We start from the raw sequence: 72,089 nt of genomic DNA on the forward strand, positions 1-72,089 counted from the left end.
GACCGTGAAAAACCGGGGCAATTCACGAAGTATGGTGAAGCCAGCATGCAGGACGTTGGCAGGGCGAATATAATCTGCGGAACGTAGAGCAGAGTTGCGTTAGCCATGGTGCCAGAAAGGCTGCTCCCATGTCCACTCATGTCCGCGGGCTGTCCCTGCGGAGGAGGATCAGCAGGGCAGCCGAAGAGGATGTGGTCCAGGGTGGCGAGCGATTTTCCGAAGAGAGTGCACTCTGGGGAAACAGGGCGGAAATAGGATAGAAGCTGAGGGGGGGGGGGGAAGAGTTCGGGTCTGGAGTCGCCTCCAGAGGAATTGTTGGGAGTGGGATATGCGGGGATGGGGAGGAGGTAAATTCGACGGGTGAGGCGTGCTTGTTGTGTGAGTTCCAAGAACGTGTGTGCCGGCTCCCTCGAGAAATCCTGGCTGGGGCCGCCATTTGCTCGACAAATAAGTTCTCGGGCTATGTTATCAGCGGCCTCATTTCCGGGATTGCCAGAGTGAGCCGGAACCCACAAGAGGTCGATACGCCTATTGTAATCTAAGGTGCACATTCTCGATATCTGCCACGCGGGGGGATGGATGCATCCGCGGGTGAAGTTAAGAATGGCTGTTTTGGAATCGCTAACTGGATAAGTCACATTGGTTTGGGCGATGTCTAATGCTACACCAGCTTCCTCTGCTTCTACAGGGGTACTGGAAGGGTCTATAAAGTGGGTGATTGGGGGAGGGTCTGCTGGATGGCAAGCCACAGCTACTGAACGGTCTGGACAACATGCGGCGTCCACCCAGCGCACATCCTCTGAAGTGCCATATTCTTTACGAAGAGCTTTGGCTCGCATGACTCGGCGGGATTGATGGTATTCTGGGTGGACATTCTTTGGAAGAGATTTGATGTTAAAGGCCGCGTGCATGGCGCGAGGGAGAGAGATAAGTCTGTAGTGTGTGCGGGTATGCGAATTCCCAGAGCCCAATATATGCCGCCCTGTTTCGGTGCCAGCCAGACGAAGGCACTGTGTGTGTCGATGTGCCTCTGTAAGTTCCTGTACAGTGTTGTGCATTCCTAATGTGAAGAGCCTCTCCGTGCTAGTGCTCTTTGGTAGGTTGAGTGCTGCTTTGGTAGCCATGTGGATTAGAGCATTTATTTTATCTTTATGCGCATACGACAGGTTCAGGCAACGAGAGGCGTAGAGAATGCGACCAAACACAAAGTCATGCAGCACCGTGAGATTGTCTTCTTCGTCTATACCGGCTCGTGCGTGTGATACCGTTCTAAGAAGGTCGATGACGGAGTAAGTTGAGTGTTTTAGTGCTTTTAGGGCAAGATTGTCTTTCCCCGTGTCCTGTAAATGCAGGCCAAGAATGCGGAGAGTCGGCGTTTGATGTATTGTAGTGTCGTGGACATAAATCGCGATGGTGGCGGTATGGGCGCGCCGCGGCCGAATTATGAGGAGTGCTGGCTTTGCCGGAAGCATTCAAGCCGAATGCGTGCCGCGTGGGTAGCGATAGCTGTAGCTGCTTCCTGAGGGGTCACATATGTCGCCATCCGAGCCGTATGTTGTCCAGACCGCTATATCATCCGCGTAAAGTGTGTGTCCCAAGTGCGTGATGCGGCTGAGAGCTTTCACTAGGGGCATGAGGGTGAGGGTGGAGAGGAAGGGTGATAACACTGCACCTAGGGAAGTGCCAATGTTAGCAGGCGTGAATGGGGGGAGGGGGTCTGCATATCATCTATATACAGGGAAACGGTGCAGCCGTTCAGGAAGGACCAGATATAGTTATAGGTCTCGGGTCCTAACTGCAGATCTTCTATACCCTGCAGGATGGCGCTGTGCGCAAATTTGCAAATGCTTTGGTAAGGTCTACTGCCAGGATCGTGGGCTCGAAATCCCACCGTGCTATGGGGATTAAGTTCATGGCATCCTATATGTTGCGTGAGACAGGTGAGCATGACATGCTCAAACAGTTTGCCGAGGCAAGAAGTCAGCGATAGGGGGCGGAGATTTTGGGCATTAATGGGCTTATTGGGTGTAGGGATGAAATTTATTTTCCCGTGCTTCCATTTAATAGGCTCCCCTGTTTCGCAGCACTCATTGAAGTACTCTATGAGAAGGGATATAGAACGGTCATCTAGATTTCTGAGCATGACATGTGGGATCTGGTCCTCAGCAGGTCTGGAGTTCCGGAGCTTAATGAGGGCTGCTCTGACTTCAACCTTCATAATGGGGGCGTGGAGGCAGGGTTGATTGGTGCCAATGTAGTCGGGATATAACACTGGTCCACACTAGTATAAGTCGATTGAAGTTGGCGTAATAGTGCTTGGTGATTATATTGATTGTGATGGGTAAGTCTTGAGTGTAAGATGGGTTTGCTTTTTAGTTTGTGTGGGGTCTATCACACGTCGAAGATGCCAGGCCCTGGAGAAGGAGAGATTACCTCATAATCCGTCACATAATTGGCGCCAGTTCGATTTACTGAGTGTGGCTGAGTGGTTACGGCGCTCGGCTGCCGGCCCGAAAGACGCCGGCTTGATCCCGGCCGCGGCGGTCGAATTTCGATGGAGGCGAAATTCTAGAGGCCCGTGTACTGTGCGATGTCAGTGCACGTTAAAGAACCCCAGGTGGTCGAAATTTCCGGAGCCCTTCACTACGGCGTCTCTCATAGCCTGAGTTGCTTTGGGACGTTAAACCCCTATAAACCAAACCATTTACTGAGTGCGGCACTGTGCTCTTTTATTTGTTGTTGTGGTTACGCTAGTTTTAGTTTCAAATTATGGTTCTGGGTTCCCAGCGAGTGAGAATACTCTTCTCTGCTTGTAGAAGGTTCGCTAAGCGACTATCTTCAACGGGGATCTTTGCGGTGGAATATAACGTTGGCGTAAATTCCTGGACGTCCTAGTTCAGCTCTGTCATCCATGTGTGCAGGTTAAAAGGTGATTTGGATGTTTTCCCCTTTCTGTGCTTTCGAAGATTATCCCATATAGTTGCCCGGACACGGCAGTTTTCAAGTTTGTTTGGCAAAATCAAGGTCTATAGTTATAATATAATGATCACTGCCCAGGGCCTCATTGGAGTTCCTCCAGACTGGTGTTGGAAGATTATGGCCAAAAGTAAGATCTGGGCTAGTGTGGGCGCTCACACTGTTTCCGATTCTTGTGGGTGTGCTCAGATCATTATGTATAGACAGGCCGTGCATCTGAAGGGTGTTGCAAAATTCTGCTCTTCTCTTGTTGGTGCGCGTGTACCCCCAGACTGTATGTGCGCAGGTAAAAGTCCCCCAAGATAGTGAGGGGGTGCTTACCTTAGGTGGTCAGTGGTGCTCTTGAATTTCTTGTGTATGGTAGCGCTGACCCATACAGCGCCGTTGTAGGCGTTTCCTGTTCGTGCCTATTCGGGTCCTGATTATTGTCTATTTCAATTGAAGGGCAAATGAAGAACGTGGCGCAATGACGATCGAAGCAGACTGGAGCCCTTCCGAGGCCGTCGAAGAAAAATAGGCACGTGTTTTCGACGACACAAGAAATGTTACGGAGAGGAACGTACCGCTATGGCCAACAGTAACCAGGAAAAGCGGTTTCATTCTTAGCAAAATAATGACTTGCTTTCGGTGCCCTTAAAAACCGAAGACGGCCTCGAAAGGTGAAGAAAAGGTTTCTCCTTACCAGCAATTATTTAGATCCTAACGGGTGCCGATAGTGCTTCGCGGCAAGTCTAGGAAATCAAAACCGTCCCTTGGTTACATTACATTTAGCAAAGACTGTGTGTGTGTGTACTAGAACTTGTGCGCAACAAGAAGCCTTGCATGCGATAATTTACACTCTCAGGGTACGGTGAGTGTTGTCTCCCAAAACTGCACGTACTCCGATTGCAAGATGTTATGAGTCTATTGGCGAAGCCTTCTGCCTTCACAGTTGTATGCACGCTGGGTAATAAGCCAAACAGTAGTTTGAGGCGACCTAAAACAACGAAAATTAATGAGCCCTCGCCAGCACCACTTATGTACAAAAGGCTCTGGGAAAAAGAGTTATATTAGGTTGGGGCAAACTAAAAAGATTGAAAAATAATAAGTCCCTGCCTGCCGGGAGCCTTTGGATCTGCGATAGCCTGCACCTGTGAAGCAGTCCGTATGAAGGCTAAAGCGCGAACGAAACTGCTTGGCCGACCGGTCGAACAAGACAAACGCGGAGGGAAGTCTACTGAGAATTTGCGGTCCTGAGTCTGCTGTGCAAGAGAGCTTTACAAGGACCATAGCCTCCCTGTAGGAGCACTCAAGGTTCGAGGCAAAAGATAGTTTATTCTGAACAACGCTTAGATTAAGCTCTTCTTATTTCGGCTCATTGTGATAGAATCTACATGGAACGCGAAACCGCAGTTAGAGGTATCCGCGAGGGGGGTCGCTGCGTGCATTGCACTTCAACACAAATTTCTTGCTTATCCAGCCGTATTCTCAATAAAACGACACATTTGCTAGCTCGGGACGCTAATCTAGCAGCTTACATTAGCTTAACCCTCTTCTATAATTTCCAACTCTAAACCATGTCAAGCTGCCTTTTTGGAACTTATACCAGCGGGGAATGATTTTGTTCTGTGCATGTTCTTCTATTTTCGTTTTGCGGCGTCATCTGCCAAGCTTAGCTTTGCTAACCCTTTTGCGTTTTAGGCAGGACAGTAATCCTACATGTACTTTGGTCCGTAAATGCATAATCAAAGCTTGCTTTTTTTTTAATCCATTAAATTCTTAGCCCTCTACGAATGTTCTGGATATTTAAAAATTTGGGTATGTGAGACTTTGCAAAGTTTTTATGTGTGAAACGATAAATTTGTCACAGTACAAAGCGCGTTAAAAGACACCTTGCTTTCAATCCATATAAAGCCAACCTATATGAACTCACCATTACACGCTTAGAATTTGAATCTCTTCCGAAGCGACACATGGGCTATAAGGAACCCCGTAGTGGAGGTCTGCGAATTAATGTAGAGCGCCTGGGGTTCTTTAACTTGCACTGAAATCGCACAACACACAGGTGCCTTTTGCATTCAGCCTGTATTGAAACGCGGCTGCTATGGCCGGGATCACGCCCGGGTCCTCTGGGTCCGTTTTGGAACGCCCTGAACACTTACCCACCGTGCTTAGCTGCGTCACCTCATAAAAAGAGGAATCAAATCTTGAACTAGACCAAAGCCACAATCTCCATTCTAGCCTTTATACGTAGATGCTGGTGATCGCAAATGCTGGTGCCGTAGTGTAGCATCTGAAAATGAAACGTTGCCGAACTCTAAATAGCTTATGTGCCTCGCTAACAGGCAAGTGGATGGCATTATAGAGGAGGCAAATATATGCAGCTTTATCCACAGCCATCGTTGTCGCTTTGACTCAAATGGCTGAGGCGCGTGCCTGTCCTGTGTTGCCCACGTCGGTTGTTCGAACTCTTCTACCTGCACGAAGCAGCCTAGTAGCCCGCGTGCTTTACTTTCCTCGCTTTTTGTAGCCAGTTACACACACACGAGAAATATACTATGGACATCAAGAGAAACGTGAACAGGATAATTGAAATGAGAGCATAGAGACTGACGAGTAAAAATTAGGGGGCACTTACCTCCGCCTTAAGGGCGCGTCACGATAGCGTTAATGGGTCCATTCAGGGGACTCTCCACATACAGAGACGAAACACTGAACGGAGACGACGCGCATATTCATAGGGTTGCTCGAAACAAAATATTAAAGGAAGCACCCTAAACATTATGCCTCTTGCGCGCCAAATCAAGAGGATGTGGCGCACACCAGATCGCGGGGTTTTTCCAATGGTCGCTACATTGCGGCGACACTTCCTGGTCACCGACCGCGCGACGCGACTTTCCGATTCCCGTGATGCACCACGAGTGTTGGAGACGTTGTGGAAGTTCCCACGGCCATGTAGACTGTATGTAAGTCATTAGCATGCTGCCAAAAACGTGACACATCAGAGCGGAAGTGATGGCAACCAAGCTGAAAGTGAAACCGAAAGTGACGTCAGCTAAACCGGAAGTGACATGCTCGGTGTAGAACGGCGCGCATGACACCTCACATTGTCGCACAAGTACGGGGCCGAATGCATTCGAGTGGGCCCGAGATGTGTAGCACAGAGCTGATAGAGGCCTGCGGTCCTCTGTGTGCATCCACACTGGGAAATAAATCAAACGAATGCGCGCAGTAATTTATACTGCCAAGGCTACCTCGTAATGAAAAACGCTGAAAACACAAAGGAGCGTTCCAGCTGGGCGCAGGTTCCGCCATCTGAAGTGAAACGAAGACGACGGCCACGTTGTACTGCTCGCAAGCTGTTGTGCAGCGGCGTACATACGATCGCGAGTCTTTTCCGCTGGCCGCCGCATGCCGGCGGCACTATGCGACGCGCCAACTTGCACTTCGCTTCTCGCTTAATTACTACATCCGTAATTCGGACCTTTATAATTACATACATAATCATTGGCATGCAGGCGTAGTATACCACATTAGGTGAAAAGCCACACACATTCAAATTTGCGCGTATACCCAAGCAGCACAGGCGTGCTTGCGTGGCGTCGGGGTGCACTGTCTCACACGCAGTAGTAGTGGTTAGAACTTTTTTTTTTCAAACAGGAGTTCGGGGCACGCAAGCCCCTGGTCCTCCGCACGGCCCCACTGCGCTCAAACGTTCATGATCCTGCGGTCCTTGACGTAACCGAAGGGACGCAGGTTCGAGTCGTGACTAAAATTATTGGAATTCTCCTTTAAGGAGAAATTGTTTACTTTATAGAGGTACATCTTTTAAAACATTCACGGACCTTTAATCTGATAAAAATATGATGTTGGTAGTAGGAAATCAATTTTAGCCCACCCTCTGTCATTTCGACGATGTCTCGCGCGAAGAAATTGAAGTCTCAGCCAGACTCACTAAGGAAATGAGTGTGCATGGCCATGGACCAAGCAAAGCTCAATTTTCGAGATGGTCCTGCATGAAAGGACGGCAAACACATGGTTTGGGACATGATGTATCTCCCAAACATGATTAAGACCAGAGTGTCTAACCCAATTTTTTTCCGTTTCGGGTCATGTTTGAGTTACGTTCCGGGTCCGGCTCCAGAGCGAAATTTCGTTCCGGTTCGAACTAATTGGGACCGGATCGAAGCGGTTCATAAGATTTCAGGGCAAATAATTTGTGAACATAGATGGACTTTAATCAAACTTGTTTTGCTGCTTACTTCTTTGATGATATGGGTATATAAAACAAAAAAAAATGAAAAATATGTTTAATGCGATGTGTTTTCGATGTACTCACTTCAATATACGCTCAGTGGCAAAACAATATGAATTTACGGCGAGAGAGACAAAACCAAATTAGCTCAAAATTAATGTATGTCCGCTATCTAAGATAAATTCATTTGAAGAGGTGGATGAGGCGAAAAGCCGGTGGATTTTTAATCTAAAAAAACCCTTTAGCTTCAGCTGTTTCGAGAACCCCGGCCTTCTACCCCATGGTATTAGAGCATGCCAGCCCTGATTGATCCCCGATCGGCCATCCAATAAGAACTCCGTGTAAACACTGCCTCTAATTAACAACCATTAACAAACCCCTTTTAGGCATCGCCTGTCTAACCCGTGTTATATAGCTCGCCCCTATTCGCAAGTTGCACGTACGCTGCCGCCTCCACGCGGCCGCCTCCTGATACCGGCAGTAGGCGTCCAGCTTGGTCCCTCGTGTACCAATCAACTACAGTACTGTCACGCAGCGCTTTTAGCATATTGTTGCGTTGTGAGTGGCGTCTTTCACACTTTACGGTAAAAGATTAATGTAACATCCATGCGGCACGCGTAAAAGACACAGTTTGTGCGGAAAAAAAATTCGCATTTTTCGTCTTTCGTAGTGCTATAACTGTGTGGTCAAAGCCCGAACATACGTGCGTACGTTAACTCTAGATTGTAAGCTCAATAAGGAGTGAAAAATGAAGTTAATTAACTAAACTCTCATTATGGGCAGGTCGCTTACTCTTCATGAAGGTTTAAAGCAGCTCGATAATACCGGGACGTTGAATGAACACACAAACGACAGCACTAGCGCTGTAGCTGTCCTATTGTTTCTGTGCTCCCCAAATCATGCCCTTTTGTCCATCACCATCATTATCAGCCTGGCTATGCCTACTGCAGGGCAAAGGCCTATCCCGCATCTCTTCAGTTAATCCTGTCCTGTATCAGCTGCGTCCGCCCTATCCCCGCAAACTTCTTTATCTCATCCGCTCACCTTATTTTCTGCCTGCCCCCGAGGTTATCTTGCATTGGCATTATATGCCCTGTCCAAGCCCAATTCATCTTGTCGATTTCGACTAAGGTGCCATTAACCCGCGTTTGTTCCCTCAGCCACTCTGCCCGCTTCTGGTCCCTTATCGTTTCACCTATCGTTTTTATTATGCCACACATTTTCGGCGCGGGTTTAAATTCGCCGCGTAATAAAGGTTAGAACTGAAAATCCTGTGACCACGTGACAGCTTTCAGTACACATTTCTTCTGCACAGATCTCGTCTAGTGCACCACGGGTGAGCGGTACTCATACCTGACGTTAGCTGGTAACCGCCCTTCAAAGCAACATTTTTCTGCAGTGACCACTTGGCCCTACAGGTACATTGTAGGCAATGAAAACCATTCTCCTTGCGCGATTGAATGGCTGCAATGCCTGAAATTACTTTTTTTTATTGTATACTGAACTTTATTTCGAGACACAACGGCACACGGCAGTAGCATATGTTGCGCCGAGGAGCTACGGCTCGTATTCGCAAGCGACAGGTGCTGAAAAAAATCGGTTTACGGTTTAGGGGGTTTAACCTCCCAAAGCGACTTATCCTATGGGGGATGTCGTAGTCAAGGGCTCCGGAAATTTCAACCACGTAGGGTTCTTTAACGAGCACTGACATCACACAGTACACGGGCCTCTAGATTTCGCCACCATTGAAATGCGACCTCCGCGGACGGGATCGAAACCGCGTCATTCGGGCCATCAGCCGATCGCAAAAACCACTTAGCCACCGCTGCGGCTAGCTACTAAAAAAATGTTTCCGTCAGGGCTTAACTGTATGCGATTTATCTCAGTCAACATGATCGCTTAGGTATACGGGTTCCAAAAGAAATGGGTGGGGCTGAAATGGGCACCGCAGGCTATCACTGCTGCTTTGTTTATTGTTGCACCCAGGCCACGATTCTTTCTGTTTTGCTTGTCTAGGCTGCCGGTATCGGGGGGCGTATGGGTTGCGACTACGAATTGAGTGAACACTTACTGCGTGCGTAAACAAGCAAATCTTGAAAGGCTGGCTTCCGAAAGTAGAATGAATGCAAGCACCTGAAAATTTTCGGCTTCTGTGTGTGCTCTCGTTCCACGTGTCCCTGCCGCGATTAGTGCCGTTTCGTATCTGTGTCCAATCTTAAGCCCCACACAGCCAATAGTGAAATGTTTGGCATAACAGAACAGCCATATCAGTATCTGGTAGTTTCTATCGCATCAGCAATGCGTACTAAAGGCCTTTTTGTGGTGGTGATGCGCAATAGAGTAGTAATCATCGCGACGAAGCACTGAAATCGTATGCTCAGCACTGCGCCAAGCAACGTGGCCGCGGAATCATCTCTGGGACAGCCATGTTTGAATTCCACTGGCACTCCTTATTGGCGAAGAAACTTGCGAATACCTCAATACTTTCAAAAACGCAGCTAATCGCGGCTTCTCGCTACTACAGTGCAAAGTTAGGATTTTCGCCCAAGCTAATCACGTAGGCCTATTTCTTTTGATAAAAAGAGTACGATAAAAAAGCAGGGTCTGATGTGTTGGGAGCACATCGTATCTGCACGGATACAACTTTGCTACATCTTCGTTGAAAAGTTGCGTTGCGACACTGTTGCAAGTGTTGCATTGTGCGAGGAAGGAGCTGTGTGCTCTTCACGAAATTTTTGTTACTTTTCTGGAGCGCTGTCCAAGCGGGCCTATGCGTAGATAATTTTTCTCTCCCTTGATAGAGTATGCAGAATCTGGCGTGCACTTTTTGCCCATCAACTTGTTTGAGGGTTTCTTTATTTTTCAGAACCACCTCTTCCTGGAAGCTATGTTTAAAACAGCTCATCTGCGTTTTCTGGATATAACCGTGAAATAATTTGGTGCTGATACATTCGATTTCATCACTCTTCGCCTTTCCTCAGAACCCCTGTACAGCCACTCCAGAAGGCAGACGACAAAGATTCTGATCAGACATCACTTCCTCTACACATGTACCTGTAGCCATGCGTAGTGTTTCTGACAACAGTGTATTAAAGCGAGTTCAGCGGATTTAGAATTAACTAGCCACAAAAAAACCTTTTTTACACGTTAAAAATGGACCTAACACGTTAGGAAGTGCCTTCGTTTCAAGGGGACGTTTGTGCCGTGGTCAGTGAATTGGTACTTTGGCGAGCAACAAGAAACTGTTAAACAAATGAAATTATTTCTGTTGTGTCATAATTCTGTATCCATTTGGGACAGACTTCAGTAGGCTCTTAAAGAGGACACTCAGGTAACGCCTTAAACTATAACATTTTTGCTTGTGATAAACAAAAATCAATTATGTGCGAACTTTTCATGTTAATAAGGCTGTTTAGTGCGTGTAAAAGCCGCATGAACAGTGAGTAAGCAGAACCACAACATTTAACGAGGTCACTGTCCCGTTAAAAGTGCAGGTATACCGGGTGTTTCACCTCAGAGGTTCTACAATATTTACAGATAGGCATTTTGAGTTCGAAGTGTATTTTTTTCGCATGACATTGTCAGTGCATGGCGTAGCACATTAGAATACTTCTTAGATGTGCTAACTGCCAGACAGGTTAACTAATATTGAATAGTAAAGTTTCTAACTACGACTGTTTGTCCCCTTCATTATATAGTGACACGTAGCCCGTCCTAAATATTGTCCATCTGATTTTTCTGATTATCGAAAAACAGTTACCCTAGGCGCTGTAGCCAAATAAGTGTTTCAAACATCGCAGCAAAATTCATGCACTTTCAAAAAACCTGCAGACAAAGCAATCCTTCCAGGGGATGTAACTCATTTAAACAGCCAAACCTTGTTGGGCCTCTGTGCCTAAGGCATGATGATGATGATAAAACTTTACGTCGTCAACGCTATATTAGTTGTCAGATCCTAGAGTGGTGTCAAGTTTCCTCTTCCTCTCCTCAACTTCAACCGTGTGAATCCGTGAAGTGGCATAGTGGGACATCAAAAATCCGATACGCTGCGGCGTTTTCGAAATTCCAAAAACTGATATGGGTATTATTTATTGTGGGCTGCAAACCTCTCAATAAGTAACGAGACGAACAGACATGATTGAAAAGTTATCAACTTTCTATTAGTTAACTCGCCTTCTAGTTCGTAAGTCTTAGCTGTGTTCTGAAGCTGTACACCGCTGACAGGGCAATGCCGAAAAAAGCGCGCTCTTAAATCAAAAAGCATGTCTTCAAAACTGAGGAAGACCTTAGGTGAAACGTCCGCCTTGCTGCGGATGTTCAACCACCTGACTGGTTGCCCTTTCTTGACGTATACGCCTTCCGAAACTTGTGTGGCGCAGCAAGAAAGCGATGATGGCGTGAGGCCGTATGTGATGATCGATGAATTCTGCCTGGTAATGTAAGCACGTAAGCTGTAGGAACAATGCAAAGGGGAAATCAGCTGGTGAGGATCAGGTAACAGCATATCTGTTGAAGGACAAAGGCAACATTGTGCTAGAAAAACTAGCTACCCTGTGTACGCAATGCCTTAGCCTCTCGAGCGTAAGAGAAGCTTGAAGGAACGCTAACATCATCTTAATTAATAAGAAAGGAGACGTCAAGAACTTGAAAAATTACACAGCGATCAGCCACGGTCCGTTGCCTATTTACTATTTACGCTGAATTTACTAACGTAATCGCTAGTAGATTCAGAGCAACCTTAGACTTCAATCAACCGATTGATCAGACATGTTTTCGTATAGGATCCCCACAATAGACCATATTCACACTATCAATCAGCTATTAGGGAACTGCGCAGATTGCAGCCAGCCCCTATATATAGCTCTCATTAATTACGAGAAAGTGGAAACCTCAGCAATCATTCAAGCATTGCGGAATCTATGTGTATAAGAGCTTTATGCGAAAATACTGGAAGATATCTATAAAAACCACACAGCTATCATAGTGCTCCACAAAGTCAGGAATGACATTCCTATAAGGAAGGGCGTCGGGCAAGGAGACACGATCTCGGCGATGCTATTCCGCGCCTGTTTACAGGAGGTATTGCGAGGCATGAACTGGGAACGGTTGGGTGCAAGAGTTAATGAAGAATAACTCAAGAATCTCTGATTCGCTGATGACATTGCCTTGCTAAGTCACTCAGGTCATGAAGTGCAAAGCATAACCACTGAGTTAGACAAGCAGAACAAAGCGGTGGGTACAAAAATTAAAATGCATGCAAACCAAAATAATGTTAATAGTATCGCAAGGGGACAGCAGTTCTCAATTCGTAACGAGTTGTGACAAGTGGTACACGAATATGTCTACTTAAGGCGGGTAGTGATCGCTGATCCGCATCAAAATAAGGAAGTAACAAGAATAATAAGAATGGGGTGGAAAGCATATGGCGGTTCTCCCAGATCATGAATCGCTGTTTGCCAATATTCGTCGGGAGAAAAGTACTCAACAGCTGTATTTTACGGGTACTCGAATATGGTGCACAAACGTGAAGGCTAATCACAAGGGTTCATTTTTAGTTAAGCAGCAACAACGCAACGAGCTATGGAAATGAAAATGATAGGTGTAACATTAAGAGAACGGAAACGGGCAGAGTGGGTGAAGGAACAAATGCGTGTTACTAACATCCTAGTCGAAGCCAAGAGGAAGAAATGGGCTTGGGCAGGGCATGTAATGCGAATGCAAGATAACCGCTGTTCTTTACGGGCGGCGGATTGGATTGCAAGAGAAGGCATGCCTAGCAGGGGGCGGCAGAAAGATAGGTGGCCGGATGAGATTAAGAAATTTGCGGGGATATGGTCGCCGCTGCTGGCCAAGGAGAGGATTAATTGCAGAAACATTGAAGAGGCATGTGCCCTGCTGTGGGCGTAGTCAGGCTGATAATGATGATGAAGTCAGGCACGAGGAGGGTAAGGGTGGTTCCTGATCTTTGATGGAACAACAAAAAGGAAGCTTTGGAGATGTTCGAGTAGTCTAAGCAATCAGTGAACGCGGCTTCTAAGTTGTGCCGGCACTAGGTTGAATCCCACTAGAGGTTAAAGTACGGCATTTGTTTCTCTTGCTGCGTTAGTAGCGTAGCCTCTTTTTCCAAGGTGGAGGATGTCATATCGGTTCTGAAAAGTTATAATCAGACAACCTGTACTGCACCATCCCCCCACCCCTCATGCCGGTGCCGCACTCTGGCTCAACACCTGAATATTCTCTTGGCATTCCGTAAGGCCTAACTCAGCTGGCCACACCTGTTTTGCAAGCCGTACCTGTTGCCTCAAAACTTCTGCCTTGCATCCGCTCATTCACTCAGCTACTTCATCTGCATCAGGACTGGCATTTCCAGATCCTCATGGACAACGCACCCCTGAAGTTTACAACTCAAGCCGTGACCTGCCCCATCCTTCAAATCAGGACGATTTTTCTGACTCTTCGGATTCTTCTACTATCATCTATATGGACTCAACTGCGAAGTCCACAGAATGGTCTGGATGATTTATTCATGTGCCCTGAAAGCGCCGTCGTATCTCAAAGTGGTCACGTTTGAGTGCAGATGCTCCGATTGTAGCTTAAGCACCTATGCACAGCCTTACAGTTGTCATCAAGCCACTTTATTCCGGGTACCGCATCGTCCGCTTCAATCCGCTGACATTGAGTCAGGGATCGCAACCTGGGGCTCCATAAGTCGTTATTAAGGTTCGTCCCAACGAGCGGCGAAGCCTTCTGGATGTTGACACCCGTACATCGCTCGCCAATGAACGCCTCTAGCAAATAACAAGCATAGCTGGAGCCGCATTTCAAGCCTACAAGCCCCGTCCCAGCAACTATTTATGGGTGTCATTAAGGGAGTCCCCGTGGATCTTCCTGAATCAGATATCTACTCTCCTCTGTAGGGACAGCTCGAATTAAATGCGTCCGCAGCCTTGGAGACTCAAAAACATCCGCATTGTATTTGTGACAGCATCCGCGCCGCAATACGCTATTCTCGGCTGAACAAAATACAGTGTGTACGAGTGCATTCAAACACCACGGCAATGCACCTTATTTCAGCGCTTTGGCGCTGTAGCTAGCGCTTGCTGACTTGCCTTGCGCTGCGCTCATTGTGGTGGTAGCCATGGCCTAAATGAATGTGAAAGTGATAACCACCTTTTCCCAACTGCGATAAGTAGCATGAGGTGACGTTTTTCCGCTGCGCTGCCTACCAAAGAAGAAAATCATCTACAAGCACAAGAACTCCAACAATACATACTGTAATTCAGCAAAAACTGTTTTAATTGAGCAAAACGAAATCCGACGAAGTGGTCTTAGTAAAAATTCATCGCCGGGAAAGAAAGTCCTCAGCCTCCAGAGAAACATCAAGCGAGCCACATGCGAATTGAGGACGTGGTTTTGTTGCCTCCTCTCCCACCGCGCCAAAACGTTGAGTCACCTTCTGTGTCTAGCACACATGTGGACACTCCAGAGCAGCCGCAGTGTGCAACCTGGAACCACCCGAGGAACGGATCTAATCGCCAAACTTCCGAGAGTAGAAGTTCCGCACTGTGCTCGCTAGTTGAGGCTGTCCGCGTTTTTCTTACACCACACTCCTCGATGGTGAAGGCCATTCTTACGATCCTTTATTTCATTTCACCTCTACTAACACAATACCGGTAGCAGTCAAATGACCAGCTACACTCCACAGCGTGCAAAGCACCCGTAACAAGGCCACTATTTTCCAATGCAATGCCTGCAGCCTCCTTCCTGGACAGTGTGATTTCGGACAGTTTGTTTCAAAGCACCGTTTCCCGATCATTGCCATCTCAAAATCCCATCTGCGTACAAGCATCCATCTTTCAGTGTATACCGTTCTCTACCCAATGACCGGCACTTACATCAGCCAAGTTCTTCTAGCTGTCAAGAAAGACGTCACCTCTATTCCGCAACCCATACCTGCCGACTCACGGAATAAATATGTTGCAGCCACTATCAAGATCATGTACCTGTCGTTCACAGTGATCGTCGGGTACATACCCCCCGTGTAAGCTTTGACTGTCACAGCCTTCAGAATACCGTACGCAGTACCCCATCCCCAGGATTTTGGCCCATGCCCCTCCAAAAAGCGGTTGCGCCATCTCGCGGCAGTCGGCGGCACAACGTGCGTAACTCAATGGCGATGAAAAAAAACTAATACCTAGTCGCCCATACAAGTTAGAGATTAGCACTCTCGCCAATATTTTGAATGCTTCTTAAAGTTTCTTTCAGTAGAGATTCATCAAAGTAGCTTACATATAGCGTTTACCATGCGCAAGAGCTACGATAGCACGCAGCCTATGGTGAGGTCCCGAAAAATACCACACTTGACTTCACTTTACCGCTCCCAAAAGCCCTAATTTAAAATACATCGACAATCTCTCGGATCTTCAGGTAGCGTAATGTCCTACATTTAAAGAAATATAAAGTATTTTACATTTGAGTGAAGTAAATGATTTCCTGCGCTATTTTTCTATTGATTATGAATCCACCGCAACGGCAAGACACACGTGGCGCCCTCTCTCGGTGTGTTGGCAAGGCGCACGTCGCTGCTACAGTGTCGCTGCTACAGTGTCCCTGCTACAGTGGACCTGCTATAGTGTCCCTGCTACAGTGCACCTGTTTTGGTAGGTTAATGTCTCTTGGAGGTTGAGCCGTGACCTACGAATGCGCACTTTTATCAAAAGCTCCCCCATCGGAGTGAGGCTAGGACCATGAGCTGCTACAAGAAAGCGCGTGCCTACTATGAGGTATATAGAGGAAATTATAAGGAGACTCTTTTGCTTGACAGGTACATTTTTTTGAGCGCATACAGTGACCTCATGACACGGGCATATGTGATAGTGGAATTGCGTGCGCATCAGCATTGCAAAGCAATGAAATTTCCAGGTACTTTTTTTCATGCAGTGAAATGCGTAATTCCCGGACGCTCATACTTAGAGCTCACTTACCGATACTTTTATATGGTTCTTGCACTGTGCATTGAAAATTTTAAAATCTTGTATTAATGACTACATTTTAACACTCCAGTTATTAGCCTCAATAGCAGACAGTTCTTCGAAAGTTTTGTCGATGTGGTGAAAGTGCAGCACGGACACGTTGAAGTGACTGAGTGCTGCACTATAAGAGGTAGCAAACCTGATGCAGTGTTTAACGACAGTAGGTGATTTGTCCAATGTAATGATTAGTGTGTGGCAGTTCACAACATTTTTTTCTAGGTTGGTACAGTGCCTCCCACGATTCGATTGTTCGCCGTCGATAAGAGCTTTATCAGTGCTGTAATCGATGCTAGTTTCGGCAATTATGTCAACAGTGTACGTAAACTATGAACCGCTAACGAAGACTTCATATAAAGGCGTGCTGGAAACTATTCTGAAGAGTGGGCCATCAGTACGGCAAGCTAGTAACTAGGCCGTTACCCAGAGCAGCAATCAAGATTCAAACCCCACTTAAATATTCTTGATTATGATTTAAATTTGCTGAGGAATGAATAGAATTTATTGTCCGATGACGCGACGTTTCAAAACTTACTAGTTATTTCAAGCGCGGCGGCTGGGCGCTCCATCTAGCCCGCTTGTGCAATGTGCCTCTCGCGCGAGTGATTAACGACGGGATGCTAGGTGCGCTCGGCCCTGAATATGCAGTGAATTTACCGTTTTGCGAATATGGGCAACAGCGCTTATAAGCACTGTCGCACGAGTGGCGCGAAGATATTAATTTTTTTTGCATATGGCGTGAAAACCTACCCCCGTTTCTGATTACTTTTTTTCTTTCACTTTCATATGTACTTCTTGCTATCCTGTCTATTTGGCTTTATTTCCGCCGGTTGCAGTTCCGGTGCATGAGAGATTAGATAGCAATCGCCAGGCCGGCTACATTTTTAGTTTCCTTTTTATATTTTCCTCATGTTCGTTGCCTTTGAAGTGATTGGTAAACTACTACTTCTTCAAGGTGTGGCACCCTTGGAGTTGCAGGGGTTTTATAACCACACAAACCGCGGGAGTAAGAAGAGGGAGCCGTTTCCGGGGAACGATTAACACTATCCGGCGACTTTTAAATGTCCCATAATTGGTTTCCACAGCCTACTACACCAAGACTCGAAGAAAGGTATATAATGCATCATGACCACGCCTTAGGCATTTTCTCTGGGAAGACTGTCTTTGAAGGGGCAGAGGAGGCGTCCGGTAATGGTGCCCGGCTTATGTGTAGTTTGCATCCCTTCCTTTCAGAGAATACTCTCCAAGGTTTCGCTGACACCTTCTACGTACGAGCTGCATACGCGATTTTGCCACCGGCATGTCCTTAGCATATAAGCATATAGAGTTTTCGTTGCATCCTTTTCTGTTTTGAATGATACATCGAGTGAAGAATCTTGGGTATCCATTCCTAAGAAATGTTTTCTTTTGCTGATGATGAGTTTTAACAGTGCAATGGCAACCTCGCACCAAACGCAATGAGATGAAGTGTTTTCTTCAACACAAGGTTAGGTGAAAGACCATTTTCCGAGAGCTTCAGCTCAAAGAAACTAAGCGCCAGGCTTCGAGAGAACTTGTGCCCATTGGAAACCAGTAGGTACACGGCGGCACTGAGGAACTAATCAAACACCGTTCTCGAGCCGCATGCTTAAAGCGATATGCCATTGCTGTTGTCGCTTGTTTTTAAAATAAATAAGCAAGAATTGGGAATCGTCTTAACCAAAACTTCCTTGAATTTCTCTCTACCCTTCGGGCACAATTTCTGGCAGTGTTCCTCCTACAAAGGTTACGAGAACAAGACGCACGGCTCGCAGCATCAAACGGTGAAGAAGTGGTAGAGGCGGTAACGCGAAGGGTCAAGGATGTGAGCAGGTGCTTATGTAGGGTGAAATTCTTTTTCAAGAGGTACACGGGCACCCGGTTGCAGATGGTAAGGGGGAGGAAGAAAAGGAGAATGGGGAGGGGTCCCCTGCTGTGCCGTTGCCTCCCTTTATTTTTTTCCTCCTTTTATTTTTCCGCGAATCGTGGAGCGCAGTCCCTGGCTGCTTATTGAATGCGCTGTGTTTCTGCCCCCTACAGTGTGAAACATGACGTAGTCGGCGCCTCTGGGAAAACGGCCCGGAACGGTCATGGATGCACTTTTGTCTGCAGGTTGTCATTAAAAAAAACAGAACCGCTAATGTGCCAGTCCTGGCAAAGGGTCTCTCCACACGCTGACAAAAATCTGCCAGAAAGGACATCAGAGTTTCAGCTGACGATCAGTTTAATGCCTTCCACCAATCTAACGAATTCCACCAGCATTGTTAAAAGTACAGCGCATGGCACATGTAAAGAGTGCCACAAAAACAAATATCGGATGATTTAGCGTGGTTCCGCCAAATGCAATTAGGAGTGCTAGCACTTCGGTTTTCAGTGCTGTTTCGGTGTTCGGTTCCGCTGCGCACGGATGCAGTTGATGAAGACGATGATATCCAAAACCCAGCGCAAGAGACTGCTATTTTAGGACGCAGAATCTTCGGCTGTGGACATGTTGCAGTTGTCTAATGCAGTAACCAGCAAAACTGTCGTGTTCTCGCCACCCCAGGATCGAAACTCACTCGCGGCCGTAAAACATTTCCGATTATTTTATTTGAGGTCAAGTAAATTTCAGACTTACAAATAGACCACTTCGAAAGACAAAATTGAAGCCTCAGTGCCACAATAAAAATGCGACACCGTCAGCCCGCTGTTTTTCTACTAACGTGTGGAGGCAGCGGTTGGTATCAATGCGGCCGCTCGATGGAACCGCATCATCGAGTGGCCGTGGTTCTCATCTGCTCACTCACTGAAAAAGACGGCACGTTGAAGGGCTTTCCCTCAGAGCCTTTACTTCGTTCCCTGTCATGCAACGTGAGTGCACTGTGTAGTTATGGCCTGTGTATAGTTCCAAATATAGCCGACCATTGTGAATGGGCGAGACCCTTCTGCGGCCACGTAAATGGTGACAGCTTCAAAAAGCACGTGTTTTCGCTTTGTGTGGCAAGAAAATAGTCGGATGGAGCAAACTGTCTATTTCACCAGAGGTCATTTGGCGACGAAAGGGGTTCAGCACGGTGCATCGAGTCTCCAACGCCACTATATCAAAGACAAAAGAACACCGCTAAAGAGAGCACAAAGATCATGAGACTCGGTTAAAAAAAACTAAACATTTTGACAAATTTGCCTGTCTGTTTGAGTTTGAAGACACAATAAAATGCAAATCTCCGTCTTAACTGCACAACAAGCACAGAACTTGACAGAAAAAAGAACAACGCACGATATTCAAAGAACACACCATGAACGGCTACCCAAGAAACTTTATTCAAAAAACCATTCGACGTATAAATCACGACAACATGCACCAAACAAATCAACGCACAAAGGCCAACGCCGCCACCAAAATACGTCATTCTACATGATGTCGGAGGTGTCAGGGAAACCATCACCCGATTCCCTAAAAGGGGGAGTCTCCAGGTTGCGCACTAGCCCACAAACGCTGTTGCGCTTTGCCTACCTGTCCATAAAGACCGGCCACGGAGAGAAGGAGCCCAAGCCATTGTCTACAAAATTCGTTGCGCCGACTGCGACGCAAGCTACAGTGCCGAAACCAAAAACCGCAAAGAAAGAATTTGGCAAAATAAAAACACTGTCCGCAACTTCGGAAGAGATTGCAATCCTGTAGTCGAACATTCCGAGGACTCAGACCAGAGAATCAACTTCGAAGAAACCAGCATCCTAGTAACCGAAACAAATTACAACAAAAGGCTCCTTCTGGAATCCTGCCACATCCAAACACCCCGAACAACATCAACCGCACAAAAGGAAACCCGCTCCCAGTGTATGCCCAGGAACTTCAGCGAAAAAAAGGTGCCATTGACAGCCTCCCCACAGTGCGACAACGTGACTAACAGCATTAACCCCCTCCCCACTTCCTTCCCCTCTCCCACGCCTTTCGTATCATAGCTTTCGTTCTTTGGCCCCTTCCTCCCCTCCATACTTAGATACGCTAGCTACTGCCCTCAGTCACCCTTGATGAAAGAGCCCATTCGGCTTTGAAAAGTTCGGTTAAGAATTAAAGATTTTTGGTTGGAGATGCGGAGTTTATTATGAGACTCGCTTACTACTGCAGATCGGCAGATATCTTATTCTTTATTGCCATTTATTTTCATATTGCTTTGAGTACGCATGCCGTCACTATTCTTTTACTCGTGATGTCACTGTGCTCGTATACCCCTCAACGGGGAAACGTGATCGCGTGGACTTTGAATGCGGAGAACGCTTTTTCAAAGACACATGATCTCATCTGCCTCGCATCACTGCATCCTAAGCCAACAAAACACAAAGATCTAACGACAGGGTACTCCCGACGTGCAGCATTCATTTTCTCAGAAGTGAATGGACAACTTATAGAATTGCCGACTACAGGAAGGTTGCTTCGAACCAGCAATCCACGTTTGCAAACCAAGTTCTCGCTTCCTGCTCTGCTGACTGAAGGGGTTAGCATGAGGAGAGATGGTTTTCGGTTGGGAAACTGTAGAGGACTCTCGATATTCTGCAAGTGTGCTCCAAGGGCCGTTTTTTTTTGGTGCACGCGCCTAAAGTCGGCGCTCTTAACATACGACAGAACCGGTCTACGCATGCCCACTGCAGGAGACGCCGCCGAACCTCGGCGAGGCGCCGATATCTGTCCGTGATAGACATCGGCGCCAGCTAACGGGCGCTCCCGCATATGTTGGAAGTGGGGTCCGGTTTACGACAATAGGAGCACAGCGGCGCTCTCGGTGACCTTTCTTCATGGCTTGAAGCTCTTCCAGGTTTTCCAGAATTTTTCTTCGCGATTTAATTGTCCTTTCAGGGCCCCCCAACCTATTTTCTTCACGGCTCAAAATTCTTTCTGCCGCAGAAAGAGGCACTCGTGTACAATGAAGTTTTTCCTCCTCCTCCATCTGCTCTAGAGGGGAGCCAGCCAGCACCAAAAACATGGACTACCAAACATGCCTCGGCCAAACGAGGTCTCGACCGGCCTTTACAGGGTGTATTGGCGCCTGAGAGGCTAGGCATGGACTGAAAATAAAAATGGCTGTTGGGCAAACTAAGAGAGGAGGCTTACAAAGAACAAAAAAGCGAGAGACTGTTGTTCTTTAGCAAGTACCTTAGGATGCGCGAGTATCAAATTTTTGCTTGCGAACTGAATATTTTCGAACCATTTTGAATGTAGGCAAACAAAAAATACATGGTGCTAGTAACGGCTGAAATGCTCTAACAGACGGGAGAGAAACGAACGCATACACATGTGCTGGTATCTGTGTTCTCTTCCGTACCGTTGGCGCTGTCCAGTCGTTGGCATCAACATCCATCATCCAGCCCGACTTAGCCCTCTTCATGGATCAAAATATCGACAGTCTTAAAAAAGTTTTCCCACAACAGAACCACGAAAGGAAATATGCATCAGACCATAACTTTAATTCACTCGTTATTGTGGGGGGGATACCCTCGCTTGGTTTTAGGGGGTTAACGTCCCAAAGTGACTCAGGCTATGAGGGACGTCGTAGTGGATAGCTCCGAATATTTTGGAATATCTGTGATTCTTTCACGTGCACTGACATTGCACAGTACACAGGCCTCAAGAATTTCGTGTCTATCGAAATGCGACCAATGCATCCGGGATCGCAGCCTCGTTTCTCGGGCCAGCTGCCGAGCACCACAACTACTCAGCTACCGCGGCGGCTCCGTGATGGCTTGAGTAATGGCAGCAATAAACTTTATTCTTTATGACAGTGCTATGAAAACAACTCGTTGGATAAAATTACTCGGTTCAGTTTAAAATTTAAACCATCCCGTTCAAATAATGCCTACATCACAAAGCTCACGGAATGCTGAGCTACTATTGTGGACTGAATGTTGAGAAATCATTGTAAGGTGCTGAAATAATTTCTTACCGGCGGAGCGAAGTCAAATGGTGCTACCTGAACAGAACGACAAAATGCAAAAACATGCCTCTGAAAACAAAGAGACCAAAATTGCGGTTTCAACGCGGACGGAACCATTCAATCGACGCTCCCCCACGACCGCTATCTATAATCGACCACCTCCGCACCTGCGACAAAAGTTAAAAAGCAAACCGCGCAACTACAATGCCTTATTTCTTTCTGACTCACCTCCCAACTTCAATATCTGTCACTTCCGACATTCACTTTCTCTGGCTTGTTATCTATCTACTGACAGCGGCACAACGTGCTGCCAGTTGTCATAGCCTCAGAGGGACGAAACTAGATGTTTCCAAAACTTTTAAAGGTAAAATTTATTTGAAAAGGTACTTGTTGCATAGCTAGAGCTATTTCTGGGAAACCTAGCATTGAATGAGTGTCGACAAATTCAGGCAGGCGTGACTGCGCGCAGGCATGACACATAGCCGTGTGGCGGCACGTCGCACGCGACCTTACACATCAGGTGACAGGTGAGTTCCACCAAGACAAAAAAATTTGTACAGCGTCAAGTCTGAGTGGGATTTTCGAGACACACCACATTAATGGTGTTGTGCATATCGCCAGCCACTTCACCGACCCAAGCAGATTCTTTTAAAGAAACGAAAGCAAACACCATTTTTCCAGGTTAAGTAACAAGCGGTCACGTATGCCTTGCAATCACGAAGCGCTATGTATACGCCTTTTCACGGGCTCATACCGCCAGGGGGCGCCACAGCGCCGCAAACCGGATGGACACCCAGGAAACTTCCGGTCTCCCCGCGAAGCGAGCGAGCGAGCCACAGGGTCGAGGCGAGTTTTTCTTTTGTGTTTGTAGCACGGCCAAAGTACGGCGCGGTCGCCCTGTTGCGATATGTTTTCGGGTGGAAAAACATCTTCCGTGACCCCATCACGACGTGGACCGTGCTGTTGTGTGCCAGGTTGCAGCTTGCGACCTGAAACCAACCTCCTGTCGCAGGTGCGCATTTTCAGGTTTCCGGCAGACGCCGAGCGTAGAAACGCTTGGATAGCAGCAGTTCGGCGGGACCGATGGATGCCTGCGAAAAGCTCCCATGTTTGTTCTGCTCATTTCGTTCAAGGTGAGAACATATTTATGATGTCTGCTTGTGCCGCAGCTAATTCCTGCACGTCTTATGTGCGCTTCGAGATTGAACGTTGACTGTATTGAACGTTGCGGGTTGGCAATCGTCGCGACCGCATTCGCCTAATCAGCGGCTGCATCTCTAGCAGTAAAAATTGCACTGTGAAGTAAGGAAACACTGTTTTGCGGTTAGTTGTGCGTGCAAGGCGTCGTTTAGCCATTTGCAGGGCAATTAGCCAGCTTGTGACGCTTGCAGTGCAGTTTCGATTATGCAGCAATGCGAGTGTGTGTGATTTACGGGCATTTAAAGTCCCGAAGTAACTTAGCCTATGATAAACGGCGTAGTTGAGGGCTCCAGAATAATTTAGATCATCTGAGGGTTTTGAATGTGTACTGAATTTGCACAGCACACGGTCGCTTTCTAGACGCGTGTCGCGTCAATCAAAACTGTGCCGCTTTGGCCGGGATCGAACCCAGGTATCCCAGCTTAGTAATCGAGCGCTTAGTTGATGCTTAGTTTATGAGCGGCAGTTTTTGCTGCGATGCGGGCCCAAGCATCTTATTGTTGTAATGCCTAATTCGGTTGGTGTTCTTTTATCGCATATCTGGCGCGATTGCTCAGGCGTCTGTTGCTAACCTTCTGGTCGTGTGTTCGATCCCGTTCGCTGCATCAAATTTTCTACAGGGACGAAATCCAAAAACGCTGGAGTATCATTCGATGCACTTTTTGTTCTACTATTCTCAGCGGCTGGAGAAATTCATTCGATCGCCTGCAAGTGCTGGTAAAAAGAGTGAAATGCTTCCAACTCGCTTGATTCAGCATTTTGTGTGCAGTTTCTTACTTACAAATGCCGAACGTAAAGTATGTAATCATACCAAGGAACCCTTAGTGTTTCTTCCTTTTCCTAGAGAAATCCTGGGCAATATTGCTTTGGTGCATTTCAGCCAGTTTTTTTTGTTTTTTTTTTGCATTTGGGAGTGCACATGTGGCTACTAATTTTCAAACATTCTTTTCTTTCTTTAGGTAAACCATCATCTGACCCCACACATCCCGACTATGTCCCCTCCATATTTCCTTATCGTGCCTCGGGAAATGTGGCCCAGAAAATTTCTAGGTTCCAACGCGCTGCTCGAAAGGATGGATTGAAGGAAGCATCCAGACCTGCTGCATGTAATCCTGGGCCAAGTGTGCTTGACTGTGGGCTCAACACGACTGGCGCAGGACAAGACGCGGATGATACTGCACTATCTGCGACTGCAACTGTTTCCGTGGTAGAGAATTGCCACATGGAAACAGAAACTGATCTCAGCATGCAGAATATATCCCATCTTATTGAAGAGAATGACAGCTTAAGCAGCGTTTGGCCTCTCTGGAGGAAGTGTTCAGCAGCTAAGCAAAAGGCTGCTGAACTTGAAAACAAGCATACAAACCATGCTATTATAACCAAAGAAGTGGTAATGCAGTCAGCCAAAACAGTAGTTTTACACAGGGTTTATATCCACAGCCATGTTCACTGCTTTCCTGCAGTTTGTGCTGTCAGCATGGAAGCCGTCATGTGCCACATGGCTTGATGCAGAAACACAACTCATCATGGTACTCATGAGACTTCGTTTGGGTCTCCTTACCCAAGATTTGTCATGCCGATTTGGCATCTGAAATGGCACTGTCAGTTCAATTTTTCATGCATGGCTTGATGTTCTTGCTGCAAACATGACAAAGTTGATAATCTGGCCTTCCCGAGAGACACTCAAGCTAATCGGCCAGCGGCGTTTCAGGACCCTTTTTTTATTGTGTAACTGGCATCATTGATTGTACCGAAGTATTCATACAAAGGCCGATATTAATGACAGCAAGGAGTCAGACATATTCTCATTACAAACACCATAATATAGTAAAAATACTAGTTGTAATATCACCTTCAGGAGCAATAACTTTCGTATCAAAAGCATGGGGAGGCAGGACGCCTGACAAGGAGATTACTCTACGCAGTGGTCTCGTAGACAAGGTCAAGGAAGGGGATGTTTTTCTTGTTGACCGAGGATTTAGATGCGGTGAGATGTTTGCTGCACGAGGTGCAACACTTCTCATGCCATCACTGACTAAGAATCGTGCCCAGCTACCTGGTGCTGAGGTCACAACGTCTAGGAAAGTCTCTAGCGTGCGCATCCATGTTGAAAGGGCCATACAAAGATTGAAAGTTTTCAGAATTTTCCAGACTGTGCTGCCTTTGAACTTCGTGAAGAGGACTGGCGACAAGAACCTCGCAACCATAGATAAAGTGGTGGTGGTGTGCTCTGCTTTAGTTAATCTGCAAACCCCTATCATTAAGAATTCTCAGCGCAGAAGTGCTTCATAACTCTCTTCCACGAAAGTGCGGTGCTGAGAGGAAACATGAATACAGACATGCTGTGATGGAACAGCAAATGCTCATGTGTGTGTGACCATGCTGACAATCATTGCATATAGTTTTATAGTGTGTACTTACGCTTTCGACTACTTCCAGTGTGTCTGCACAACGTGTACACACACTGTGATAGAACAGCAAGTGCTCATGTGTGTGTGACCATGCTTTTCATTGCATGTATTTATCTTTTCTACTACATCCAATGTGTCTGCACTGTGTGTACACAATAATTCATGTTGTTGATGTTGCCCACATTGATCTTTTCACATTTGTTTATTCTATTTTCTTGCACTCTCTCCAGTCAATTACTGCATATTGTTTGACTCAGTTTTTAAGTATTTCCTGTTGCTTTTTCTCACATGTTGAGAATTGGGCTTTTTGTTTTCTGCTTGTATAGTTACTCTGTCCTCAGAGCAGGTGTTCAAATTTTTACTTGCTGTTTGCTTCTGTATCAGTTTTTTTTTATATGTTCCCTGCTTGGGACGTGAAGGCGTACTGTATTTAAAATCTATTATATTTGAGTTTGCACATCCGACAAATGCATCCGACATTAGTCCTTGAAGTGAACATATTTTGTCAAACAAGCAGTGTTTATCTGCCTTTCGAATGTGATAAAATATAACACTTGGAGTGTTCAGCAAAAAAAAAAAAGCTTGTGCTTAAGTTGAGATGCTGTAAGCTACAGGGTTAGCCTTGAGGTTTCTGCCTACAATTGCTCCACCGTAGCGGCACCTACAGTAACTAAATTACAAAATCTGGCGCGAGCGCGACCTGTATGCGAGGCCACCCATTGGACATTGGAAGCGTATAGAGAAGCCTCTGCTGCTCAGATTATGCAACAAACGTAGACCGCTAAGACACAAAGCATCAGTAGGGAACCCACACTCTAACCTTTGAAGGGCAGATTTTTATTCCGACAGGATAACAACAGGTTGAGCCGTACAAGACCCTAGCTTCGTGAGAGCTGCCTGAATGGCAACGCTTTCAGCTGTTGTGGAGGACACGACTTCAGTAAAGCGAACAGACCCGGTACACTTCAAAGAGGGAATGTGAAAAGCAGCAGCACTAGCTCCTCTGGCCTTGTCCTTACTCATCAGCAGTCTGCCCATTATGTTGACATGCAGTGCAAATCTATTGTCGAGGTGTGCGTCTAAGTTTTACACACTTGAGGTGAAACGTTGCCTCACAGAGTGAGCATTCCACAATGTGGCCCAACTTGGTGGCTCGGCAGTGACATGTCTTCTTTGCCCGTTCGATTTGACTTAAGATGTGCATTGACTGTAGTTCCGGGAATATGTGGGTGCAAAAAAAGTTTGCTGCCTTGAGTTTAGTAGCTGCCCAAAATGTCTCGTCAAAGCTTATGATTTCTTTTGTTAGAGAGGAACTTGTAAATACCACAAAATATGCCTGACACAGCCCAGTTAGAGCCATTTGAGCCTGAATTTGTGTGTCATAGGCATGGTTATGCTTGAGCTGCAAGTCTTCATTCAGATATGCCAGTTTAGTTAAGCCCTTCGTCAGTGAAGCATCGTTCATAGTTGCAGGGCATTTCACTTCTAGTACTGATTTTGGACAGCATGAACAAGACACTAGTGCATCTGGAGATGCTCCAATAAAAGGCATGCTCTTTGCAATAAAAAGACCACAGTCTCGAAGACTGAAGTCCACATGTTTTTGAGACTCCGTTTCTATAAATGCCTGCACAGCTTTCTTCTCTGTTTCGGAGCCCCTCCGCAGGTTGGAAACTTGAGGCGTCTTCACGTATCCCATTATCTCCGCAACAAGGCCTGCTACACCTGTGCTGCATGCTGCGACACGGTGCATTACAGAGGCAGTGATCCTCCCTCGACGTTCTTATAACCATCTTGGTGACCTTGCTTGGCCTCGAGTAGCTTCCTCAATTTCACTACAGCATGCAGCTGTCAGTTCCACTTTTTTTCCCTCGTCTATGTCGAGGTCTTGGTATATTTCAGTAAGAGGCGGTTTCGCAGAGAGTTGCTTGCATCTGCCCACTCGTACATGTTCCAGGGCAGCTGTCTAAGGAGCAGAATCTGTGTCCTCGCTGTCAGAGATTGAAGTCAGGATCAAAGTGTTTGGTGCAATTTCCTGAAAAAACAGTATTGGAATTAGTGCCCTATTTGCAATGTCAGTGGATCTGGTTCTTTACAGTTGCACAAACAGTGAGCATTTTTTTTGTGTGTCCTTTCTCTACGTATGTATCAAAATTTATTTAATGAGAAGTCCTTACCTTCACTTGATGAAGAAACCTTGACACTTGCTCATCCGTGAGCACTGGTACTGAGTAGTCTGGTGCCTCGCTGACTTGGGGTGGTGCACGGCCTATTTTGGGCTTCAAAAATTCAATCTCCGAGACTGGTTCTGCCTGTGGAAAGTTCAGTGTCAATTACAATTTTGCTCACAACTCTGTTCATGGCAGAATGAAAACAAAGACTTACTGTGCTTCCCTTTGATGCCTCAATCCATTTACATGCAACATCAGTTGGGGACGGGTCATTCAGGCCATACTGCGCAGTTGCCTCAACTCTAAACAAGAGTGCAGCCACGTGTGTGCAGCATTCCCCAAGGCTGAAAAATAAGTAGGAAACATGAGAAATGAAAAGTTCACAAACAACTGTAATTATTGGTGAGAAGTGTGGCTGGAGGGTGAGATTTGACGACTTTTGTCATCCACAAGGCAACTCGATTAGGATGAATGCAACATCATGCAGTCAAGCATCGACAAATGATCTGGCTAACTATGACATGAATATTGTCGCAAAGTAGTGGCTTTAATAAAGCAGACTTGCATGGAGACCAATAACAGCTGCCTGAACAAACGGATTATTAGGCTGAGTTGCGCCCCACAAATGAATAATATGCGTCGGTGATAACGAGCGCTCTCGGCGATCCTCGAAATAGACTACTGACAGCACTGGGCCGAGTTGAATTTAAAGACAGTATGGAAAGTTACAGATAACATGTTACAAATGACAAGTACAATCTAGAACAGCCCAGATGCGGCAGCGTGTCACAAACAAAACGAGATAATTCTGGACAAATCTGCATGCGGCGAGCGAAGCGATAAAGCCGCGCTCGGGCGGCTGTTTGCACAGGAAACAAAGTTTACAATGACGAATTACGGCAGTATGGCAAACATTTCATTACACGCGCATAGTTAGGCGAACAGTAGCGCTTTTCTGCGCTGTAACGCAACTAGTACAGAATTTTCGAAAACGGGAAAGTCTCCATTCTTTGTGGTTTGATTCATAAAAATGAAAAATAACGCAAGGTAAAGGCTCATGGCATTGTAGCTCTCATTATGATTCGCCTACTTACCCGGCCATGCAAGTGCAATGCGCACTTTCGACGGTTCCATCCTCCTTCACGATTCACCACGCCTTGTAAGACTTCGAAAGCGTTTGACTGGCTTCCACAGTCGCCGCAATAACAACAACGCCGTCTCCGTGCGCTCCCGCCTTGAAAGATTTCACTTGCTTCACCTTCCCGCATATAAATGCGTTGTACGCATCTTCAAGTTTGTAAGACTTAAACTGTTCGTTCGTGTAAAAACACACGCCTTCCCCAAGATACAAATAAATATCTGCTGCTGTCACAGGCGGCAGATTTCGTGCGCCCGATGTAAAGGCGAACCGGACAACGTCGTCGTCGAGAGCGTCAGGCAGCTCCTCGCCTCTGAACGAAAGTTTCGCGCAGTACCGCACTTGCACCTCGGTGTCCAGCTTCTTAAAATAATCACTTGACATTATTTTTGTACAAGCGACGCACAATGAACGTAAGCACAGCCTCAAAACACGCACGGCTAGTCGGGGTCTCCGTATCGCGCCGCCTGAAAAACACTGCCGGAAGTTCTTCGCCGGAAGTTTAGTGGGAGCAGCCAATGAGCGCCAGAGGCGCGTGTTTGTAAACAGTGAAAAGGAGAATAAGCTATGGTTTAGGTGAAGTTAAATTACTTTTTCTGTCTGAGGCAGGTGTGAATTCGAGTAGCTGGTTAGCTGTGAGAATGTGAATGTGGAACTCAGGCATAGAAGCTGTCGTGCTCGACAGAGAAAAGGATCAAATAAAGCTGGCTCAGCATTGCAGATAACGTAGGATTAACGAAATTCATCGAACAAATACACAGGACATGAAGAAAGGCGCCAAACGATTTCCTTAATATTGACATGTAGATCCGTTCAAAAGTCAGCAAAACATAGCAAACAGTTGGAAACTATTTTATGCTAAGCATTAATTCCATACGCCTGGCGATGTCCAGGCTACAGATGACAAAAAAAATCTGCAGAGATTGTTTACATCCCCATCATTGCGAAAGCAAGAATTTGTGCTACGACGAAGACGACAATGAGCGGGCAGTGCAGCAGGACGGAGCGGATAGAAGTTGGCGAAGACGACGCTCTGCAATACACAGAGCAAGAGTGCGGTGGAGTTTAATACGAGGCGTGTTCGGCTGTGGCGATATTTCAGTTGTAGCATCACAGGCTACAACTTAGGAAGTTTATGACATAACAGACTTTCTACCGGACTGGTTTCACCTCTTGAGGCCGTGTCTATCTTTGCCGCCCTTTTAGTTGCGTTGCCTTTTATCGAATTAGTGCTGTGCAGCCACTAGCTGAGTGCTTAGTAAATAATCTGTATATAGCCCCTTTCTATACATGCATAACCTCGTGCAGTATGTGCCATGATGAAAAAAAGCGGTGATCGATATCCACGTAGTCTTGCGCAGCGGCCTTTGTACGCGTCTCCGCGGGCTCTATTCCTATTCTTAGATATTTTGTTTCCTTTTCTTCCCATTTTTTTTATGCTTGGGAAAGAGCGGACAAATATCGCAAAGAGACGGTATTTCTAGGCTCTGAACGTCCGGATTAATGCTTTTGCACTTATACATGCCGCTGAATAATTTTAGACAGCTCAAAGGACAGCTCAAACTGAGCATGCATTTGTAACAAAGTACCTTAATTCCCTGCTCCTTATGGGAGATAGAGTTATATATACTGCATTCCTTGTTGATAAAGTCTAGTTGTATCGAGGCTGAAAACAAAACACCTGTGGTTGACTGCAAGCGAAGTTAACTAGTTTCTTTTCGAGTTGATCGATTCACGAAAAACTTGTCGTCACATATGATGTAATCGAAACAAACTGCTGATGTAGCCATAACAGTTCTTTTTATTTTAAACTTCTATAATTTAGCTACTAATGAGCGTAGTTCATTACGACTTGGTTGCGTGTGAGCCCTGCCAACCTGAATGTGTTCGGCCGAAAAAGGGAAGACAAATTATTACAGGTTTCAGTATATCTCAGTTTCTTGCAAGATTGCTATGACTCAGAGAGCCAAAGAAAACTGTTACCAAGATGTGACATCCGTTTGATCAAGAGCCGACCAAAATTGATAGTTGCAGATGAAATGATTTCATCTGTTAGAGTGAATACACGGAGCGGGTGGTAGGCCCTCGGTGAAGATCTACATCTCCAGTTAGCAGCAGCAAGCAAACCATTCAACAATATTGAAAAAATTCATAGCAACCGTTTTGTTGGCTGGAGGGTACCGGAAAGGAAACCAGTAAAAAGAAACCGGTTTCGCTTTTCAGATCATCATCATCATCATCATCATCATTTATTATACCCTTAATGGCCTCTGTTGAGGCATTACATAAGGGGGGGGGGACAAAGCAAATGCAACTAAGAATAATACGTTAATACAACAAAACATAATGCAATACAATAAAATGAAAAACGATACATCACAATACAACGTTGGTCAATAATGAAGGGCACAAGGCTGAATTAGGCGGTAACAACTACAACAACAACAAGAAAAATAATAAGTTAACTGGGTGAAGTTTGAGAAGTGTCTTTTATTCAGTACAGTGATTAATTAATGCCTGTCGAAATTTAGTAGCGTCGCGCTCGTTAACAATGTAGTCGGGTAGCAGGTTCCAATTTTCTATTGCAGTTGGAAGAAAAGATTTAATAAATGCCAAGGTCGATCCATGTATACGTTGAATGCTGAGGAGGTTAAACAGGCGGCGCGATGTTCTGATGGGAGCTAGTAATAATGTGTCACGAAGATCAGGAAAATTGTAATATAACTTATGAAAGAGGCAGAGTCGTGCGATTTTCCGTCGGAGCTCTAGTGGCGGGATTTAGTAAGAATCTAAGCACATAGTGAACCGGAAGGACTGACCTGAAAGACATGTAACCGATAACGTTTTAATCTTCTCACGTTTTTCTCATCGGTTCTATTTTATATATTATATGGGCGTGGTATTTGTTTTCTCTTTTGTCACTGTTACTGGGCGTTTTTCCTAGTTTTCTGGCACGGCTCTGCCTCTAGGCTCCTACTTTATCACCACCTTTTCTTGACGCGTCGGGCATTCTCCCGGGCGTTTGCATAGAGCATGCCTCGGTTGCGTTGTTTATTGTTTGTAGCAATTTATTTTTGTCTTCTTAATGTTGTATTTTCAGATCTTAAGTGTACTTCGCTGTGACGGTTAGGGGCCTTCTCATCTGTGCATAATTTTGACCGAGAGCTTGTGCTCATGTTGATTCGTGTCTGCTGAGCTGCTGTTTTTTGTTAATAGCCCCTGACTCCTCCGTGTTTTATGAAAAAGCCTGTGGTGTATACGGCAGTCTTGCAATAAATGAAGTTGGCGCTGCTTGTGTGTTGTCTATAGTCTTCACTGAAGCATGTCTCTCTATGGTGACGCAGCTATAGCATGTGAAGATAAAAATCTAGCATGTGTTCTAAAACTCTTTGAGGACAAGTGGTAATTTAGGAAGAGTTATGTTGGGATTAAAACCACAGATTTAAAACTTGGACCTAAGTCTTAAACCCGCCGCGGTGGCTCAGTGGTTAGGGCGCTCGACTACTGATCCGGAGTTCCCGGGTTCGAACCCGACCGCGGCGGCTGCGTTTTTATGGAGGAAAAACGCTAAGGCGCTCGTGTGCTGTGCGATGTCAGTGCACTTTAAAGATCCCCAGGTGGTCGAAATTATTCCGGAGCCCTCCACTACGGCACCTATTCTTCCTTTCTTCTTTCACTCCCTGCTTTATCCCTTCCCTTACGGCGCGGTTCAGGTGTCCAAAGATATATGAGACAGATACTGCGCCATTTCCTTTCCCCAAAAAACCAATTATTATTACCTAAGTCTTACTTGGTTGTCAGGGCTTGTTTAGTGAACTCACAAAAAAAATTATTCGGTGATCCTAAACATCTTCCTGGAAATCACGTCGAAGCCGCAGCTAGGGTGTCTGCATCGGTAGAAGGGAGGCAATTTTCCAATCTTTTTTTCATTCTAAGAAAATAAGAATGGTTGGATCGGCCGCACGAACATGTGCATGGATCTATACTGAGAGAAGTGTTGACAACTTATAAAACCACGCTAACATCGCCGAGAGGTGAGAGCACATCGATTTGTTTCCCTGCGCTGACTCCGTCCCCGAGCTGACTTGTCGTGGAGGCAGGAAGCGTTTGTGACGTCTCAACAGCGTACCCTCGAGATTGCTGGAAATCTTGCTCTGTGAATTTCGCATAGCAAGGAAGAAAGGCTGCAATGCATAACGAGGTACCTTTAAACGGGAGAACAGAGGTGGTGGAGGAGTGTTTCCTAACCGGCTCCGCGGAGAAAGCACTTTTGCACATTCAGTTGCAATCCCTTGACGTCGCGTTGTTTAGATCGGTGGAGGGTCTTCCTGAAAGCACATGTGCTCTCGAAACCGCGCTTAGCAATGTTCGAGCAAGGATACAGGCTTGTTATCTTGTTAGGTTAGAATTTATGCAGGAAAATGCGGCGTTTAAAAAAAATTAAAGGGAAGGATTGGCCACGTCACGTGTGTGTACACAAGTTGACTCATTCTCATGTACAGGTGTGTAACAGAGAAGCTTCCTGGCTAACAAAATAGGAAGTGTGTCGCCGTGCACGGAAGCGTGACTTTCTTGAAGATAAGCGATTCATCAAGCATAAAATGACTCTTTTTTTATAAGGACATGACCTAATATTGGATCGAAATGGTCCTGTTTCCTCAAGGTGTCGGCGTCGGAGGAAAACCGCGTCCCTGGTGGTGTTTGCGGCTGGGCGGGCAACCCAATTTAGGCCGGATTCGGTCAATCGAACCCGCTAATTCTTTTAGATAACTATACCCGCATCTATACATTTAGTGCGGCGGCCCTGAAATCAACTTTTGCCACTTTACCAGAAGGATCACCGTCGCTGCTTTCGCAGGCCTTCTCACTTAGCAGTGCTTGCCCCTCGTTGATGACATTTAGCTTTAGCATTCAGCGATACCGCACTTCGTTTTTTTGCTTTATGTACCTCCAGCTGAGCGTCAACGCGGCGCGGAGCTCTGTGCCTTGCAAAATCACCTAGCTCCCACATACAGCAGATTGAAGCGAAACCTTTAGAAATTTGTTTGACGGTACTAAAAAAAAGTAAATTTTGCAACCAAGAGCGCAGAGAGGGATTGTGACCGACGCTGCCAAAAATGGGCATTCTTTGTTTCCGTACGCTTCATACCACTGAGCCACAGCCGTGGCATCCTGCGCAATGATAGTTGCTTGTTGGTTGGAGTTACCTATATCGTCGTCATCGTCATCTTTCATCACTTCGTTCTCTGGTTCGCAGGGCTCGTGCAGTGAAAGAGTACGAGCGATTAACGATAAAGCAAGACTCGTCTTTGTCACCCACAGCAGCTTTTATGTAGCCGTAAAAAAAAAGGCGAGAAGCGGAAGCGGACCATTTCTTGTGTGACGTGCATACTTGCAGTAGATATAAGAGTGTTAGCTCTTACTCATAGCGTTTCTCAATTTCTTGGGAAATTTTCTAAGTCCGAGGAGACCAAGATGGCAGCCTCCTTAGTAAAGCGATTTTGCAACCTATTTTGGGATTGGCTGGCAACATCATGATTATATCGAATAGGTGATTGATTGCTTACGTGAATTATAAATGTAAGATGTCAAATTTGTATTTCCATTTGTGTCCCCTCATTTAATCTCATTCATATCAATTCTAGTAAACCACACAGCTAAAGCGCCAACTCCAAGCGCCCTTCTTTGGGGTACGCGCTCAGCGTCGGCGCTCGGCGTACGCCACGCCGGTCTGCGCATGCGCACTGCAGAAGACGCCAGCGAGCCTCGGTGAGGCGCCGATGTCTGTCCGTGCTAGATATCGGCGTCAGCGCATGGGCGCTCGCGTACGCGTCGGCAGAGGGGTCGGATTTATAACAATGGGAGGATCGCGGGGATCTCGGTGACTTTTTTCTTCATGGCTTGAAGCTCTTCCAGGTTTCCCGAATTTTTCTTCGCGGTTTAAGTTGTCCTTTCATCGCCCCTCAACCCCTTCTCTTCACGGCTTGAAATTCTCTCCCTCGGCTCGAAAAGGGAAGCGAGCCAACGCCAGGAACATGGAGATGTATGCCCATTTTTGACGCCCGTTTCCCGCGTACACCAAGAGCGCCTACGCTGGACGCGTACGCCCAGGAAGGGCCCTTGGATTTGGCACTTAACGCTCGTTACTTCAACGTCTTCCAGACAGTGACGGGTCGGAATCTTTTTTGACAGATGACCGCTCAACGTCCGACAAAGCCGGCGCGGGTACGCCGAGTTCGGCCACATTCTCACAGCCGCCCTCCTCTACGGCACGGCGACGACGGAGCCGAAAACCGCGGCAGCAACGGAGCGGCGCGGTGTTCTAATCGAAATAGGCGCCGCAGACCGGCAAACCAGTTAGGGCGGGTGCTCGCTCTTCCCATGTTTCTCCCGCGTGAAAAAAAAGAAAACGGCGGTGGCGGAGTCCGAATGAGATGCCGAAGGAGCGGTGAAAGTCGTCTGTCGACTGCTTGCGCGTTGCTTTGCTTGACTATTATCGCAGAACAAACATGCGATCTCGCAAGCGGTGGCAAAAGTTAGAAGTCAGTTGAATAACTTTGCGCAATTCCACATTTTTACAGCGAAACAGCACGCGTACAGCACCAAAACATATTTATACGAATATAGCGAGCTATTATTAAAGCGCTGCGCGCACTGCAGTGACATTATTCTGGGCAATGTGAACGAAATCGGACATATGTAGGGGGTAATGAACTCTGTTATCAATACACGAATGGTTTGTCAGGGCTTGCTAGATTGTTCTTTATACTAACGTTCGAGAAAGAGGCTAGCAAAACAGTTTGGAGAATATTTTACCAGTATAGGCTAATTGAAGCAATGAGGCCCTAAAAGCTAGCAAGAAGTAAACGGGGTTTCAACACAGCTTTCTTCGCAGGAAGCGGCTAAAAGCCGTCAGCTCGGCGGGTTGGTGGCGGCCTTCGACACTGCGCTCGTGTCGTCCTGTTTGTTCCGTCCTCGTGTTTTTGCGCGCTGTTTTACCATGAATAGTTGTAACCAACTTGCTTAGATTTCCGTACTTCTTCTTCCAATGCTATTCCTATGGTACGCTTTTTTATTACTCCGTTGTTTCCATTTCGCGTTTCTTGATCCTCTTTACTGTCTTTGCATTGTTTTTATTTGAGTCTGTTTTTCTGCTCTTTATCTTATCTGCCCCGTCACCTCTATCCTCCTTTTTGTCTTCTTCACCTGAATGGTTGATCTTTTCATCAGCCATCCCCTTCTCTTCGGTTTAAACCTGGTAACAGGCTTTCCATCCCCCACTTCGTTACTCTCCCGAAGTCCGTCTGTTCGCCATAGTCCACGGGCCGTGTTTTTTTTTAGGTTTTGTCTAAGTTAAGTTTCGTTCTTCGGACTCCACAACAGGTGCCCCACCGTCCGAGGCGGTATAACAGACGAGATCAGGAAACACATGACTGAAGGCAGGCAAACTGAATCTTTATACAGGAATTCACATATTTACAACAGAATAAACGGCGAGTGATTACGTGGAACTGGCTGAGGAAAAATCTTCCCTCCTTGGCATCGCCGAAGATGCAAGGGATCGAAATCTAGCTCAGAACAATTTTCCAGGCTCCGGAGCCCGGTTTTGAAACCTAGGAGCCTGTCCCACATTTGGCACCACACAATCACAACAAACTAACACATATTTTGTATACAAACTGCATGACATGTCTTCCAGGTTCCACAAGGTTCAAACCCCTCTCCCTAATATACTCAGCACGATAAGAACATCAAAAATACTTTTAAAAAATGGCATTCCGGGAACGGGCGCTCTTAATGATTGGCCCTCTAGGTTTACATGCCACACTCCATACTTCCACAGTATCACTCAAACTCTCTTCCTTACCAAGGAAAATGAGAAACATATGAAAATAAATCAAAGACACTCTCACGTGTCGCCGCCTTCCTGAGAACCCGTGACCTGGCGGCTTCCAGCATTACGGCAATTATCGATCTCAACCGAGCCGCTACAGCCGCAAGTAACAAACTAATCGTCTTCGTGCCGACTGTTGACAGGCGTCCCACCAAAGTCTGGAAAGCGGCGCCAGCTTGTCGTTGCTGCCTCTGAACGTGCTTCAGCATCCCTTATGTAAGTACGCCTACGGTTCGTTAACCCGACCCACTTCTCGAGAGCCGTTGGTGGGTCCCATCCTCGGGCTTCGGCGCCGCCGCGGCGCCGCGGCGTCTGCTCGCCGCGCCCGCACCTGACAGTACGCGAAGCTTATTTGCTCTCAGCCTCGCGCGAGCGCCCAGACCCGTCTCGCCCGACGGTGAGGACCCCTCAGACCTAGGTGGAGACTTCTGTGGGGTTCCGGGAAAAACGTCCCCCCTCCTTTCCTCCAGCTCTGCCTCTGTCTTGGCCGGTCAACGCTCGCCTGCGCGTTGGCCGGTAGCGGGAGAAATCCAAATACACGACACGGGTGCTACTTGAGCGCAACCGATGCAAATTCGCTTACCGTATATCCCGCGCCCAATGCAAACACTAAACTCATCGGAGACTCGCGTACCTGGAGCGCCTCGTATATTGCCAAATGAAATAAAACCGTCATTTGCTCTGTTCCTAGGCAGCGGGCGCTTTTCGGGGCGCAAGACACGTGCAATAACGACGGAGAAAAGAAAAAAAGGGAAGGGGGCTTCTTTTCTTGTGCCCGGTGGTGGTGGTGGAAGCTTTATTAGACAAAGGGGAGTTTAGGACGGGCAGGTTCTTGGGCACCCGCACGGCACCACTTCACTCAAACGTTCATGTCCCGGAGTCTCATGACGCTGGCAGCCCGACCTGTGGCGATGGCTTGCTTCTCCTGGTACTGGCAGCCCGCGCACCCACGCATCGCCGCCGCCGAAGCTCCGACGCTCACCAGCGCCATCTCTCGCTCGCAGCAAGCAAGCCTTGGGTCACGTGAGGCCAGCTCGCGCTGTGACTGGCACGTTTCTTGTGGGGCGGGGCTCCGTTGCCGCCACTCGACGAAAACGTAGACCAGGGCCCAGCGGCACCGGCCGCCCGATTTGGGGGGAAACTGCTCCAAATTCATCCCCCTCCGTCGGCTCCGGCGGCGACGGAGGTGACGGAGGAACGAAAAACCGGCTGTGAGAATGTGGCCTTAGCCGCGTCCCGAGATTTTTTTCTTGCAACCCAGCCAAAGAAATGATTAGGGGAGCCACACAGTCTGTCTCCCTTAAACGCGCTGGGTGACAATAGAAAAAAGAAACAGAAATGCAAAGCCGCCCCCCCCCCCCCTCACCGAAAAGCTGGGCGTGAGGGGACGACACACGAAGTGGACAGTGCGCGAAGTTTATCGGCGTCTCCCTCCCAAACCAGGGAGGGAGAATGTAAGAGATGGAGGAGGCGCTCAACTTCATGCGGCGCGTGGCGGCGGCTTTGTGAACTAGCGGAGCATGAACCACAATCCTGGCCATGCTCTGCCGCACATTATAACGGGAGACTTCAGCGCACACCATCCTTCTTGGGGAGGCATCATATTAGCAACAAGAGGACAGCAGTTATTTCGTTTTACACAGTACAACAATTTTACCTTCCTCAACTACGGCCAGGCAAATTTTTATGAACGTGCCCGATCCAGTGCCCTTGACATTTCTGCGATTTTGCGCATCTGTTGTCTTCAACTGTGAAAGGTCAGGAGGCAGGGAACAAAAAGTGTTTATAATCAGAAAAGAAGCTGCTTATATAAGGACAGGTACAAACATACGCATGCGCACTTCGTACCGTCAGGGCACGTGTTAACATGATAGTGTGCATACTTACATCTTCCTTCTTTTCGAAGAGAAAAAAGGGGGAAAAAGTTTACAAATTCTCTTGTCAGGGACCTAATGCTGCGGTCTCTCTGAAAGGGTGTAATTTTGTGGCGGTCCATGCAGACGTTGACTTCTACGAAGGATGTGCTCAGGTTGTAGCTCCGTCATCTGGTCAGGCTGGGATACAGACTCCGTAGAAACAGTCGCTTCAGGGTTTGACGTAGGTTGCATTTCTTTGGAACTGACATGCTCCCTGGTGCGCCGCAGCACTTCTCCGCTGTCTGTAAGTAGGGCATACGACCTAGGTGTGCCTGCGGAGCCTACAACCACAGCTGGCGACCAGGTTCTGCGTATGGTGTCGTACACTGATATCGGAGACCCGCAGCGAAGATGTGGTAGACGCTTGGCCGTCCGGTTGTAAAGTTCTGCTGCTTTTCTCTTATTTCATGAAGGCGATTGCGAACGGATTGTGGTGGCACAGTCTGCGGTTAAAGGTGCTGGGGGAGAACCGCCAACTGCGTCCTTGTTTGACGGCCCATCAATCTTTGAACAGGTTACTTCAGTTGCTCGTCCCTTGGCATGTTTCGCCACTCCATCGGAGTGCTATAAAATTCCAGGGTTGCGAAAGCACACATCGTTAGCAGTTTTTTCGGGTCCTCCACTGCACAGTCCACCATGCTGTTACCACGAGGATAGCACGGGCTTGAATTTACGTGGGCAATTCCGAGCTGCGCAGCAAAAGAGCGGAAGCACGCACTGTTGAAATGTGGAGCGTTATCGCTGCACAGCTTTGCCGGGATTTCATGAGATGCGGAGACAAAAATACGCGCATTGTTTACCGCTCTCGCTGTTGTCTGACGTAGGTTTTGAACCTCGAAAAAGACCAAGTAGAAATCTACGAGGATTAGGTAGCAGTGGTCACGTGAAGGAAAATATCAAGCCCTACTACTTGCCATGGCAGGCGGCCTCGTATCTCGGGGCTCAGCATAGGCAGTCTAGTGTTCCTCCGTTTGTAATTTACGCGCGCTGCACATGACTTAGCTAGAGCTGAGATATCTGCGTTCATGCCGGGCCAGAACGTTTCTTCTCTGGCTCTCATCTTTATTTTTCTTCGCATCCATGGGCGGTGTGTAGCAAGCACAGAATTTCCGGTCGCATGGTAGGAGGAATGACTATTTTGTTGGTTCTGAGTAGCAGGCCTTCTTCAACGTGCAGCTCGTTGCGGTAACACCAGTATGAACGGAGGGCATGCGGCACATGGTCTTTTGTTTCCGGCCACTCTGTGCTCGAGTAACGGCGCAGTTCAGCCATATGAGCGTCTCTGTTAGTTTCTTGCCGAATACTCTCGAGGGGCTGGTCTGACACAGGAAGAGAAGAAATAACGCTGACATGAAATTCTTCTGTCTCGTCGATTAGTTGCGTAGCACTCGGGAAGCGAGAAAACGCATCAGCTTTAAACAACTCCTTTCCTGGTTTGAACGTCACATTTATTGGGAATTTTTGCCAAACAAGCTTCATGCGCTGCAATCGTAGCGGGTATTCACAAAGTGGCTTTTTGAATATAGATTCCAGAGGCATGTGATCCGACTCGACGGTAACCTTTGATTTCCTGGAGATATAATCTTGAAATTTTGTGCAACAATGAACAATTGCCAATGGCTCCTTTTCGATCTGCGAGTAGCGCTGCTGTGCTTCAGTCAGCGAACGGGATGAATGGGCAGCGGGCTGCCCATCCTGTAGAAGGACGGCTCCTACTCCATGCTGACTGGCGTCTACTAACAAGGCCAATGGTTTTTCTTGATTAAAATAGGCAAGGACTGGCGCCTTTGTGAGGGTCGCTCGAAGCTGAGAAAAGCTGCTATCTTGCTGGTCTGTACAGACCCACGCGGCATCGTTTTTCGACAGCTCGTGAAGCGGCACTGACAACACGGATATGTTAGGGACAAACCGCGCCACGAAGTTAATCATGCCTTGAAAAACTTGCAGTTCCTTGCCGTTTTGTGCGGCGGAACTTGCATGATGTCTTCATCTCTGCTCGCGTCCAGGCACAGGCCCTCTGGAAACAGAATGTGGCCCATGTAGCGGACTTTGGGCTGTAGGATATTGTTCTTGTTCTTTATTCAGCATCAAGTTGTGTTGTCTACACCGGGACAGCAAAGCAACTAAATTTCTATCGTGTTGCTCTCGCCACTGTCCCCGTACCAATGTCCTCCGTCAATTCCGGTATCAATTTTGCAGCGTATGGCGGAACCTGCGACGTCGACAGTCGCTCAACAGCAGTAGTGGCCAACAATTGCATTGACTTCCAGGATTTGAAGGAAATAGCCCACGTTCTCTGCCATTTTGACCTGCTTTATCTTGCATGCTTGGCCCCTCGATCTCGCTTCTGGTTTCAGACACCCACGCGCGAAGTGGTTTCGGCCGCCACACTTGTTACAGGGCTTGCCTTGCGCAAGCACTTTGATTTTCCGTGTTCCCCGAAACAACAGTTTGGGCAAAAATTGAGGCTAAACTTTCGAGTTCACAGCATATACGGTGGCCTCATCTGCTGCGATTAATTCTGCCTCCCTGATCTCGTAAAAGTGCTCATTCGCTTGTTCCTTTGCTCGGCATATTTGCATTGTTTTGGCATACGACGGATTTTCAGACAGAAATTTCTGCGGCAGGTCCTTGTCTCCAACTCCAAGAATTATTCGACTGCGCAGTAGTCTGTCATCTAGCTCTTCAAATTCGCACAAGCGAGGAAGGGTTCGGATATCGATTAGCCGCCCGTTAAAAGATTCGCCCTCACGTTGATCTAAGAAGCCGAAACGAAACTTGTTGAACGTTAAAATCTTCGCTGGTTTGTAGTGGGCTTCGAATTTTTCAATCAGGTTATCGAGGTCTTGCTTTTCGTCCTCATTTGCGAAGTTGAAGGTTTAGAACTCCCGCCTTTCTTCTTCACCAATTGCCATAAGAACTGTTGCTGCCTAAACTTCTTTAGGCTGCTTCCTTAGTCCGGTCGCCGCAGAAAACAGAGCAACCTCACTCTTCCAGATGATCCAGTTCTGGTAAATGTCACCCGTACTTTCCAGTGGGTTTGGCACTGGAAGAATCGTGCGATGCTGTACTTCTTTCTCTGGAGTGTATTAGGGGTACAGCTGGACGAGGAGGCGGGGAAGATCAGTGGGGAACGCGGTTTGCGAAACCCGCCGTCACGCCACTTCTGACACCATGTGAACAGTCGGGGGCATGGAACAAAAAGTATTATCAGACAAGGGACTGCCTATATAAGGAAAATACAAACATGAGCATGCGCACTTCGTACCGTAAGGGCACGTACTAACATGACAGTGCACATACATTCAACAACCTGGAGTGCGGTTGAAGACAAAAAATTCAGACAGCTGTCGGGCAGTGCCCGCTCATCTCTGCCAGTCGTTGTTAAGGATTTCTCATCGATGCTGAGCATATATGCTCAGATAAGCTGCACTGCTATAACCTGGTATGATTCCTGCGGTCTGTGCGGCTCCGCCTGTGCCGCACACTGGCTCAACACCTGACTCTTCACCTGACATTTCTTCAGGCCTAACTCAGCAGGCCGGGCCTGCTGTGCAAGCCCTACCTGCTGCCTGAAACCTGGTATCTTGCAATCACACTTCTGCTCCAGCTGCATCAGGACTAGGATTTCTAGAGCCTCATGGACAACGCACCCCTGATACTTACAACTCAAGCCGTGATCTGCCTACTACCTTCAGGTCAAGATAATTTTTCTGATTCGCAACGTTCTTCTACTGTCATATATAAGGACACTACTGCGAAGTCAGGAGAAGGGTTTGGGAGATTTAATCACGCGGCTTCAAAGCGCCGTCGCAGCTCAAAGCGGTCACTAATGAGTGCAGATACTCCGAACGTACCTCAAACTCCTAAGCACACCCTTACGGTTGTCATCAAGCCACTTCACTCCGGGCACCGCATTACCTGCTTTAATCCACTGACATTGAGACAAGGTTTAGAATCGGTGGATTCAGACGGCGTTGTTGAAGTTCGTCCCAACGAGAGCCTAAACCTTCTGGCAGGTGACACCCGTACAGCGCACTCAACAAAACGCCTCTTGCAAATAACAAGCATAGTTGGAGTAGTAGTTCAAGCCTACGAGCCTCGCCCCAGCAACTGCGAAGCGGTTGGCATTAAGGGTGTCCCCCTGGAACTTTCTCAATCAGTTATCTACTACGCGCTGCTACAGGGAGCTCCGATTAAATCTGTCCGCCGACTTGGAAACTCACAAAATATCCGCATTGTATTTGCGACAGAATCTGCTCCGCAATACATTCTCCGATATACAAGGTACTATGTGTACGAGTACATTCAAACTCCACGGCAATGCACTAGATCTGAACGCTTCGGCAATGTGACAAGCGCTTGCCAACTTGCTTTGCGCGGCTCTCGTTGAGGTGGCAGCCATGACCGAAATGAATGTGCAAGTGAAAACCCCCTTTGTCCCAACTGCGGTAAGCAGCATGAGGTGACGTTTTTCAGCTGTACTGCCTACCAAAAGGAGAAAACCATCTAAAAGTACAAGAACTGAAACAATACAGACTATAAGTCAGCAAAAACTGCTCTACTTGAGCAAAACCAAATCCGGGGAAGTCGCCGCAGGAAAAATTAATCGCCGGGGAAGAATGCTCCCCAATCGCAGGACAAATATAAATCCAGTCACTTGCGCATTGAGGACGTGGTTGAGTTTCTTCCTCTTCCCCCGCGCCAAAATGTTGAGCCACATCCCGTAGCGAGTACAAAGTGAACAGTCCACGGCAGCCACACGGCGACCCTGAAATACATGCACGAATTATCTTTTCGCCAAAACTCCGCGTTCTGTCCTTTTGGTTTCTTCCTCATCCCTTGTCGTTCTTGCGCGGTATCAAGATGCTTCATCTACGGCTGTCTGATGTCCGACAGTTTGTTTCGCAGCACTGTTTACCGATCATTGCCATCTCAGAATCACGTCTGCGTACTACTGTCCGTCCTTCAGGCTATACCGTTCTGAAATCTATGACAGGCGCTGACATCAGCAAAGTTCTTTTAGCTGTTAAGAAAGACGTCACCTTTATTCGAGAACCCATATTTGTCGACTCATGGAATGAGTATGTTCCACCCACTGTCAAGATCATGAACCTGTCCTTCACAGCGATCGTCAGGGGTATACCCCCGCGTGTCACCTTTGACGTCGACCGCCTTCAGGATATCGTACGGAGTACCCCTCCGCCGCACATCATAACTGGAGATCTAAACGCACATTATCCTCCTTGGGGAGGCATCAGATACAAAGCCAGACGACGAGAGTTATTTGATTTCACACAGCGCAACTATTTGAATTTCCTCAACAATGGCCAGGCAACTTTTTATCAAGGTACAAGATCCAGTGCCCTTTACATTTCGAACATTTCTAGTCATCTGTAGCCTTCAACAACGTGGAGTGTTGACAGAATCTCATGGCCGCGATCATCTACCTACATACATAGAGGTTGGTGGTGTTTTCTTAAGTTCACAGCGGCGTGTTGTATGCTACACGTATTGGGAAGTTTTCGCTGACACAGTTAAAAAGTTGACCTCTAAAACCTCAACTATGAAAGCTTCATCGCTGCTGTAGCATGTGCTAAAACGTCCAGCACTAAAGTTGCCACTCTATCATAAGTGCACGCAGCTGAAAGTGCTGAATATGAGCGACTTCGAGCAACTGGCCGCAAAGCAGAGAGACGAGCATGCAGAACATATTATAGACAAGACATCAGGGCTTGTAGGGGCGCACAGAAACATGTTCAACGTCATTTGGACCAGCTGGTAAGTCGGGAATGGCGATCGTTTTGTGCGAAGCTTGATCCCAGAAAGCCTCTTTCTACGGTATGGAGCAATTAATGTACGCAGCCTCAGTAGTCTGCCCGCCCCACAAAATAATTTTGACTGCGTAGCTGTAAATGCGAATATTTCTTGTCTCGATGCAGCGGAGGCTTTTTGTTCTAAGACCACTGCTCGATTAACGGCCATAGCGGTGACATTGCCTCTCCAAAGGTTTAACCCTCACCTAATACTGCTCTCCTTCATGAACCATTCACTATGGAAGAACTTCACGCGGCTTGGCAGATACCAAAAAAAATCGTGCCCATGTCAGGAAGGTGTAAGCTACACTGCCATTTCTCACCTGAGAAGCCAAGGTTCTGCTGCTCGCAGTTTATAACACTTCCTGGAAGACCGACAGCCTTGAAAGGTGTGGAAAGCGTGCTGGTGTGATAGCTATCCTCAAGCATGAAAAACCATCAATTGACTTAAATGCTTACCGTCCCATTGCGCTTTTAAGCTGCGTCGGAAATCTGATGGCGAAATTGGTACGCTCCTGCCTTACCTGTGACCGGACGAACAGAGAAATGTACCCTTCAGCCATGTCTGGTTTCCGAAAAGGACGCAGCATTGACAATGTTATTCCCTTTACAAAAAGTGTCAAACGCAGCAAAACACAGCGGTCTATTATGATTGCTGTTTTTCTTGACGTGAAGGGAGCCTTTGACAACGTCGCACATAATGCAATTCACTCAGCCTTACAATCGATCGGCATTGTTGGAGAGATGTATAACTGGCTGTGCAATTATCTGCACGAACGTTGGATTTTCATGTCAACAAGTGAAGGTGACACAGCTCTGCATCAAATATCTCGCGGAATGCCCCAGGGAGGGATTTTAAGTCCCACCATTTTCAACATCTGACTTGTTGGCTTGGAAAAGTGGTTGCCCCCTACAGTTCAAATCTCCCTTTACGCCAATGACATCTGTATATGATGTTCCAGACGCGACAGGCACATTGTGCTTGCCCGATTACAGAGCGCAATAGGCTGCATCGAATAGTTTTGAAGTAAGCAAGGTCTCGTCATATCGCCAGACAAAAGCTCAGCAATTGCATTTTCGAGGCGCTATCTTTCACACTACGTGCTGAAAGTGGCTGTACCCCAATACCATACGTCACAAGCCAAAAATTCCTGGGGTTGACATATAACAGATCACTGTCATGGTTCCCACATGTAGAACAGCTTAAAATCAAGCTCTGCTCTTACGCCTCTATCTTTCGTATGCTCTACACTACCAGAAAGGGCTTCTCTACACATTCATTACTATGGCTGTATAGTACGTTCTGTGAAGGCTTCCTATGCTACAGTCTCCCAGTTTTTCAGGGTATCTCACAAACATCAAACTCCTTGAATCTATGCAAGCTAATGCCTTAAGAATCTGCCTCGGCCTTCCCAAGACCACCTCCACAGTGGGTACTCTAGCAGAGAGCGGGCGTCTATCTGCATCAGTACTGCTAACCCAGGAGTTGCTTCGTGCCCAGATGCGGTTTGTGGCTCGTGTACCTCACCATCCACTCGCAGCGCGCTACAAAGAGCAAGTTTCCGACCTTCTCCCACCACACAACCAGTGCCCTGTCACGACCTCGGCTCCACCTTGGAGGTACACAGCATGGCAAATCAAGACAACAGTTCCAGAGATCAAAAGAAAAACAAACACCCCCGGTCCTGCACTTAAATATTTTGCTCTTGAACACATTTATGGATGCTACAGTGCGCACCATAACATCTACACTGATGGCTCTATCGCATCCATCTCATCAGCAATTGGTGTCTGGGTTCCGGCAACGAGCACCACAAATTAGGCGTTTCTTAGTACACCGCTCATCGACTACAGCTACCGAGATGGCTGCTCTGCAAGCAGCATTAACTTACGTTCTCCGAAAACCGCCAACAGCGTGGGTTATTTTCAGTGACTCTCGGGCTGCATTACGTTCTATACAGTCATCAGGAAACATTCAGGAGCCGATCGTCGATGACTTAAACAGATTCCACTCCGAGGCCTGTGAGCTCCGCCACTGTGTTCTGCTGAAGTGGTTACCCACTCTCTCTGGACTTGCAGGCAATGATTACGCTGACGGTGCAGCGAGGTCGGCGCATGGTGACACCACCTTGCTCCTACCTGTACCATTTTCTCGCAATGATGGCGCGAGGCTTCTAACTACAAAATCCTGACAGATGCAACGCTCTTTGTGGTGTCATCCGCAGCATCAATACAGACCCCTTCTGCGCATCGACCCCACTGGTGGCTTCTGCATGCCGCGCAATACAACTAGACGTGATCAAAATGGCATCCACAGAATTCGCCTGGACGTTGCCTTCACTAAATCCTAATTACATAAAATTGTTGCGTCAAGTAGCCCTCTGTGGCCCACAAGTGGTGTGTCCGGGGATCTTCCACATGTGATCGCCCACTGCCAACTCTTCAACACTCATCGCAAGGCACTTTTAAGTGCTTTAGGACTCCGACAGGATGACCACGTGAACCTGGAGCATGTACGTGTACCCTGGAGGGACGCGGCTTCGGCTTTGCGCGGGACAAAATTATTTTTAGTGTTTTTAAGAGACACGAGTTTAGTGGACATTCTTTGGCAATTATGTATTGGTGTGTGTGTGTTGTGAGTGCGTGAGTAGGCTTCATTTCACCATTCACCCTTTCTCTTTTCTTGTTTTTTCACCATCCTCATCTCTACTCTTCTCTTTCATCCTCACTTGGAGTAGCAATCTAGGCAGACAACCAGGCAGACCTCTCCTGTTCCATTAAAGTCCTTCTCCTCTTCTCTCTGGAATGCGGACACAGAATTTCAACGCAGCAATCATCTGCCTAAGTACATTGAGGTTGGTGGTGTTTTTTTAAGTTCCCAGCGGCGTGAGACACGCTACAAGAGTTGGGAAGTTTTCGCTGGCATAGTAGAAATTCTGTAGCTCTCAAGCCTCGAATATGAAAATTTCATTGATGCTGTAGCACGTGCTAAAGCGTCGAGCAATCTGATTATGACTACTAAAAGTTTACTGAGCTGCAGATGCTGAATATGTGCAGCAGAGCAATTTGCCGCAGAGCAGAGAGACGAGCGCACAGGAGAATTATAGCGAATATATTAGCGTTGCTAGGCACTCACAGAAACACGTTCAGCTTCGTTTGGACAAGCTGGAAAGACACGAACGGTGATCCATTTGCGCGAAGCTTGATGACAGAAAGCCTCTATTTAAGGTTTCGAGCAACATACTTATCGTCAGTAGTCAGTCCGCACCACTATATCCCTTCGAGTGGGCAGCTGTAAATGCGAATATTTCTCGTCTCGACGCAGCGGAAGCTTTATGTTCTAAGGTCATTGCTCGTTTAACAGCTATATCAGTGCCACTGCCTCTCCAAGTGTTTCCCCTTTACCTAATACTGCCCTCATTGACGAACTGTTTACTATATATGGAAGAACTCCATATACCCAGGACCAAAGACGTGAGTAGTAGGACCAGGGTTCAGCTGCTGGAAGTTTATAACACCTCCTGGAAGACCAGCTGCGTTGAAACGTGTTGGAAGCGTGCGTTTGTCATATATGTGCCCTCAAGCTTGGAAAACCATCAACTGACATAAACGCCTACCGTCCCGCTACACTTCTCTCTGCGTCAGAAAACTGATGGCGAAAATGGTACACACCCTCCTTACCTGAGACCTGACGAACAGGAGAGTTTACCCTCCGACCATTTCTGGTTTCTGAAAAGGACGCAGCAGCGTTGACAACGTTATTGCCCTTACCAATTGTGTCAAACGCAGGAAAGCACAGCGGTCTATGACCATTGCTGCCTTTCTTGACGTGAAGGGAGCCTTTGATAACACACACATGAAGCAATTAATTCAGCCTTACAATACTTGGCATTCGTGGATAAATCGATGCATCCCTTCTTTGGTGAAAATCAAATGTGTTGAATGATTTATTGATTTATTGTTTGATTGAAGAATACGGGCTGTGTGACGATCCGCACGAAAGGCACATTTTCAGGTCAACAAGTGAAGGTGATACAGTACTGCATGAGATGTATAGCGGAGTGCCTCAGGAGAAGATTTTAAGTCATACCCTTTTAAATATCGCACTTGTTGGCTTGGAAAAATACTGGTATTCCAGACGCAAATGGTATTCCACACGCAACAGGCGCATTGTGAATACCCGTCTACAGAAGGCAATGGGCTTCATCGAATCATTTTTAAGTAAGCGCGGTCTTGTCATATCACCAGATAAATGCTCAAGATTTGCATTTTTGATCCGCGATCTTTCGTGCTGCGTGCTGAAAGTTGCTGGTGCCCAAATACCCTGGGTGACATTTGGGGAGACAAGGTTCGCATTCTCCAGGTCACTGTCATGGTCCCCACATGCACAACAGCTGAAAATCAAGCTCTGGTCTTACGCCTCTATCTTTCTCATGCGCTCGACCACCAGAAGAATCCGCTCTACACCCTCATTATTACTGCTCTATGGAGCGCTCTGACAAAGCCTTCTGCGCTACAGTATTCCAACTCTTCAGGGTACTTCGCAAACAAATATCAAACTCTCTGAATCTATGCAAGCTAAAGCCTTGAGAATGGGCCTCGGCCTATTTGTATCAGTACTGCTACCATACTCCCTTACCATCCACTCGCAGAATACTGCATATAGGAAGTTTCTGACGTTCTTCTCGAGCTATCACAACCTCCTCCTCGTCTTGAGGTACGTATCGTGGAAAATCAAGACAACAGTCCCTGATATTAAAAAAAACAAACACCGCCGGTCCTGAGTTTAAATACTTAGCTCTTGACTACCTTTACGGATGTTACAATGCACACCACCCCAACTACACTGATTGCTCTATCACCTCCACTTCATCTGCGAGTGGCGTCTGGATTGGATCAGAGCGCACCACAATTTCGGCGAAACTCAGTCACCGCACCTCAACTACTGTTATTGAGCTGGCTGCTCTGCGAGCAGCATTTACTTACATTCTGCAACAACCGCCAACAGCGCTGGTAATCTTCAGTGACTGTCGCACTTCACTATAATCTATAAAGTCATCAGGCAGCTTCCAGGAGCAGAGCGTCGACGACTTGAGCAGATAACGCAGAGACATGTGAGATACGCCACCGCGTTGTGCTGCAGGGGTTACCCGCTCGCTGCGGCCTCGCAGGCAAACGATCACGCTTACGGTGCAGAGAGGCCGGAGCATGGCGGTGCGCTCTTGCTGCTCCTATTCGCACCCTTTTCTCGTAGTGATGGCACGAGGCTTCTGGCCACTAAATCCTCGCAGAAGCAACGCTGTTTGTGGTGCGATCCACAGCGTCAATATACACCCCTTCTTCGTATCGATCCCACTTGTGACTTCTGCATGCCACGCAATTTAGATAGACATGATCGTAACTGCCTCCACCGAATTCGACAATGCGTTGCCTTCGCTAAATTCTAACTTCATAAAATTGATGTATCAAGTAGCCCTCTGTGCCCGACATGATATGTGGGCGACGATCTTCGATACTTGATTTGCCGCTGCAAACATTTAATATCTATCGCTAGGCACTGTTAAGTGCATTAGGACTCCGTCAGGACGGCCCCGTGCACCTGGAGCATGTCTTTGGACCCCCGTGTGATGTCTGTTCGGCTGTGTGAGGGACGAAAGCATGATTAGCCTTGCTTAGAGACACATATTTGATGGACACCCTTTGATAATCATGTGTGTGCGTGAGTGCTGAGTATGCTTGGTTTCACCCTTCTCGCTTTCTTTTTTCCCTTTTACACTCTCTTCACCCTCTTCTGCTGCTCTAGTCTTTTCTTCTTTCAGCCTCACCTGGAGCAGCATGCTAGTCTAACAACCAGGCAGACCTCTCCTTTATTTACTAAAGTCTTTCTCCTCTTTCTCTTCTTTCCCAAAGAAACAGTGGCCTGTGTGCGTGTGTATGCATGCAGTCTTCATGATGCCCACACTGTAAAAATCATCTTCACTCAGCTTCACCCCACTCACGCCCACCTAAAGCAGATGCAGGCGAGGCTGAGATCTGTGAATGCTGCATGTACGCCTTCGGCCAAGCGTTCTACATATGAAGGCCAACAAGCATAAGCCTCTCATCTCAGATGACAAAAACCAGAAGTGCAACAGCGCCAGGCAGATATATCACCGGACCGAGAATTAAAGATCCAGCAGTCCAATAACAGCTTAGCAAAGCTACCCACTAGAGATTGACAGCTAATTTCTTTACGAGCAGAATAATTTCAGCGCATCCGCATAAACGAAAATCATTTTATCGCAGTTGAGTTTTATTACAGTGGAGTCTTTCCGAGCATAATGATTATCGCATGCCTGAGAGCGACTGCATTTCCGCATTACCCTTTGTTTAATCGCTACTTATTTTTCCCTTAAGCATCTGTATCACTCTCACAAGCCCGCCTTGTTTATTTCTGTCGCATGCAGCAAAGAATTTTAGAATCCTGACGCAAAAAAAATTGGAGGGAACTATGAACCTACTCCTTAAGGGTATGACGCAATAGCGTTTTGGGTTAATTTTCATATATGCAAAAGCTCATTCTCTACTTTACATTGATAGGTCCCTGCGAGTCCTCATGCGCCTCCTAGCGCAGCGGTGAAGCGGCGAATGGATAAAGCACTGCCCTCCAATAAGCGGTGCTCCCAGCGGTGGGCCTTGTGCGAGCCAGGTTGCAGTTCTCGAGCGATAAATCATTATTTTAGCTGCCACCTGCCAGAGTGGGTATTCCGCTCATCATCCGGTAGGCAGGTTGTGACGACACTGCAAGGCCACGTGACCTAGAGAGCTCAACAACCTCCCATGTTGCTCTCTGGGCTCCACTTGCCAGTCATTCTCATGATTTTTCATTCACAACGCCCACGCCTACTCCGGATTTTCTGGAAAAACACTGCGCCAAATTATACACCTGTAATTTTTAATATTGATAGTAATATCTGGGGTTTAACATGTCGAAGATTCAGAGGGTCTATCAGTTGCGCTGTAGTGGAGTTCTCCAGATTAAACTAGACCAGCTGGTGTGCTTCAACGTGGGCTGACAGCACTCAGCACAAGCAGGTTTCTGCACTTCCCTGCAATATAAATGCGGCCCCCGCGACCTTGTGGTGAGCAGCCGAGCGCCACCGCCACTGAGCCATAGTGAGCGGTGTTCTTCGCTATTTGCTCTCTGACAACGAATGCCTCGGAAAGTAAATTTTGGAGAACGTCGTTAGGTCATTGCGCCTAAGCCTCACTTATTTACGGTACATTGCCCAAAGAAAGGGAATCTACTCGCACTCAGTCCTATATTATTAGAACAGTGCGAACAATTCGATTAAAACCAGTCGCAAACGTGCAAGAGTGGAAACTCTAAAATACTCTAAATTTTACATCATTCTAGTGTACAATGCTTTACAACTGCCGAAAGCAGATTACAGAAGCGCCAATTAAATGTCTTCCCTGAAACGAGACACCCCACAACTTTGTTCTCGCATAGGCCTTGTGCCATTTTTGCGTTGAATCACGAAAACACCTTTCCGTGTATAAATCTGCAGGTTAGCACTTTATTTTGTCTGAAAGAAACAAAAATGTATTCCGGGTTGCAAAAAAAGTGTAGCAAAAACAAGACACAAGCCGGCTCGGTACGGATCCTTAGAAGCCGGGTTGTCCGAACTCTGGTTTGGAGCGCCCGATATTCGGCCTAGAAATGATCTTGACCTATTTAAGGACGTGTGACATACCAAGCAAAGCCCAATTTGGAGATGGCCCTGCAGAATAAGGATGACAACACAAGGTTTGGCACCTGAAGCACGTTCCAAATATGAGGAAACCTGAAATTTGTTATTGGAATGAGTTTGACCGAATTTGATTGCCGGCGATTCTGAGTGCTCTCGGGTGGAAGACAGCCTTGGCCTAGCCTAAAAATGGAATACTTCTACCTACAAAAATTGCCTGACCTACCCTGCAATATTTTAAAATTGAGTTGACCCACGTTTGGAACCGACCTGGGACACTACAAAATGTGTGGGCCACACCACAAATTTGCGTGGCCCCGACATTTGGGCCCTTCACCGTGCTTTCGTACAATATTTCTTGAAAAGCAATAAAAAGACTTCATTCACACAGCGCAAAAGACGAACACGGACAAGAGGGAAGACATCACAAAGCGCCTACTTCAACAAAGTTTATTGCTGTGCGCAGAGAATACATATAGAGTGCAGCGGGCATGCGCAGCAACGAAAAGGAAAGTCATGTTAAGACTGGTAGCAGCGCCAAACCGCCTGAAACACATTATCATCGGTGCAAGGAAGAAAACATAAAGGTAGAACCTAAAATCCCGGACGCGAACAATAACAAAAATATATTACCCTAGTTCGAAATTCCAAGACACACGACGCTCCTTCTCATTAAACAACACCGATGGAGTGCTGACGTAGTAATATCCTTTCTCCGAGATCTCACCAGCCTCAGCTATCTCCCTGGCTCTTTTGCTGACATACTTATGAAGGATTGTGGTTCTTCCCAATAAGAGAACACGTTCTTTACACTGTTGACAATCACAGCAGTGAATGGCGAGATGACGAGAAGCGCCGATGACGCTTTTGCTATATTCCATGAGCCTCTTTTAAGACATCTGTTCGTTTGACCAATGTATGCTCGGCCACAGGGCTAATGTGTCGAGTATACTACGTCTTTCGCGCGCCCTGCTGTTGGCTGCCTGTTCCTAACAGTGCAGGAATTGCTCACAGTAACGGTGTAATTCACCTTCTTGCACAGTTTTGACAGCCTCTCTGGTGCGGAAAACACCACATGTACACCTTCTCCTCTCCCTATTTTCATAAGCTGGTGGGCGAACGTGTGCATGTAAGGTAATACCGTTACATTTTTTATCCAACCTCTGTCAGCCCGGCCGTTGTTTGGAACCACTTTCCTGCTTTCTTTGAGCATGTTTTCGGTAACCGAGAACAAGAGTGTACATGGGCAGCCAGAGCCGCTGAACCAGGTCAACTGGCTAGAGAACGCAGAATCCAGTCGATGCTCACACGATTTCGCGAGAGCACTGCAAAAGCAAGACTTTACAATTGCTCGTTTAACTAGTTTTGAGTGGGCTAAACCAAAAGGAAGTACAGGTTTGCTTCCTCGCGGTTCATAAGCCCGATACACATGGTCAGCGGAAAAATAAATACCTAGGTCAAGAAATGTGGATAATATGTCACAGCCACTTCATGCGTCAATATAAGTGATTGAAGGCCTTATGAAAACACCGATAAGATATTGAACATATTTGCCTGATCGGACATATCTTGTGCGTTGGTAAAAACGAGAAAATCATCAACATATCTCAAAATGCCTGCAAAACCGGACCCACCACTTCTGCGTTTCAGCTCTCGGTACCGCTCCACTAGAAAAATGTCGCTCAAAACAGGAGCAACGCAGGAGCTAATGCGTATTCCGTTTCTTTGAGCGACGAGGGTACCTTCGCAAGCTGCGAATGTAGACTTCAGGTAAGTTGAAAGCATTTCCAGGAAGTTATCGATGGATAAACCACTATTGTTCTGAAACGAACACATCCCGTGTCCGTCTCTGCAGTTCCTAATACTGATCAAAACATTGTCCTGCGGAAGAGAATATTAATGGTCTTTAATGTCGACTGAGAAAGCCGACAGGGTCGCCTTGGGCTTTTCCTTAGGAGATCGGGTCACCTCGTCAGAGTTCTTCACCTTGAAATGGTCGTCAATAGTAAGACCATTTAAATTTTGCTGCAGACACCTTGCAAGCGACTTCTGTCATGTTCCATTATCAGATATAATTACTCGCAGAAGGCAGTCCACTTTATGAGTTTTTGCTGCGAAGAAACGTTCCAAGTCGACCTTTTCCGCCCTGTCTATGGACTTAACAAACTTAGCCAAATTCATGGCGCTGCATCTTCTTGCCGCACTTTTTACAGGCTCCAAGCGTACCTCATTTCTTCTATCGAACACCGAGAACACAGCTTCCGCTGCTTTCGCTTTCTACGTGTTTTCTTTGCACTATGTGAATGAAAGCGTTAAACACCACTCGCCCAGCAACTGATTTTAATGTAAAGCCGCCAGCCAATTTTCAAGTAACTTCCATTCCAGACAACCAAGTGTGGCGGAATGTACCGCGTGACGCCATTTGTTATGAGGGTATTGCTGCAAAAAGCCGACAGGACGGCGGCACTTGTTTCTTCCTTTCTTTTTCTACTCGCTACTTTATTCCTTCCTCAAGATCCACTTTTCATTTTGTTTTGCCCCCACCGCGGTGGCTCAGTGGTTATTGCGCCCGGCTACTGATCCTGCTGCTTATTTAATATCTGCTACGGGTCCCATTTGGACTCAAGATATTAAACTTATTTTTGAAAATGTAGCGCAGTGTTTGAAGCTTGCTTCACTTCCGCCTCAGGTTGGCCCGGTATTGCACTGCCTCCGGGATCTCCCTGGGGCATTATAGCGCGCGTCTTTTCTTTGGCAGCAGGGGAGAGCGAAGAACGCACGTCTTGACGCACCTTTCTTGTTGCCACAGATAAAGGCCCCGGAATCTAGCTGATCTGCACCTGTGCACGGCTCCACGTGGCTGCGCCCGGAATCGTGATATCAACCTTCGCTGACGTCACGGCACTGCAACACCACCAGGGGCTCGGCATACAAATACCAGACGCTCTCACGGGCAAGGCCACTTGACAGCAGAGGACAGCGAAGAACGCACCTCTTGACGCACCTTTCTTGTTGCCACAGGTCGGAAGCTGTTTTTTATTTGTAAATTTTTTTTGCTGTCTTGCTGCTGCCAATATTGAGTGTTCTGTGCGTTTGTGCGTGAGAGCTTGATAACATGAGAGAGCTACGCGATTTCAAAGAGCAGCTAGAGAAAGAAATGAAAAAAATTCAAAAACAGATTGAGCAGCAGCTGAAAACGGAGCTGAAAGAAGTGGAAGAGAGCCTTCCATATTTAAACGAACAGTATCAGGAGACGAAAAACCAAAATGAGCTGCTAGAGAAGGAAAATAAAGCACTGAAGAAAGAAAACGATGCTTTGAAAAGTGAGTACCGAAATGCAAAGAAACAACTTGATGACCATGAGACCAGAATCCCCACAAGAGAACAGTACTCTCGAAACCGCAACTTAGAAATTAAAGAGATTAAGGAAGAAAAAGATGAGAATATTGTCGCAATGCTAAGTCACGTTGGCACTGCTTTGAATGAGCCCGTGACTGCAAATGACATTGAAGTCTGCCGCAGGGTTAAAACTCGAAATAAAAATGCAGTTCCTAACATAATTGTGCAATTCAAGCACCGATCAAAACGTTACTCAGTGCTCCAGAGGGCAAGAAAGGTTAGGCTTTCCACTACTGACTTTGGGTGGTCAGATGCAAACCTTATATATCTAAACGAACATCTTTGCCCGACGCTGAAGAAGCTGATGTTTAAAGCTGTGGAAAAATAGAAAGCCTGTGGTTGGCAATTTTTGTGCGCAAAGGACGGAAAGATTTTCGCTCGCCAAGAAGAAGCGTCGACAGTAATCCACATCAGAAATGAGCAAGATGTTGAAAAGATAGTGTGACCGCATCAATATGCAGCCTAGATTTTTGCCGTCATCAGGAATGGCGATGGAACCTCATGAAGTAAATCACATTGCTGTCTCTGAGAGCATAAATGAAATTAAGTGCTTTCACCTGAATATAAGATCAGTGTGCAATAAACAAGATTTACTTAATATTCTACTAGAAAAATTTAACTTTGATTTTGAGGTAATAATGCTTACAGAAACTTGGCTTCATTCAGAGTATGATAATATCACTGATGACAGGTACAATACATTTTGTCTGAATCGAACTCGGAATGGTGGTGGCGGTCTGTTGTTACACGTAACAAAATGTATAGAGTGTGATTTGCTTGATCAGTTTTCTATTGTTTCAATTGATGTAGAGTGCCTTACTGCCATAAGTCAAAGGTATCTTATAGCTGTCATGTATCGTCCTCCTAATACAGTAGTTGACTCTTTTCTTAGTCACCTTGAAGGCAACCTTAATTATGCAAGCAAGAACAACCTCAACTTGTTTTTGGGTGGTGATTTCAATTTTGACCTGATGACAAAATCTAACACTCAGCAGTGCTTAGAAACTATACTCCTATCACACTTATGTCACAGTGTTATCAAAGACGCTACACGCATAACAACAACGTCGTGTACCTTATTGGACGTCTTTGTCACAAACATACCTGAACACGAAGTTTTTGGTGGCGTTATCACATCTACCATAAGTGACCACTTGCCTATTTTCTTACTCTCTGAAAAAACGATAAGGAAACATAGGGACGGAGCCGATGTAATTAAAGCATTTCAAGAGAATAATGAAAAAACTTTGAACACATTTCGCAGAAACCTTTGTGCAGTAAACTGGGAACCAGTGTATAGCTCCCTACCGCCGATGGCGCTTATGAAGTATTTCAGAGATTGTTCATTGATGCTTACTCAAGTTCATTTCCAATGAAAACTTGCAAAAAAAGAAGAAAAGTTCGAAAACCTTCGATCGATAACGATTGTTTGCAACTAATAAGAAAAAAAGAAAGGTTATTCACTAAGTTCTTGACTTTTCTGTAAACTTGGTCACCAGCACACATTCCTCGGAGGCAACAAATGGAATGATTAGAAATCCACAAAGACTTTACATTGACCCTACAATCGTGACTGAGGTCTGTGCCGTGTACCATTCATCGAAAAACAACTTTGCTTGTGATATTGATAATATCCAAATGAGGCCGGTAAAATATGCACTAGACCTCATTTTGTCGCCGCTCACATACTTAGACAATATTTCCCTCTCAACAGGCACTTTCCCCAGGAAGATGCAAATCGCTAAGGTAGTCGCTATATTTAAAAAAGGGGACAAAAATAATTTGTCAAACTATCGGCCAATTTCCAACTTGCCAGTTTTCTCGAAAGGGCTAGAAAAACTCATTCACACACGAATTACCAAGTTTGCAACTAAACATAATTTAATTAATCCCGCTCAGTTTGGCTTTAGAAAAGGAATGTCCACAGAATATGCTCTTTTGGCTCAAAAACAAATAATTTTGAAAGCAATCGAAGAAAAATATGTAATTGCAAGTGTTTGTCAAGATATCTTGGGTGGCTGTGGTGTTGGTTGGCGCCGAAGTTACAATTAATCGGGCCAACCTGCCCACCACTGCACTCTCCGTAAGTTCGGAGGGGGAGGAGCGGCAAACTTCTCCACCCCGCGTGCGAAAGATTTTGATTCGACTGCTGACCGGCGATAGGGGCCACGCCTGATTAGTCGCTGACCGGAGGCATGAGGCGTAGGCAAGTTCCGTAGCGAATTAATTTAATTAGGCAAACAACAACCAAGTATTACCATATGCCCGACAAGGTAGCGCCGCACACTGACGTGACGCAAATAACACAAGCACCAATTGAACACGTTAACACAACAATTAACACAAAGAAAGAAACATCAGGGCGATTGCTATACAAAAATGTTACGAGACGGAAATGCAGTACAAATTTTACAAGGAGAAACACAGAAAGCAAAAATACAAAGATAAGAGTTGAAGTGAGTGGTGAGAAACGATGGCTTAGCTGCGGAGTGGCAAGGTCCGGTCGCAGGGAGCGTCGGGCTGCGGTTGCTCGTCGCGGGGCTGCTGGGGGCTTGCGGATACGGGCGAACTTGGGCCTCGCGTCTTCGGGACCACCGTCGCCGCGCTCTAAGCGTCAGATATCCGCCTAGGCTCCTTGCCGACCACTTCCCTGGCTGACCTCACTCACGACCGCACGCACCGAAATCTCCAGACCAACTGCAAGCGCGCGGCGTTCCCGTCGCCCCCTTCGCATGGCAAAGAATGAGAAAAAAACAACACAGGGAAAAAAAGCCTCTTCAGGAGCCAGCACAGAGGAATGCAGCTCCCAAAAAGAAAAAAAAGAGCACAAGAAGGAATGTCGAAAGAATTCTCGCACAATGCCTTAATCCTACGAGGAATCCTTGGGGCCGCGAACAGTGCCGGGGCATTCAATCCGCTTCTGCTGTTCCCAACATGTGCAAGCGCTTGCCACCTGTATGGCAACAATGCTAGGAGGGAGAGGGAGTAGTTTTGAGTGACCCCTCCAGCGCTATGGTGAGAATGCCGTTCTCCCGAGGGGGAGAGGGAAAAAGTCGTCGACGCCGCTCCGCGACATGTTTCTGGGAAACAAAGGTCAAAGCTGGACAGGGCAGGCATGAACTTTGTGACAGTGTTTATATAGACTTCTCGAAGGCATTCGATAGCATAAATTATGTTACTTTGTTAAAAAAAACTGGAAGTATATGGAATACGTGGAATACCTCTCGAACTCTTAGTCTTACCTCGAAATCGAAAACAGAATGCAGTGCATTTCCATGCAGGAAATTTTATTCACTTGCCAACCAATAAAAGCAGGTGTCCCCCAAGGAAGCACACTTCGCCCCCTAATATCTAACTTGTACATAAATGATATTACGAGTATTAGTTGCAACGCAGAATACGTAACGTATACAGAGGACACGACATTATTGTTCACAGTCGTTCCTATCATTCTCTTCAATCCTAAATAAACAACACTCTTGAAAAACTGGCCACCTGGAGTGCAACAAATTCTTTACAGATTAATGTTAATAGAACAAAGGTCATTATTTTCACTACCAGACAAGCAGCCAGCGCTCCAGAGATGACGTCGACCTTAGGGGACGCAGATATAGAAACCGTAGATTCTGTCAAATGTCTTGTTGTCCACTTTCACAAAATTATGTCCTGGGACACGCACGTTGACCACGTGACCACACAGATAGCAAAAGCTGCTGGAGTCATAAATAAATATAAATCGTACTTACCGACGGCTGTTAAATTACACATTTACAATTCACTTTTCCTTTCACATGTTAACTAATGTCTCTTAGTGTGGGGCAAAATAACAATTGCTTATTTAAATCGCATACATGTCCTACAGAAAACAGCGATCGGCAGCATAGCAAATGTTCATTATCGTGAACACACGCCCGCACTTTTCATTAAATTCGACATTCTTTCCATCCATCATATGTACTCATTCTACCTTGCAAAGCGATATAAGTATGACTCGCATGAAATTCTCCGTGCACTTGCAAACTTGCCCCTCAAACATGACCGTACAATACACGCACTAATCAAATTTGGAAAATTCCTTACTCACGTTTAAAACTTTCTGAGCAAATGCTCCGTCATGCCCTACTTACCCTACTAAACAACCTTCATTGTCAGGGAATAAACATAAGCACCATTAAAAACAATATACTTAAGTCCTTCTTTGTAACGCCAGAGTGAGCGTGTATGAAATTGTTTCATGTATTTAGAAATTCTCTTCTCATTGTAAAATTGGTGTTATACCATGGCTGCCTTGTATATGTTGACTTTTATTTGTGGCTCGAGAATGAGTGTATATTATTTTGTATTGCATATTATACGTACTGACTGTTACACTTTCTAATGTTTAAAGATGTATATTTCTAAATCTTCCACTGTATATGCCTTGTAAATAGGGGGCTCGAAACTCGTAAAGTGGAAAATTCCACTTTTTTCTTCAAGCTCTCGTCCTCCGTTAACCTTTTTCTGAGGAAGAAATAAAGTATTGGTTGATTGATTGATTGATTGATTGATTGATTGATTGATTGATTGATTGATTGATTCACTCTTTGCTCTCCCCTTTTTCAACTATCCTACATTCTGCACGGGGTAGCGATTGTGGCTCGGCTTGAGCCAGTGGGCAGGCCTGTGTACTTTCCTTTTCATTCTTCCTGTCAGCAACAGCAGCAGCAGCAGCTACTGATCCGGAGTACCCAGATTCGAACCAGACCGCGGCGGCTCGTTCGGTCGAGAGAGGTCGCTGTGGCAAGAATACGGTGTGCGGCCGGCGTCGCCACGCCCTTTAGGTAGTGGCGGTATGCGACCTGGGGATCTGTGCAAATTTCATTTACTTTTTTGTCAATGGTGGAGTAGGCCAGCGCAAGTGCGATGGCGGCTCCTTCCGCCTCTGCAGGTGAATTAGGTGTGATATTGGGAGCGGCCCTCACTGTGCCGTCTTCAGAGGCTGCGGCTGCAGTGAACATCCTACTTTAGAATTTTCTGCCACGTCGACATAAAGGATATCGGAGCGGTCGCTGTATGTTTTGTTGGAATAGCTCGCTCCAGCCGGCCGACTATTCTGATGGACGCTAGCGCTCATATTGCGCGGTCGGGTCTTTTGATATATGTGATCCTGCGTGCGCAGAGAAATCATGTAAGGTGTAGGACTTGTTGGGGTGGGAACGGGAGGATTGAGACGTAGCTGTCGCAGTAGGCGTTGTCCTGTTTCCGTGCAAGTCAGGCGCACTAACTGACCTATATTAATTCGCTCATGGTATTGTGGGTACCAGTGGCCAGGAGACGTTCCGTGCTCTCCGTCCGTGGAATACGTAGGGCGGAGGAGACAGCCATGCGTATTAGAGCGTCTGCCTTTTGTGTTTGGTTCTGAGTGAGAATGTGGTATGGGGGTGGTGGTATGTAATGCGGCTAATGGTTAATGCATTTTTCATATTGATGGTCTCGCGTTCAAGCAGCCTATGATTGCGTGCTGCCACCCACCTATTAGTGAAGCGACCTGTTTGTCTGTCTTTGCAAGAGCATAAAGGTGGCGGTTGAATCGAGTGTGTTGCTAATGAGGAGGCCGAGAATCTTCACCTGAGACACATGGGCACTGGATTCCCGTACATGTGCAGTTCAATGGAAGGGGGGCGGGGTCACTGGGGAGAGGTTTCAGCTGCAAGAGTTTCAATTTATTTGGAGAGAAACGGAGGCCTGTGTTTGCTAAATGGGTGGTGGTGATGTCTGTGGTATATTGCACGATATCCTGGGCTGTTTCAAAGGATCCTCCCGTTTTCCAGAGGTTTATATCATCGGCGTAATGGCTGTGTGGAGCCTTGGGATAGCAGCAAGGGCCTTTGCCAGTGGCAAAAGGGCAATGTTAAGAATTAAAGGTGATTGGAATGCCCCTTGTGGGGTACCCCGGTTAGGCAGGGGGAAAGGCAGGGCGGCAATATCCCCAAGGTGGAGTTCTGCCGTGCATCCCTGAAGAAAGGCCCGAATATATTGCCATATGCGGGTGCGCCAGCCTGTAGGGCTAATGTCAAGATATGGTCATGGCTTATTGTGTAGAAAATCTTATGAATATCCACGGCCAGTATGGCCAGTATGTTTTGAACGGAAACCAAATTGAACGTTGTAGAGAAAGCCTGTTGTTTCTAGGAACGGTTGCAGTCGATCGAGAATGACACGCTCGCAGAGCTTGCCGACACAGCTCGTTAAGGAGATGGGGCGAACATTTTGAAGGGTGAGAGTTTTGCCCGGTTTGGATATAAATTGCATGCTAGCACTGACACTGCACAGCGCACGGGCGCCTTGGCGTTTCGTCTGCATCGAAACACAGCCGCCGCGGTAGGGTTAGAAATTTTCAGCGACTTCAACGCTTAACGTATCCATGAAAAACAGGCGTCCGCAAAACAATCCGCTAAGCACAGTTAATTCTGCACATTCAGCTGACTCTGGTGAGTAGCACACAAAACAGCACAGCACGCTGCTAAGGGAACGGACTGATAAAAAAAATTTGGAAGACGCTTAAGCTTCGTCTTTAAGAGTGAGACGTGACAGCGTGTTGAAGCGTTGCCAAGAAATGCACGGAACGCAATCGCCCGTTCGCCGCGACACGTGGCTTGTTGGACAATTTAAGGAAAGGACGCCTGTCACACAATTATCGCTGTAAACCCGTACCGCACCTTCAGGGAAGAAAAATCTCTTCCCTTTCGGTGCAGGTTCAGGTGTCCACCGAGATGCGCCATTTCTCGCTAACGGCCAACGCCACCGACGCCGACGGCCCCGGCTTTTCTGCGACACGAGCTCCTTAACGCTGTAGCGTTAAAGTTTGGAGCGGACACTTAAGCTCGAACTTAAGGGCATTGCGCGATAGCATGATGGGATCAGCTTTCCATTCTAAGCAGTTCGACACATTTTAACACAGTTTTTAATGGTTTCAATTGATGAGTTGATCAAATACACGCTATAGATATTCCTCGTTAGTGTCATTAAGCAATGGCTTTTCATTGCGAGAATTTGGACACTTTTGAAAACAAATTTATTTAAAATTTTCTTGTGTTTCATTTCTCCAAATATTCAGTGAATCAATTATTAAATAATTTTACTAACTCATCATCCCCTATCACATATCAATCAGTCATCCATCACACCACAAATTACCATGACGCGATTTTTTTTATGCAGCCTAGGATTATTTCCGCCAAGCGGTGTGAACTATTATTAATACGCCGACGGCTTTTCGACCGAACGAGCTGCATACGTTACCGCGTAATGATAGAGAAATCACTCATTGGCATAATATGAGGCTAATGCACGAGGACATGGCGCGCATGAACGAGAAGTTGGACATATTGAGCACACGAGTACAGAAAATGGAAATGTATCTAAACAACACAGTAGTACCGGCAATGGAGAGGATTGGTTCACAACACATCGCTGCGCAAGGCCCACCTCGCGACGGTCTCACTGCAAGCGAAGGGGGCGACAATAGTCAACATGGCAGTGACAAATAAGACACGAAATCTCCGCGTCTGGCAATGGAACTGCAGTGAGATCTCCTCAAAAAAGGCGGTCCTCCTGCAGCTGGTCAAACCAGAAACCGAGAAGCCACTCGTCATTATGCTACAAGAAACACTCACAACCGAGCTGGCCCTTACGGGCTATAAGGCCGAAGGCCACAGAAACGAGCAAGGCAGAAGCGTCGCGTTACTGATTGGAAAGAAGATCCCGTACATTCGGCATGACATCCGCCACACCGCCTCCTATCTAGAACACCTCACGATCGAGATCAGACCGAACGACCACGTAGGGAACAACAAAGCATCTTCCTCACAAATCTGTACAGTAACCGTAAGGATACCCGGCAAGGGTTCAGAGGCATTCTGGGCAAGATTGCGCACATCGCCAAAGATAGTCCGCTGATTGTAGGTGGAGATTTTAACGCCCCACACCAGGCATGAGGCTACGCGTATCCCTCAAGTAAGGGCGATCGTCTTCAAACGACAACCTCTGATCTCAACTTCACGCTGATCACAGACCCGGAAACTCCAACTAGATGTGGCACTTCCACATGTCGAGACACCACACCGGACCTCACATTCGTCCGAGCCCTTGAGAAATGTGCCTGGCACAGCTCGGGCATAGACCTTGGCAGTGACCGCTATATTCTACGAATTGATACAGAGATACCGGGAAAGAAGCAAAGGGAGTACAAACTCATCGACTGGGACAAATTTCGTTCAATACGGACGCAGCCATCCGACTCATCAGGGACAAACACAAAGCACACGATAACGAGCTGGACCCAGTAGCTCAAAGCAGACATCATAGCCTCGGAACGAACGATTGCTACGGATGTTAAGGTAGAGAGAAAGGGCAGTCCGCTAGCGAATCTTCTCGAAACCAAACAATTCATTCCAGCCAGGTGGAAGGGTCAACGTTTCAAAAGAAGACTACGAAGATAACTTGCCGAACTCAACAAGACCATTGATGAATACTGCGTGATTCTCTACCGACAACAATGGCACGAAGTGTGTAACTCCCTCAACGGGCAAATACGCAGAGGGAGTGGGTAGGTGCTCATAAAACACCTCCTCCATGAAAACGGAACAAAGTCCAAGACTATGCAACGGATCAGGCTAAGTAAATAAGTGCACCGTGCGATGCAAAGCAGTACTGCCGAAGCACATCTGGATGATCTTGCGAAACGGTACTTACCGCATAAATTGGCGCAACCTAGTAACTTACAAATGACGAACTATGACGGTGCCCCAAACTAAGAGCTAGACAAGGAGTTCACAGAAAGCGAAGTACGCTTCGCAAGTCACGATCTCAACAGTAACTCTGCGGCAGGCCCCGATGGTGTCACAAATCGGGCTCTCCGAAATTTAGAGGACAACTCGGTAACTTTCCTAACGCAAAAAAAAATCAACGAAGGCTGGAAAACTGGCCATTTACCTGCAGAGTGGAAACATGCCAACATGGTCATCATCCCAAAACCGGGCAAGCCGCAGGGCCTACCAAACTTAAAGCCAATCTCACTAACGTCCTGCCTAGAAAAGCTAGCGGAACCCGTCATCCTGAATATACTATCGGAATACGTGGAAGAAAAGCAGTACTTCCCCTACAATATGATCGGCTTTAGGCTGGGCCTCTCTACGCAAGACGCTATGCTACGAATCAAGAAAACTCTGCTGGATCGCCCCGCACGAGACAACAAGGCGCTACTTGGACTCGACGTGGAGCACGGTTTTGACAACATCCACCATCAAGCCATTCTCAAAGCCATATCTGACCACAATCTTGGAACATGCTTCTACCACTATGTCAAGACTTTTCAGGACGATCGAGCGGCCACTCTCCGGATAGGCGAGCACGATTCGGATAGCTTTGATCTGGGCGATAAGGGAACACCACAAGGCTCCGTACTTTCACTATTCTTATTTAACTTGACGATGACAAAGCTCTCTCGCAGCACTGGGTGAAATTGCCGATGTGGAGCACACCATATACGCAGACGATGTCACCATCTGGAGCAGCGGTGGCAGCGATGCGGAATTGGAAGCTCGCAAGCAAGAAGCCATCTCAGTTACCGAGGCCCATCTCACCCTAATGGGACTTCGCTGCACTTCTAGAAAATCCGAGCTGATCATCTACCACGCCCCAAGACCAGAGCGCCCGTCCAACGACTGGCGCAAACACCACACTCCGTGCATAGAGTTACACGACATGGACGGAAATCGCATATCTACGGTTAACAAAATACGAATTCTAGGACTAATCATCCAAAGGAATGGCTCCAACTGGGCGATGCTGGACTGCATCACGATGAAGATTGCGAACGCGATCCGAATGTTTGGGCGCATCATGAATAGACACAGGGGAATGAGCGAGGACAATGCGATTAGAATGGTCCAGGCTTTTGCACTCTGTCATATCACATACGTGGCTGCGATGCTTAACTGGGAAAAAAGAATATCGGAAAAGGCTCGAAGTGCACATACGACGAGCTTTCAAGACAGCGCAGGGGCTCCCCGATAATGTCTCCACTGATCTACTCTTACTGCTAGGAGTCCACAATACCCTTCACGAAATCATCGAGGCTCAGCACACGGCACAAATCACACGGTTATCAAGCAGAAAAGCTTGCCGAGAGATTCTCGTCAAGCTCGACCTGAACACCATAACAGAAAGGGACAACGTCCTGCAGTTTGCTAAAGTCATGCGAGAAGCAATTAAAGTGCTCCCCTTCCCAAGAAATGTACACACGGTCCACAATCAAGAATGAAGACTTGCCCGCTCCAAAGCCCTCGCTCTGGATGCTGCAAGGTTTCCCAAATAGACAGCTTTCGTGGATGCAGCCTACATACCAGGAAAGCATGCCTACTCAGTAGCAGTAATCTATGGGCACGGGCGAACGCGCAACTCACTCACGCTTTACACCAAGAAGCCAGAGGTAGCTGAACAAGCAGCGATAGCACTAGCTCTCAAAGACTCGAGCTTCACAACTGTCTACAGGGACTCTAGAGCAGCCACACGAGCTTTCGCCATGGGCGAAATAGAGAAGACGACGCTACAAACCTTAGGCGGAAGTAACATCACCGATCACTCTATTGTATGGTTCCCTGCACACATGGGTAGCTTAGGGTGTGGTCTGCGGAATCTCATTGAGATCGCACACGAGGCGGCGCAAGGACTCATCGACCGCGTCCCTCCGGTTTCCTCTGCTACCCCACATATCGAGCACAGGGATCAGTTATTGACGTACAACGAGCCCCCTAAGCACTTTTATTTAGGCAAACGATAGTTTCCCCTCCCGGATAAAAAATTAACCCGCAGCCAGTTGGTCATGTTACGCTTGCTCCAAACGAACTCATACCCCAACCCCTGGCGCATGAAGCACATCGACCCAGAGTACGACGGACATGTGTGTGAACAGTGCAGTGAACGTGTAGACTTGAACCATATGCTGTCTGATTGTGCATCGAGTGACGCCTATGCCAAGAAAAAGGAACATTGGGACAAAGTGCTAAAGAGTGCTTCCCTTCAAGACCAGCTTCGGGCTGTCCAGGAGGCCCGCGCGGCGGTGGAGAGCTTCGGGCTGTCTGTGCGGACGTGGGAGCTGCCCTCTACACCTTGCGCCTAGCCGAGTGTCCTTCAGGATTCCTACTGTGGGATATAAAGTTTTACCACCACCATCGACCAAAGCGCAGCCACACGGATCCAAAGGAAACCTATAGAGCTTTCTGGTAAATTTCGTAGTAAAAGAAAAAAATTATCCGCCAACACGGCCTCCACTTAAGAGCGATAGCTACAGGAGCTTCAAGTGATTGTATTGGTGCACTCAGCAAACGTGGAGAAAGCGAAATTGAAACATCCGCACTTTTTTCTTTCCGGAAACATGCCTTCAAGGCAGTAGCAGCGTCATCTACCTCATGAATTTGCACCACTAATGCAATTTACAGTCATTTTTCCTATATATTTTATATTCCCTCGTCATATTAGTTCATAAATTTTGTAAACGTGGGCATCACAACGCGGCGAATGGTTTAACACTGCCCGGAACACTCTGCGACAAACGGTTGGGCCGTAAGGTTCGTCTAATGGTCCTCGGAATGCACGATTTTTTGATGGAAAGGCCGTCGTTACAAATCCCACAAATATTTCGGGCTTCATCTCAATTATACATTTTATCCTGAGGAACATGTCAAGCCATTTAACACCACTTCGAACATTCTGCGTCAAACGGGAAGTCTCCAGATTTTATGCAAATGGTGGCCGCGGGGGAGGGTGGGTCTCAGTTCGATGGCCGATTAGTGGCACATATATAACGTATCGAAACAATAGGCATAGAAAAAGAAATTCATAAAGAGCGGACACACTCATAGGGCCCAGCGGCCCAACTAACTGTGGCGCACCAGGAGGCTGGGTGAGGGGTCTTGCGACTTTGGTTTCACGCGCGAGTAATTTCAATGTTAGCAAGCGCTGCGGCCTGTGGCGCATTATTTCTTTTCACCGTGGTTTCCTGCCATTACCTGGTTACTTTCAGTCTAGAAAGATAACAATGATAATTGGTTTTTGGGGAAAGGAAATGGCGCAGTATCTGTCTCATATATCCTTGGACACCTGAACAACGCCGTAAGAGAAGGAATAAAGGAGGGAGTGAAAGAAGAAAGGAATCAAGAGGTGCCGTAGTTGAGGGCTCCGGAATAATTTCGACCACCTGGGAATCTTTAACGTGCACTGACATCGCACAGCACACGGGCGCCTTTGCGTTTTTCCTCCATAAAAACGCAGCCGCCGCGGTTGGGTTCGAACCTGGGAACTCCGGATCAGTAGCCGAGCGCCCTGACCACTGATCCACCGCGGCGGGTAATACCGCATTTACACGGGCGACCTTAACCACAGTTAAGGTAACTACGGTTCCTCGTAACTATAGTTAGCCGCGCTCACACGGCAGACGAAACTGCAGTTACGCCACCTAACCATAGTCACCCAAACCGAGCTTGCTGACCACAGTTTGCTACATTAACCGACAAGATGGCGGCACCTGTGGTAACAGCAACATCGAATGACTCGTCCTCCCAGAGTTGTGTCATCTGGCTTGATTCAACAACCGCGGCCCCGATACGCATCTGATACGGCTCTGATACGGTAACACGCGCAACGCTCGGATATATGCTGCGATTGTACCGGAACTGAACGCCGGGCTGCCGCCGGGACAAGACCCATACACCAGCAAACAAGTGAAGCTGAAAATGGAAAACCTCAACAAGAAATACGGTAAGTGCGACCTTTACCGAACGATGCTCGTGCCATCGGGTTCTTCGCGCTGTTTTCATAGTGCAGCTGAACTGCTCAAGTCAGCCTCGCATGTGCGACAGTAGCATGTGTTGTCGCTGGAGCAACGCGTCGATTCTCTTCGCCGTCGTCGCACAGGTCTGGAGTGTAGAAGACGATCTTGAGAATGCATTGTTGAGGTGGTAAGGCCTCGAGAGTAATGTCCTCAGGCAGGAGCAGCATACGCAGCACTTATAATCTTCGCTCGTGCACGACGCTGCATGCAAACTTCGTCTTCTTGGTTACACACGTGTTGTTCGTCATTTTTATTTGCAAATTGCAAGCGGCAATGCTGACAGCATTGCTGTACGCGTCGCTATTACTGGCCACCTGCTAGAGTAACAATGCAGTTAATTGAATTTCTAGATTTTTCATATTTATTTACCAGGCTTCACTGTGTACTAGCAGCATTTGTGAAGTAGTATACACAGTGCAGCCTGGGAAAGATATATGAATTAAACAAATCTAGAAATTAACCAAGTAAGATATTGCTGGAATGACAATACTTGAACCATAATTCACAGTCGTGGCTTCAATTGCAAAGCAGCAACTAGCAGGATGTAGTTTAGCCACATTGAAAATGAAAATTGCATTAATTAATTTCACCAGTACTTGTGCATAAGCATTAGACACTTATGAAATTTCATTCTTGCACTGAGAATGTGTACAGTGAAGCTTAATCCACTGAGAGATACGCAGTGATCACAACCTTGAAATGTTTTTTTAGCAACACATTTAATGGCTCACATCATTTTTATTTGTTCAGGCAGCTGAGACGGACAGGCTCTTCAACTGGGTCGCCTGGTGTCCCATGGATCTTCTACTGGCAGCTCCAGTTTCCTTGGATTCCTTCTCATCAACGATGATGGGCGAGTTGAGGAAAGTTTAGAGGTAATTTGTGATTTATACCATTGCGTGTAATCTGTTGTTCAGATCACTTCAGAATTTTATTGCTGCGCATTTCTCAGTGCGGAACTTATACTCATTATAAAATGCTGGCCAAAAATAGATAATAAAGAACAGACTCAACCAGTTGTGTAAACCACCCCCACAAACATGGGCACTGGCCTCCACGTCTACATTTTTGCCTTGTGCTGTTGTTCTTTGTCATAAAACGTGAACCAACTAGCCAAGCAACTCCCACTGCTCATCCATAAATCCTTGTTTTTTTCTAGCAATTCTACGTATCGGTAGTTAGCTGGTTATCTCCCCATATACTTAATGTTACCATGCCAGAACAAAGACCGCTTTGTTGTACAGGGAGTTCAATGTGCATTGCTGGTTTAGGTTACGTCCTTTTTTTCAGGTGGGAATCATATGTCAAAAGGCACACACTGCGGATGGACTTAAGTCTCTACTAAGATGAAGTTATGGTATGCACCCCAATTTCGGTGCCTTTATTTGCGTGATATATTAATATTCCTAGTGCTGTATGACAATTCTTATACTAGCTCAGATGTCAACTAGCTCAGATGTCAATTCTGAATGACAATTCTTCTTTCACACCTGTGCACATGCTGCTTCACCTTCATCCTTCTCTCTTGTAGATACTCATCTTCATCCATTGATTCTATTAGCAACTGGGCTTGAATACAGTGGAGTAATACAGCAACCTGTGGATCATAAGCTGTTATTGCGAACTGTTGTTTCTCTACAGGGACATTGAAGGGAAGTAGCAAAGTAGATAATAAATTTCGATCTGATATCCGTAATGTCCAAGTAATTCAATAAAACAAAGTGGTGGGCTAGTTGGTGATTCATACTTGGAATGAACGACAGCGGACAACCACATAAGAGAAGCGTTCTTTGTGTCGTGTCCTCTTCTGTGGTTGTCCTTTTTTGCGCTGTCTTCGTTCGAAGTATAAGTAATATCTGTATTGTATTGCGTTTTTGTCTATAAGCTTTTTGTGCATGCTTTCTGTATTTATTGCCATTTCACATAAAGTACACTCAATTGCAGGTTCAGTGCTGCCTATTCCTTATTTCGGTATCATTCCATTTTTCGTGCTGTTTTTAAGCCTTGAATGATGAGGCAACTGACACAGCAATCCTTCCTTTGGAACCATTGGACAGACTATGGTGGGGGGATGTAGAGTAAGCTACTTCCGCAACCGTGGGCATTAATGGCAATGGGGAGCGGAAATGGCACTTGCGACTTCAAATTGCTGAGCCTTGTCGTGCCAGAGTTCGCACCTCACCTTCCATGTACTTCTGCTCAACTCAACCTCATCAGCTCGGTTTACCCTTGATCAACCATGCCCCACATGCTTGCAAATGTTTAACATATTGCTTGTTATTGACTTTGATCAGCTTGGTATACTGTCTTGTTCCGCTGTTCATTCATTTATTTATTTTACATACTGCGAGCCTTAACTTTGGCCCAAGCAGGAGGGCACACAATTCTAAAATCCATAAAACCATTAGCCGCAACAACCACAAGTCATTTAAAGGACATAAAATCCAACATTCATTACAACACCAACACTAGGAGCCGTACAAATATCCGCCAACTCCTTTACAAAACATTTCGAGTCGCATAAACCTAAAGGAAGGTGATTGCACTCCGGAACAGTATTCAGGAAAAAACAGAACTGAACCAGTTGGTTCATGTGAAAGTTGGGGCTAGGTAATCCTGATGTACATGTCTGAATCTTCATATATCTATTTAGTTATGTTCAAGAAAACAAAAATTTGAGCCGCTGCCTTCTTTCCAGTTTGGCCATCATAAGTTAGTGTTTTTGTAATATATTGTGGAAGCGGATGATTGCATTACATTAGAACACATTTAACTTCTTTTCTGAGATAACATGTTGTCTTGTATGTTTCATCATGTGCAGCTGCCAGTTGTCAATGAGGCACCAGACGGCTCGGAAGTGCTCCTGTCATGGGAGGACAGCCTGCCTGAAGGAAACAGAAGAGACGACCTCTCACAACTTGCGGCCAGCTCCCCATTTGCAGTGCCAGTGATGCAGTACCTGTACTGCAAAGCACAGGCAACAGCAGCGGCGACATAAGCAGAGCCAGTGCTGGCGTAAGCAGCAGTGCCACAGCAGGGGCAAGCAGCGGTGCCGGTGCTGGCACAAGCGCCAAAAGAAGGGAACCCCAAAAGAGCCGCCACAAGCGACAAGGATCTGCTATAGAGCAGCTAGTTGCCGTCCATAAAGGAGAAAGCGAGGCAGCAGCAAAGGCCGACCGCAAGGCACACAAAATGCGCAAGATAATGGTGCGCCTCCAGAAGGAAGCGAATGCCATAAATGCAAGCATGGTGCAACTCTAATTTCTAGACAACAAAGAAAATAATGACTCGCTCAATAAAGAGTGATTAGAAAAGCTGGAAGTTATTTTATATTACAGCACGTGATGAGATGAAAGATCTTTTACTCCTGAAAGCTT

General features: G+C 46.8%; 2 pseudogenes; one reads left to right on the plus strand and one right to left on the minus strand.

Annotated features, from left to right (window-relative positions):
• Positions 1-23,272: 23,272 nt before the first annotated feature.
• Positions 23,273-25,658, plus strand: LOC144121549 (uncharacterized; annotated as a pseudogene).
• A 2,085-nt stretch (positions 25,659-27,743) lies between these two features.
• Positions 27,744-40,935, minus strand: LOC144121555 (uncharacterized; annotated as a pseudogene).
• Between the last annotated feature and the right edge of the window lie 31,154 nt (positions 40,936-72,089).

This window comes from Amblyomma americanum, chromosome 1, assembly GCF_052857255.1.
Source record: "Amblyomma americanum isolate KBUSLIRL-KWMA chromosome 1, ASM5285725v1, whole genome shotgun sequence".
Classification (NCBI taxonomy): Eukaryota; Metazoa; Arthropoda; class Arachnida; order Ixodida; family Ixodidae; genus Amblyomma; species Amblyomma americanum.